This window comes from Clarias gariepinus, chromosome 25 (genome assembly GCF_024256425.1).
Source record: "Clarias gariepinus isolate MV-2021 ecotype Netherlands chromosome 25, CGAR_prim_01v2, whole genome shotgun sequence".
Lineage (NCBI taxonomy): Eukaryota > Metazoa > Chordata > Actinopteri > Siluriformes > Clariidae > Clarias > Clarias gariepinus.
In genome coordinates this window covers 5963396-6033525 of record NC_071124.1, presented here as the reverse complement: position 1 = coordinate 6033525, position 70130 = coordinate 5963396, and the positions used below count along the sequence as shown (strand labels likewise).

The following is a 70130-nucleotide window of genomic DNA, read 5'->3' as shown; positions in this document are numbered from 1 at the left end:
TCATATCAGAGAGAGATCCCTTCTGGTGACAATATTTTACCCCAGACATCTCTTTGTTTTTGCAAATGTGTGATTATTGACAGATTCTTGAAGATTTTGTTTTTGTCCGAGAAGCTCGCTCTGAGGCTCGCTGACGAGCTGATGATTCTGATCAGCTGTTCCACAGAACAAAGCACTTCTCTGTAACTGTTAGTGCTCTCAGCAGCGCAGTTGTTCTGAATCTGAGAACTAGAGTGAGGGTCTCCAGCCCTCCTTCTGCAGGCTTCAGCTCCAAACCACATCTAACACACTTGATTCTGCTAATCAAGCTCTTCTGGAGACACTAATCAGGATCTAAAAGTGGATCGGATGTTTTAGATTAGGGTTGGAACTCGTCTATGGGAAGCTTTCGAGGAGGATGAGGAGGATGAGGAGGAGGGGAGATCCATGCTCTAGATTTCAAGGCTAAACAGATTAATGGATGTTATTAATACCTCATGCAAATGTATTTACATTCATGTCATTCGTCTTGTGTATTTAACAAGGGTAAAATCGTATATTATTGTATTTTGCATCACTTTTATTATGTTGTCTAGGGAATGCAGATGTAAATCATTGGCTATCGCTGGTGCTGATCATGTTTTTCCACTTGGGCAACGCATATAGTATAACAGACTTACAGACCATATAGCTGACTATTTTTGGGTTAAACTTCTTGCTCAAGAGCCCTTTACTGGCTCTGTGTCAGATCTGAACTCACAACCTTAAAAGGACAGAAGGACAGAACCTTAACCACTAAGCTTATCCTGCTCTAATACACAATATATATGCATACACACACTTTTTTTCTGAAGTTGATGTGTTGGAAGCAGAAAATGTGGGCAAGCATAAGGATTTGAGTAACTTTAATAAGGGCCAAACTGTCTTGTGTCTTGTGGTCTTGTGGGATGTTTCTTATCTGCAGTGGTCAGGACCAAATAAAACGTAATATAAGAAAGGAAAACCGGTGACCTGGCGACCGGGTTAGGGCTGGCCAAGGCTTACTAATGCACATGGGGAGCGAAGGGTGGCCCATGTAGTCCGATCCAATAGAAGAGCTACTGTAGCCCAAATTGATGAAAAGGTTAATGCTGGTTGTGATAGGAAGGTGCCAGATCACACAGGTCATTACTGATACTGTAGCAAAAAGGGGTGACCTACTGAGCATTGGGCAAATGGTTGTAATGCTTTGGCTGATATACACCAATCAGCCAAAACATTATGACCATTTGCCTAATATTGAATATTGACCATAGAAATCCCAAAAGGGGGAGTACACCCTGGTCAATCCATTACAGCCCACACACACATTGGGCAATTTGGGAAATCCAGTTTGCCTAATCTGTATGTATTTGGATTGTAGGAGGAAACTGGTGCAACAGTTATGTTTTCACAGCATAACAGATTACTTTACTGATTACTTTTCTATATACAGCAGCACATGCCTTCTAGATGTCAATAACAGATTATTATTTTTTTTTTCCAATAAAAAGCAAAGTGGGCGGCTCAGTGGTAAGCACTGTTGTGTCTGTGGAGTTGATGTGGAGTTCTCCTGCTCAGTGGGCTTCCTCCAGGGACTTTGTGCTTTTTCCTACCGTCCAAAGACATGTACAATATTATAGGCTGATTGGTCTTTCCAAAATGCAGTCGCCTTAGGGACATAGCGTGTGTACTCACAATACCATGTGCCCTTTACATTTACACAGGGTAAATCTCTATGGACAATTCATGAATAAATAAATAGTGAAATAAAATTGTAGTTTTTACCCATTTACAGTTACATGTGAAAAAAAAAACGTTTTTCTCTATATGAGCTAAAACTAATATACAGTATATATACATATACTTTATTGATCCTGGGAAATTATTGTGTTACTGCAGCAGCAGGTTACATAAACAGCACTAAGTGAGGGTGGACTTTTTATTTTTTTTTTTAGATTTTTTTTTTTTTTAATTTCCACACAGATGTACAAACAGCACTAACTGCTCTGAGGTGTCTTCTGCGCATGCGCACACCTAAAGGACACGTGTGTCGGAAGCTTCTGTGCACTAGCAGCCTCGCCATGGAGGATAAAATAAACCTGGATTTGGAAGACTTTTCTTCGGAGCCATATTTAGAGACGTTTATTAAGGAAATAACCGAGCAAGACCCTTCATTTCTGATCGGAATTTTCGTTGCTATATCTGTTGTTATTATTACAATAGGTAAGCAAGCTTACTTTTACAGAATGTTTGGGCCGCGTATGAACCTCGACAGGAAATACAGATCCCATCCGTTTTCAGGCAAATCCTACCTTTAGGGCTGTGATTGGCTGACAGAGGAGCTGTTTGGCTTAAAAGAATCTAAGCTGGTTGTTGATTGGTGCTGAGAACCGCGCAATAACCAATCACAGTGCAGGAGGCGGGATTTGTCGGAATACGGATAGGGAAGAAAGCTGGCATGCAAGTTCGTATTCTTTTGACTGAAAAACAACATATTTGTAACTGTTACGTGAATAAACCATCCTGTGTGTACATTGCAGTATTTTTGAGATTTTTCTTGGTCGCCAAGAAGACAAGAAATGCTGTGTTGCTGGTTGGTTTGTGTGACTCTGGGAAAAGTCTGCTCTTCAGCAGGGTGAGGAAGAAGAAATAAAAATAAAAAGTTTTTTTTATTTATTGCATTAAATTGAATTTAACTGGTTATTTGTGTCTCCAGCTTCTGACAGGTAACTTTATTAAAACTGTGACATCTACAAGCGAAAGCAAAGCAACCTACAGAACAAAGAAGGAGAAGGTAAAAACCAAAACACAAATAGGTTAAAGACCTGACACAAGTAGGTCTGAGTTATTTCACTGTTCAGATCTGAGTGTCAGAGATTCAGGTGCTGTTTTTGTGTTGTAACCACAGACCACCCGCTGGACCCTTGTGGACACTCCTGGTCATGATAGTCGAAGAGCTCAGGTTATCGAGAAGTTTAAGGATTCTGCCAGGTAAACCGGTGTGAGATTACCTATTCCAGGTTGTAGACGTGCACCATAACATTATGACCACCCTGTCTAATATTGAGTAGGTCCCACCTTTGCCACTGAAACAGTAGTAATAATATCAATAAGTTATTTATAATGCACTTTATATTTGAAGCAAATCTACAAATTATTTCAACCCAAAAGTTCTGATAAAAGAGGGAGAATTTTTAAGACCAGATTTAAAATCAACAGCCTGTGGCATCCCCTATGACACTTTTCTACTGAAGCCAGCATTAACCTTTGCATCAGTGTGAGCTACACTATCTCTTCTATGGGATGGGACTATACGGGCCAGCCTTCATTCCCTATATACATCAGTGAGCCTTGGCCAGTTCACTGGTTTTCCTTTCTTGGATCACTTTTGGTATGTCCTGACCACTGCAGCCTGAGAACATCCCACAAGAGCTGCAGTTTTGGAGTTGCTATGACCCAGTCGTCTAGCCATTATAATTTGAACCTTCTCACAGTAGCTACATTTTTAATATCCAGTTACAGTGGTGGCTGGAAGTGGGTGGAATATATTAACCAGCAAATGAACTTTTTTTTTTTTTTTTTTTTTTGAAGTTGATTATGTACGTAAAAAAAAGGGCAAGCATATTGATTAGAGTGATTTTGACACAAAGGCCAAATTGTCATGGCGAGATGACTGCGCTAAAACCTAAAAGGTTGCAGTACTGTTCTCATGGCAAAAGGGGTTCCTACTCAATATTAGGTAGGTTGTCATAATGTTATGGATGATCAGTGTATATGGCTTGTCTAGTGTTCAGCAGACTCTTATCCATACCCAGTGTCTTTTTGTAGCCTCCATCAACCTCCTCCTCGTGTTAGTAGTGACCTTTTCTCAATGTTCTCACCTACTTCTGGAGGTTTGTGAACGCCAAAACCCTTATACGGAAGCACCTCCTTTTTTTATCCCCCCGATTTTCTCCCTAATTAAATGCATACAGTTCCTACCTGTCATCTGGGAACTCCCACATCAAGGCTACAACTACAAACCAGGGAGGGCGAAAAGTATCATGTACTTCCTCCAAGCCACATTGCGCCACCGACCGCATCGTTTCGAACTGCTTGCTCGTCCACATACTTTTGGTCATATAGTGTATGAGAAAAAACAAAGAAAATAAGATGCAGCCTGACTGGGAATCACATTTTAACCAGTATGTACTGTAGGTTCACCTCAATCAGGTTTTTGCCTCCTGGACGTGTGGTTTAATAAATCTTGAACCATCGTAAATTCATGAACCTTTCTATAAATTTGAAACATTTCTCCTAATGTTAAGGTGTTACTGGTAAAGTGGAAGTTACTTCTTTATAGACGTATAACTGAGGTTGATTGCTTGTCCCTGGTCCTGCAGAGCGATCGTGTTCGTGGTAGATAGCGCCATTTTCCAGAAGGAGGTAAAGGACGTGGCTGAGTTCCTCTACTCCATCCTGACGGACAACGTAGTGATTGAGAACACTCCGACGTTGCTCATAGCCTGCAACAAACAAGGTACGTTGAACACTGTAGTTTCTAACACGAACCCGTACGAACACGTACGCTTTAAGTAAGTTATGCAACAAAACGATTTAATACACTTTATATCTTTAGACAACATTTGGTATTCAAGAAAATCTAACTATATAAGAAATGGAACATTTTTGGGTGTGTATTTTAGAGAAAAAAAATTAATGACAGGGTGACATCAATTCTGAAGCGAAAACTGAATCCTAAACTAACTATAATGGATGGATTTAATGGTGGGTGGATTATTAGGATCAATACTTTCTGACTAACCAGACTTGATGAATCAACAGTGATGTGGTATAACTGATATAAAGTTAGACTTAGGAAATTGCTGTATTTATGCTTTGGCCCAGAACACATGGAGATCTCTGTAGACCGTCGTCTAGAGTGACATGAAACCTTTAATTTTACTGATGCTTGCTTAAACTCCTCATTCCTTTGTGTGTGTGTGTGTGTGTGTGTGTGTGTGTGTGTGTGTGTGTAACAGACAACACCATGGCAAAATCGGCTAAACTGATTCAACAGCAGCTGGAGAAAGAGCTGTAAGTGATCACCTTTTTCAAATACTTTAATTTTCTGTCAACTCGAGTCGCAGTCACTACCTGTGCAATCGGGATTTATGTAACATCTGGACTAAACCTGTTAATGACTGCTAGATCTTCTCTTTGAGAACTTTTACGAATCTCATGAAAAAGACTTAAGGACCTAGGAACTTGTTGGGAATAATACCTTAAGTTGTGTTGTTTAGATGGCATGTCATGTTACCAAAAAAAAAAAAAAAGGTTTCCATTCAGGAAAGTTGTTAAAAAAATATATCGAGGAATATCCCTTAAATATCCACTATGTAAAAGATAGATTGTTTGCACTATTTGCTATAGATTGTGTTGTTCATAATTTTATTTTGTAAAGTCTTTGAAATAAATAAAAACACTTAAATTGCATTATGTAAGGAGTTAAAAAAATAAAGTAACAGTTTTTACTGATCGTCCACACTCATGTTAGCGGTATGATAAGAGCTTTCCTCACCATCGGTGTCCTTATCAGTCACATTGAATGGCAATTTCTGACGTAATGATTCTTGGTATTTTGGTAAACCAGTGCCATTGTACTTACACTGATCAGCCATAACACTAACACAGATTATTATTAACTATACATTAATGCCCTTGGCATTTTTCATGTTTTGTTGCCTTAAAACCTGGAAATAAAATCTATTGAAGGTTTGCACCATTTTATTTACAGAACATGCTTACAATTTTAAAGATGTGAGTTTATTTTTATTGTGACACAAACATCAAATAGGACATGATAACAGAAAACTTCAGCCTGCATAACTATTCACCCCACTAAAGTCAGTACTTTGTAGAGCCACCTTTTGTGGCAATTACAGCTGCAAGTCGCTTTGGAGAAGTCTCTATGAGCTTGCCACTGGGATTTTTGCAGCATTCCTCAAGGCAGAACTTCTCCAGCTCCTTCATGTTGGATGGTTTCCACTTGTGAACAGCAATCTTCAGGTCTGACCACAGATTCTCAATTAGATTGAGGTCTGGGCTTTCCAACACATTTAAATGTTTCCGCTTAAACCACACGAGTGTTGCTTTAGCAGTATGCTTCGGATCATTGTCTTGCTGGAAGGTGAACCTTCGTCCCAGTCTCAAATCACAGGCAAACTGAAACAGGTTTTGCTCAAAAATATCCCTGTATTTAGCATCATTCATATTTCCCTCGACTCGGATCAGTTTCCCCAGACACTGCTGCTGAAAAACATCTCACAGCACGATGCTGCCACCACCATGTTTCACTGTGTTCTTGGGGTGATTGGATGTGTTGGGTTTGCCCAGACATAGCGTTTCCTTGGTGGCTGAAAAATTTAATCATAGTCTCATCTGATCAGAGCACCTTCCTCCATATATTTGGGGAGTCACCCACAATTCTTTTGGCAAAACGTGGCTTCTTATTTTTAACACCCAAGTAATAGCTTTTTTTCTGGCCACTCTTCCATAAATCCCAGCTCTATGAAGTATATGGCTTTTTGTGATTCCATGCACAGATGCACCAGTCTCTGCTGTGGACCTCTGCAGCTCCTTCAGGGTTACCTTTGGTCTCTGTGCTGCCTCTCTGATCAATACCTTCCTTGCCCGGTCTGTGAGTTTTGGTGGGTGGACCGCTCTTGGCAGGTTTGTTGTGGTACTACGTTTTTTCCATTTGAAGATGATGGATTTGATGGTGCTCCAGGGAATCATCAAACATTTGGATATTTTTTTATAACCCAACCCTGACTTGTACTTCTCTAACTTTGTCCTTGACTTGTTTGGAGAGCTTCTTGGTTGTTATGATGTGATGCCTTATGCTTAGTGAGTTATCTTTTCAGAAAAGGTGTATTTATACTGACAGATCATGTGACACTTAGATTGCACCTAGATTATGTCACTTCTGAAGGTAATTGGTTACACTAGAACTTTTGAGGGGCTTCATAGCAAAGGGTATGCATACATATGAACATGGCAATTTTTAGATTTTTTATATATTTTTCTCATTTCACTTCACCAAGTTGGACTATTTTGTGCAGATCCATCACATAAAAAAGGCTCATCTGTCTGGTCCAATCCTAAACAAAAGCCACAAATTGCAGGAAAAAAAAAGAGGTCTTGTGAATTCATGTCTCAAGAGATCAAAGCGTGCTTAATGTTGTGAGGTTTTAATGTTATGGCTGATCAGTTTTTATTTGGAATAATTGTATATATAGTATTATAGATCTTTTAATGGTAGGGAATGGCTATTTAATTCAATAAAGATTTATTTGTATGGCGCTTTTAACAATTTCCATTGTTGCAAAGCAGCCTTAAACACTCAAAAGAATTATAAAAGTTTGCATGGAATGTGATTGTGTATGAATTAAAATGATAAGACTGTCCATTATCCTAGTGGACACTCTTTAAACATTACACATAAATCCTTCAGCTACAAGCAGTAGAGTTCACTTAAAAATCTGTCTTTTTAATTTTTTTTATCAGTAGCACGTACATGGCCATCAAGTTAGTACACTCAGACCGATTAAATCCTTTGTGTCTGCTTCACAGAACCACTCTGAGGGTGACCCGCTCCGCAGCCCTCTCGTCTCAGGACGGCTCGGTTCAGTCCACGCTGTACCTCGGAAAGAAGGGCAAGGACTTCGAGTTCTCCCAGCTGTCCATGCAGGTGGAGTTTGTGGAGTGCAGCGCGCGCGGCAAGAGCGAGGACGAAGACGCCCAAATCGATGCTTTAGAGAAGAGTTTAGCCAAATTATAAACGGTCATAAGCATAACAGGTTGTGGTTAAAGACGTACAAAGCTGAAACCGTGTGTCTGAATTTAAAGTCTTTTATTACGCGGCTTTTGAGTCAGTATTATTTTTTTTTCTGTTTTATTTAGACTTGTATACATCAGCTGACCTAGGACCATTCGCATAAAAGTCTATTTATGTCTGATTTTAAGTGTAATAAGGGACTCGTATCCAAAACATTCACACACGTTTATTTATTTGGACTACACGAAGTTCTAATTTAACACAACAGAGTGCTATTTTTATTGTGAGGTACTGTACCACCAGTTTACTGTGTTGCAAACATTGCTGTATTTCCTCCACGCCTGCTTTCGTGCCTTACATCTGGAACGCTGACAGCGTGATTGTGGGAACTCATCAAGCTCAAGCTCTTGCTGAAAGCTGTAAATAAACAGTCTGATTTTTTTTTTTGGTTGCATGCTTAGCTTTTAATCTGTGTGTTGTGCACTCATTTCCACAAGCTTCATTAAATCTAGTTCTTTTCCCTCTAATTGTAGATTTAGGCAAAATCTAAAGTCATTTGGACACTATTTGTTTAACTGTGCTGGTGCATGAAGTACAAATCACGCTTCGACACTGTTAGGGTTGAAGGGTTTATTGCTACACTTTGGTTTAAACCTTTCTCTTGCAAATCTCCAAACACTGCCTCACTCGCTCACCTTCATAAAGTTAAATGTTAAAGTACCATAAAAGAAGCAAAACAGCTTCGCTCGAGATACTTCAGAACAAAATGACTATAATTCAGTTCACACTCAGACACGTAAAATCCAGCGTTCAACCTGAATCGGATTTACTGAGGACCAGGACATTCATTTGCCAGGGCAAATCTGTACAGTTTAAACACACTCGGAAACGGCCTTCGGGGGTTTATAATATTCACAGTGTGGAGTCTTGAACTCTAATACGTCAATGTATTTCAAAATTGAAAGACGAATCGCGGGTTTATATTAAAATATTTTTTCTATTATACTGTTCCTATGGCAACAGCAAATTCATGCACTTTTACTGTAGATGTGCCTCAAAGACTTATAGAGCGGTAAAATTATTTACCCCCCCAATTTGGTTTATTGCAAAAATGTATAAACTCAGCAGTTTAGATTAAATAAAATCAAGTAAAATTAATAGTGCTAAATGGTTTTTCAAAAGTCAACACATAATGCTACTTTTAATGACTATTACAGAATTAAAATAACATAAACCCTTGATAAGGTACATCTTCAGTATCCAGTAGAGCGCTCTTTAGCTATTATGACCTGCTGCAAACGTTACATACAGCCAGACGCTTCTGGCAGTGTTTCTGAGGAATCTTCTTCATTCCTCTTGGGCAATGGCCTCTAGTTCAACAAGCTTCTTAAGTTTGCGTGCTGTATCTGTTTTTTTTTTTCTTTAAATACCACCAAAGATCTCCTATTGGATTTAAGTCATTCAACTGTAATGATCGCTCTAGAACCCTCCAGGGGTTCATCTGAAACCAAGCCTTGCAGGAGTTTGAAGTATGTTTGGGATTATTGTCCTGTTAGAAGTTTCAGCTTCCTCACAGATGGCATGACGTTTTCTTCAAAGATTTCCTGACACTTGATTGAATCCATCTTGTCCTCTACATGCTGCAGGTTTCCAGTGCCAGAGGAAACAAAGCAGCCCCAGAGCATCACCGAGCCATCACCATTCTTCAGGCTTCATTCTTACTCCTCCAAACATACCGCTGGTTCATAGGGCTAAAAAGTTTAAGCTTTATTTCATGAGTCCGTAAAACAGAATTTCCCAAATTCTGTCTTTTTATTGTTGTTTTTAGAATATTGAAGCGAATTTTCTTGTGTTTTTGGGTCCGTAGTGGGGTACATCTTGGGTTGACCTTCAGTGTTGTGTATGAGCCTTTTGTGCAGAGTGAAAGCTCTTATTTTAACTTCATGGGCAACTCTCTTGGCTTAGCCATTTCTGACATGTAGTCAAACATCCCTATCAATAAATCTCCAGAAAGTCCAGGTTTTTGATGAGTCCTAATCAAGTACATCTCAGGCATCTAATTAGTTGCATCAGATGTGCTCGAGTCAACACCCGATTTACAAATTCGTGCTCTAATGAGGGATTTTATTCAGAGGGTGAATTATTCTGAAACTGCGGTAATCGTTAAAAGGTGCTGTTTGTGTTGAATTTGGAGAAACCACTTGTTATATTAGTTGTATTGAGCTATTTAAATTGCTCTTGGTTTATTGATTTATTACAAACAGCTGCAAATTAGTAATTTTGGCCCCAAAAATTGAAAGTTTTCAATGGGGGTTGAATAGTTTCGAGTGTAACTCTAACTAGAAATGGATAGCATGTATAATGTATCATTCTTTAATTATTAAATATAAAGTCTAATCATTGGCATTGGCAAATGTTAAAAGAAAAAAATAACAAAAATGAACACACACTCCATCTTGGTAATATTAATTTTACTTTTTTTTTTTCTCCGGCCTGATAGGAATGAAATCTCATTAGAAATTCGAGGGGTGTAAACCTTTAATAATGTATACAATAGGAAATTATTAGCCGTGTAATCACTGGATCTGATTGTTTCTCTCTTATTGGAATAAATATATTCTTTCTGCCAATGCCTCATGTGGGGGTCTCATTAGGTGACTTGAGGAGTTTCCTGGAAATAAATTTGGCTTCTGTTCCAGAACGGTAAACTCCATAACAACAACTCCTCTCTGCCACCCACCTGGGTCTCTGGCTAAGCAAGGGGAATTGATTGCCTCGCCATTTCATACATAGTAAGGCATTTAACCAATCATAGATGATACTGAGTTCTTGTAAGCAATCATAACACAGATGGGGGGATTTACTGGAAAAGATGGGAAGCTTGACCTAACCTCAATGTTGGAGAAAAAAAAATCTTGTTCTTCCGTTATATTTTATTTACAACATTTGGCAGACACCCTTATCCAGAGCGACTTAAATTTTGCTATACATGTGAGCAGTTAAGCCCCTTGTTGAAGGTCCCCAACTTGCGAGAACTTGGTGGTACTGGGTTTTGAACCAATGACCTTCTGATCACCAGTCCAATGCCTTACCCCTGACCCTCAATCAGAATGAATTCAAATCAGGTTCAGGGAATATCTTGTTTAATAGACAAAGTGCATCAATAAAATCATGTTAGCACTACTGAGCATGATCATACAGAACAATAATACACACTGGCCATGAAAATTTGTAATGGAAAAGACTCCTTTATTTCTGAACCATAAATAATGTTCATTCTGTCTGCCTGAAACTTAAAACAAAAACACAGCAAGCAGACTAAACTATAGGTTAATTTTGTCCCATATGTGAGTAAATACATTTGTAATCTCTCATAAAAGTTTGGATTGCACCAGGTACCTGACCTGGGAACTGAAAGACTTAGGTTTGTAGGCGAAAAAAAAACTCCAAGCGGGCTAAAATGCTGATTTTAAACATTTGGTGATGCTTGTAGCGTGCACATTTTGCAGGAAAACAAAAAACAAAAACCCAATTCAAGCTACATTTTATGGATCAGTTTTCAATTTAGAATTAATTCACACTGCTGATTTTACAGGAAAAAAAACTAACTAATTGCATCTTCTGCCAATATTCATACTTTCTTATTCTTTTAAGTTCATGAATGGTTGGTGCAATACCACCACCTACAGGACTGGAGTGTAGAGGAGAAGACATGACATTTACTGTAAACAATCCACAAGTTACACTGCATTTGAGTGTTTATTAGACTTTAAAACTTTTAAGAAATATAGCTGCTCAAACAAATCACACAGTAAACATTAGCACTACTGAACTGAATCGACAGAAATTGACTATGTTCAAAAATGAAATCGATTCGACAGTCTATCTATCTATGATTCATAGCACTTTAAGCTTTATATATTTTAACACTGTGCCATGTGCAGATCAGAAGCATTGGTGTATAAACAGTACTGATTACTAGAGATACAGATACTAGATATTCAGTTACCAATTGTGATGCTATTGTGTGACAATTCGTGTATTGCCAAAGCGACAATTTTTTTAATTGTATTTGAATTTTTACAGGTACAGTATTCCCAGATTTATGAATATATAGCACTTGTACTGTAACTGTGCCTAAGGAAATACATGTCAAATGTAATAGTGTGTCGTTTCTACGCCTTTAAATCGCGAGGGAAATCCTGAGCACATTTTTTCCTCACAGAGCTGTTTTCCACTGTGTTGGACTGTAAACTCTGTTTTGTTGAGGATTTTCTGAAATTAGGATTATTCACCATCAGGACAGCCATCATCGTACTTCCGATGAGGCCGACTTATTTCTCCCGCACCTCCACATGCTCTCACACATACAATATACTGGGATTTAGACATTTTATACAATTATCCACTTAGACACTGAAAATATTGTACATATTTGTAAATATTGGTATCTGCTACACAGCAGTGTCTATTTTACTTCCAGAAGTAAATCCGTTCCTATCTGTGGAAATTCCTAACTTGAATGTTTGTAAGCGGGGAACTACCTGTACATCTATTGCATTTGTGTCGCAGTTCGTCTAGAAATCTACAGGTGGTGGACTCTAAACTATTCACACACTGGCAGCAAGTGTGTGTGTGGAAGGAGCAAATCATTTGACAAGTTTGTTTAGAATTGCGAAAAAAAAAAATCCACTCAATCTGGAATTTTTATAAACTTGTGATTATGAGAAAATTGCAATTGAATCGGCACCTAGGTATTGTGGTGATAATGTTTTGGGTAGTCCCTGATGATTCCAATTCTTACTGATTACACAACAGGACTTGCACACTTCTATCATCTATTTCACAGTTTTGCATTGCGATGCATCATGTCATGATGTCACATTACAGCCATAGCTGTGTATGCATTATTATTATTATTATTATTATTATACTTATATCCTATTTCCACATTACACATTAAACAGGGAGTGTTTTTTCAGGCTCCTGTACACTTGGCTTTATTTCATCATTGTCTCACTGATCATTGTTTCGCAAGATTGCGCAGTTGTCTCGATACAACTACACTAATCCTGTGTCTGAAAAATAAATTAGCACAGTCTTATAATGATTAGCGATCTGGCATGTCATGTCATGTTAAGTACAAAGTTGTATGAAGAAAGCATCACTTCAGGCTGATTCAGTTTAGTCGGACATGTGTGTTTTATAAGCACCCTTTGTTTGTAACCTACGAGGCAAATAAATAATACAGTCGTCGCACTGTCTGAGAAACGCTATTAAAGCCCAGAAAGAGCGTACACCGATAAACTGGCGCTCTGATCCGCCACCAGTATACTAGGTTGACCTTTAAGGAGCGCCGGACACAGCCAGTTCACCTTGTCCTCGTGACTGAGCTTCAGTTTTAATGCCGTCTTTGTCTGACTTGCATCGGCACTCCTGGCCTCATCAGAAAGTTCTTCTTTTCCCTCCTCGGCAGGCTTCGACTTCCTGCTTTTGGGCTTCCTGCGCTTGACCTTGATCTTGACCTCTCCTGCGACTACAGGCTCCTCGCTTATATCCCATAATGCCACTACTCCATCATTGCCTCCGCTGGCCAGCCAGTAAGGATGAGGCATGAAGCTGAGGAAGTGGGCTTGAGATGCGCCCTGACTGTGAGCCTTTATCGCCCCCTGCTGCTCGAGTCTGGAGCCAGAACCCACGCGTGCCAGGTGCACGCGCCCGTCCTCTGCGGCGCACGCCAAGATGTTTCCGCACGACGCGACACTGACGCAGTGAGCCAGAGGCGGGTTGAACAGCTGACCTGATCGTTGCTGGGATGCCGCCCCCTCCCCCTCCTCATCCTCCTCCAGCGCCTCCTGGAGGCTGTAGGTCCATACGGGACGAGCTTTCTGCAGGTTCCACATCATCAACTGAAAGGCAAGAGCGAATACAAAGTGAACAAACGGCTCAGAAACACTCTAAAGAAGAGAACAGATAAGAGCATTATCTAGAGAGAGAGTTTAAAATGTTTTCCAGTAGCCACATACATTAAGGACAAATCATGATCATCTTAAAGAGGTTTGTATCAGGAATCAGATAAAGTCAAATCGCAAAATAATTGAAAAATGATGCTGAATGAATCGAGGAAGAGACGAGTAAGGATGTTTTAACTTTTGAGCTGCGTTCTATTCCGAAGAAGTGTACTTCACAGTGTGCTCCCTACTCCATGTTCTGTTTTCCGAACACCCTGCCAAGTCACCAGCGCAGACGTCACTAAATATTGGATTTTTATTGAAACTGATATCAATAAAAAATATGTAAAATATTTTTCTACATACTACGGATTTCTTGATTAAATTAAAATTATTGTTTCCTATTTATATGATGTCGTCTTCGATAAAAATAAAATATATAAATCCTTTTTCGAGCATTATTTCTTGCAATGACTAATGGGAAATTTTTCATTCCCTTTCCCGGTGAAGTGAAGACCCGATGTTCACTCGTTCCCTACATCGTTGCGGTTTGAAATCACACTTTATCTGAAGTGTACTCCGCAGGGTACTTCAGGCCGGTCGGAACACACTTTTGGTCTCACTCTGCTACACGCCGTATTCACCACTAGATGGCGGAACATCCACCTTTATCCTCAGTCAGCTGGTTCTTTTCCTCTAAAGATTTAGCGTGGTTTATATTTGGATTTGGACTCGACACTTAAACACTTCTAAAACTTCTAAACATTTTTAAAAAAACATTTAAAGCTGTTAGGTGGTGCACGAGTGTTCACTCCAAAAATGTGCCTGTTTACTAAACATGATGACAGCAGGGAAAAACTATTAAGAGTTATATCCGTGTCGGGGGAACGTGGGACGAATCTCTGACCGTTGATGAACGAGGCCCTGTCTGCTTGTTTAACATTTTTTTGCTGGTTTAATTAATTATGGGTCCTCTTTGTTTATTTATTTATTTATTTAACTCTGCCTCATCTCTCTCTTCTTCCTTTTATCCATTGATCTTTTAAACCTCAGTTGTATTCCAGACATTCTGTACATCTTGCCTTGATAAATATGTGGCAGGAAATTTTAAACCATTTCTCATTATTGTGTGTTTTATACCAATTTAAGGAAAGAACTTACAAAAGAAATTCCAGAAAGAAATGATTCAGATAAACAAGAGAGAACTGCAGTGAGAGAGGAGGGGGTTTTCATTTCTTAATATGGGTGCATAAGGTAGATTACCAGTAAGTCTGACTTATTTTGGCCGGACGTTATCTCTGATAGTGAAGCACTATGGTTTCAATTGTAAACAAACATTGCAAAAAAAAAATCTTACTACTGACAAATGCTCTGGCTCTTGACAATTTTTTTATAAACTTGGAGCACACCACTTAAAGAACTGTAGAGGAACATTTTAACCCCTTAAATGCAAACATATACAAGTTAAAAATAAATTTTGGAGGAATCAGGATACATCAATTAATCGATCCCCTCCCCAAACTCTAGTGTTTTTATCACAGTTACACAAGGATTTATTTATTTGTTATTTGTTTTAACTACTCTGCACTCCATCGTCTTTGTCCATGCCCCTTCATTTCCTTGATTACGGAATCATTATCTAGCATCTGTTCAAGTAATTAACATGCCTCAGAAAAACAGGCCCTCCTAATCATGTCTTCCATCACATATTCTGCCAGTCCCGGCCTTGTGATTATTTTTCTTGGGTTCTGCCTGATGTAAAATCCATGTCTCTCACCTGCATGTCCAGCCCTGCAGACACGAGGCTCTGTGGACGCTGGGGTCGGAACGCCACGGACGAACAGATGTTTGTGTGCTTGCGCAGCGTCCGGCTCACTTTTCCCGTCTGCAAATCCACCACCCTTACAGCCCCTGAATCGTCAGCCAGTGCCAGCGATGCGCCCGTTTCGCTCACCGACAGCGAGTTAATCTCATCCTCACCGACGTCCTTGAGTTCCTCCGCAGGCTTCTTGAGACTGCGTGGGTCCAGGACGCTTACCGTCTCACCGTGAGACACGTACAACAGCCCCGGCGCCGTGCCGGAGAAAACCACAGACGTGACGTCGTCCTGGGAGGTCAGACGCAGCTGTGAGAGAGGGGTGCCTTCCTGAGTCCACACAGTCACCTCGCCTCCTTCAGCGCCCGAGGCAAGAAGTCCGTCTGTGGCAGCTCCGATACACAGCACCGGCGTGGTGTGGCCTCCAGCCCAGTGCTGTGCCATGCTGCTTACTCACCTGCACCGAGAAAAAGCATTCGTTCAAAAGGTGAATGTGAAAGTGTTGACACTGGATGAAAATTATTTTTTTTTTAACAGCGATCATTTTCCATGTGCGTCCTGCCTATTTCACGCATGAATTTGTAAAAGAAAAAAAAAAAAAAAAAAAAAAACATTTCTTTTTTAAGTGCGTCTTCCGCAGACACAAGAACTAAGGAACAGCTGGTAGTAACATAACGGAAGCAGCTCCCTTATCTCACAAGATCATTGTGTTGACAATATTGTGGTTTTAGGCAGACGACATGCAATGCTATTTGTGTTTTATTAATCCAGTCAATGAAATCATCCCGTACACATGATCTGGTTTTGGTTTACTTCTTTAGTTACCATCATGCCACCATAAAAGAAAATTGAAACCTGATATAAATCAAATCACCACAGTTTTCAATTCAATTTTATTTATATAGCGCTTTTAACAATGATCATTGTCTCAAAGCAGCTTCACAACATTTAAAAGAAAATTATGGAAATGTGTACGAAACATTATGTAAAATGCTAAGTGGGTATAAATCATAATGCTGAGATTGTACCTGATGAGCAAGCCGAGAGCAGCAAGGAAAAACTCCCTTAGTTGCAAGAAACCTTCAGAGGAACCGGACTCAACAGGGAACCCATATCCTCATTTGGGCGAGATCAATTAGCAGGAATTATTTTTGGGAAAAAAATAATAAAAATAATTTTTTAGATACAGCTTTATCTACTTTATTAAATTATACCGTCCTTGCTACCTTTCTTGGAACCCATGGTGCTATGTCTTTACTAAATTTTGACAACAACAAAAAAAAAAACAGTCAAAACCCCTTGTAAAAGTCACCTGCTTTGCTTCGCTTTCCACTAACGCAAACAAGTTTTAAACGGCTCCTGGATGTACACACTCGCACAAGCTGCTGTTCACTTAGTTTGTATCCCAAAAATGCTTCGTATGGCGATGCAAATTTCAATTCGTGAGGTGAAAATTCATAAGGGAGGGAGTTTGTATGCCGAGGTTCTGCTGTGAGTGTACAAACACTGTATATATATATATATATATATATATATATATATATATATAAACAAACACATACACAGGATGTGCCAGAAATTTTAACATTTTGTAGTGTCACAAGATAGCCAATTCATTTGTTTCTTTCTGTTAAATGACAATGTGCTGTTGAAATGGCCCCACATTCACCTGACTAGACACTTTTTTTTTTTGTGAAAGGACTGCTCTTTATCCCCACCTCTTCCCACAAGCCCAGAGGAACTCCAGCAGAGGATAATTGATGCGCTGAAGAATGATACGCTACAGCGTGTTTGGCCGGTGCTGGACCACCGACTTGACACGTGTTGTGTCACAGGCGGTGCGCATATTGAACATTTGGTAAGGTTTTGTAAAATCTGTTATAAAATTTATATCCATTTAAATATGTTGTTGGAATTTTGATAGATAAATCTTTTATTTCTTAACATGAAGCCTATTTAATTTTGTTTGCCTAGGACACATTGTTACTCACATTCATATTTCATATAAGGTCAAATGGGACACCCTGTATACTCCTTAAATTACAGAACGTGTGTAGAACTGTTTTAGCGGTCTCTACATCTCACTGCCAGTTTTCATTACAGTCATGAACATTAATACGCAGACATTCACTGGTAATCAATACTGATTAAAATCCAGCTTGGATGAATTCTCAAATCAGGAAGTGTTCATTAATCTCCTGTAACATAAGCTTATGTACTTATTGTGGGACACATTATTAAAAAACAAAGCAAAATAAGAATATGTTGTTTGAAAGTATGTGCATCCCTCAGACCCAGTATCACTGTGTCTGAATGGAATATACAGTCTGAAGGTTTACACTGACAACAGACTTGGTCACGTGGTACAATATTACATTGACGATTTCATAATGACAGTTTATCTAGTGAGAGTTTGTTATGGCAATACACCACTGAATAAACACATGATATATTCCTTAGAGATTAAACACAGGACACTGGGCTAAGACCCCGGATGTAGGTCATCTAGTGTTTTGAAAGCTCTGATCTGATCACAACAAAGTAATAAAGGTCATCTTGCTAGTAAAATAGTAAAATAACATACAGTTAAACTGGAAACATAAACATTGTAGTTTACAACAACAGCTTTAGCTTTTTAAAAACATAAAAAAACATTAAGTTAAACCTGTCTGCTTATTTATTAGCCAAACCAAATAACACAAAAGCTAACAAACGGACAAGCCAAAAGACATTATGTTTAAACACTTATCACAAAACAAATGTACCTGAAATTAATGGTCAAATCAATCCGACAAGGCGTTTAAGCTTTCCAAAGGAAAACAAACAAACAAAAAAAACACAAAAATATTACTTGAGCATGTTAAGACGTTCCTCCGCACGTGCCAGGAACATGAAAACGTCGCGCTTTGATGACGCAAACGGCATCAGTGGGAGCGCCTGACGCAGTGACTTGGCTTTAAGAACCCAAACAGTTTACAACCAAGGCGTTATTTAACTGTGAAATAAACCACACCAACTCTCTTTTTGACGTTTGTTCACTATAATCCAATTACGCAAGTGTTGTTTTAATTATTTATTTCAATATGTAAAATAAAGGTTGGACCATTTTGGTCAAAACTGGCAGTTTTGAATTAGAATTTATTGAATATTTCTTTGACAATACTTTTTTTTTTTTTTTATTAAATAATATTGCTGGTTTATTCTCTCCTTCTTGCTGGTGCACCTTATGCACTGTTTTATTCCCACCTGTACTGTTTTTACAATCTTCATGCATGTGTACTGTACATAGAAGCGGTATTTTCTACCTCTTTAATGCATCTTATCTATCTATCTATCTATCTATCTATCTAAAACATACTGTAGGTCAACTTTTAGTGGCTGACAGTTTGGATACTACATAAATATTATAAAAACATATAAATAATAAATAATAAACACAATAACTGATAGGTACAGTTAGAATAATTGTGTTTGTGGCTTAAAGGTCTTGGGCCCCTACTTATTTCATCGTCATCATCATGTATATGCTTTATTTTGTATACAGGGGGCCTGGAGCCCATCCTAGGAGACTTAGAGCATGAGGCGAAGTACACCTTGGACTGGGTGTCAGTTCATTGCAGGGCACACGCAAACATACGCTACAGGCAATTTGCAAACGGCAATTATCCTAATCTGTATATCTTGTATGACTGTGGGATGAAACCCATCAAGCAGAACAAGGAGAACATGCAACTTCCATGCACACACACCCTGAAGTAGGAATTGAACCCTGGAGGTGCAAGGCATCAGACAGTGCTAACCACTATCCCACCATGCTGCCACCACTCATTTATTCAGGTTAAATCTAATTTTGTATATCAAATTAAAGAAAGGGGTGTGTATATTGTACTGTGACAGGCTACAAAGTGGCTAAATATACAATTTAAAAATTGCTTAACAACCTCAGCAGCAACCTTTTCCCTCTGATCTGTTCCAACCACTTAGCATTCAGCATCACCAGTATACTAATCACCAGCCTAATCATCAATCATCATTTGCACCTGTTTTTCACTGGTTCATGCCTTAATTTAGAATTTATTTATAAGTTACTGTAAATAAACAAAAACATTTCTCTTAAGCAGGTCAGGTACAGGGGGCTGCACTAAAAATAAGAGCTAAAATGTCCTTTAGGAAGCCTGGAGAACTATTTCTTATGACTACATTAAAAAGTCTGGCTCTTTGCAAGCAAAATATAAAGAAATGAGAGTTTCTGCACACTTGCACACTGTACATTGTAATAATAATAATAATAATAATAATTATTATTATTATTATTATTATTATTATTATTGTTACATTTACATTTAGGCATTTGGCAGACGCTCTTATCCAGAGCGACTTACAAAAAGTGCTTTAATGTTTACATAATTGGATACATACTTACACTGGGTTAACTAGGTTAATAACTAAGTGCCATTAGTCCAACACAACTGGGAAGAGGTTTTTTTTTTTTTTTTTTTTTCAGGGGGGGGGGGCGTTAGTCCAAGTACTGGAGAAACAGATGAGTCTTGAGTCGTCGTTTAAAGATAGTCAAAGTCTCTGATGTACGGACATCTAAAGGAAATTCATTCCACCACCTAGGTGCCAGAACAGAAAAGAGCCTGGATGAATGCCGCCCTCGATCCCTGAGAGATGGTGGGATGAGGCGAGCAGTGCTGGAGGATCGGAGGGAACGTGGTGCAGTGCGTGGTGTAATTAGCGCAGAGAGGTAACTGGGTGCTGGGCCATTTTTAGCTTTGTAGGCAAGCATCAGCGTATTGAATTTAATGCGGGCAGCTACAGGAAGCCAGTGCAGGGAGCGGAGGAGTGGTGTGGTGTGGGAGAACTTGGGAAGGTTAAAAACGAGTCGTGCTGCTGCATTCTGGATCAGTTGCAGAGGACGAATCGTGGACAAAGGCAGGCCTGCCAGGAGTGAGTTGCAGTAGTCCAGTCTTGAAATAACAAGGGACTGAACAAGCACCTGAGTAGCCTGTGAAGAAAGAAATGGGCGAATTCTTCTGATATTGTAAAGAAGAAATCGACAAGAGCGAGTAAGGTTAGCGATGTGTGGGAAAAATGACAGGTGATTGTCCATGGTTACCCCAAGATTGCGGGCGGTGGCTGAAGGAGTGATTTGGTTGTTGTCCATGGATATCACAAGGTCTTGACCTGGAGATGAGTCACAAGGGAGTTGTTGTTGTTGTTGTTGTTGAGGCTCTCTTTTTGAACTGCCAGGCAGGAGGACTAGAGAAAGACCAAAGAGGAGATTTGTGAATGCAGTGAGAGAGGACATGAAGTTGGTTGGTGTGAGAGAAGAGGACGCAGAGCATAGGGTTAGATGAAGGCAGATGATTTGCTGTGGCGACCCCTAAAAGGGAACAGCCAAAAGACAAATATTAATAATAATAATAATAACTGTTGTTGGTCTAACTCTTGGCTAAAGGTCAACGACCTGACAGTTGGGACCACTTAGGTGGGTGCCACTGCCCTGCACATTTTAGTAATTTCTCAGTTCCCAGTACACCTGATTTAACTAATCAGCTAAATAACTTTTAAGTTAAAGTGGGTGTGATAAAGCAGAAAACACAAAAATGCGCAAGACTATGAATAGGGTCCCTATATTGTCCCATGAATCCTGCTCAATGGAAAGAGACACCATGGGAATACAGATGACCAGCGTTTATTTGGGTGATGCTCCATTCTCATCACAGCAGCACCTAACGTAGTTATTTGTGTGGTGATGATTGGAGAGAGTCACACACGGCAGTCTTGCTGCTGTTTTTAAACATTGTACACATATTTTATCAGGCACAGCTTCCTTGCTGTTATAGGTGTATGCCATGTGGAATGTATTGTGCTCTTCGTGTGTGCCATCTGATGATAGCGGTGACATTAAATCAATGAAATGAGTTGATACAATGGGTGTGGTGTTGCTCAGTGAACAGAAACATCACCAAACAAGGTCCCGGATCTCATCACATGCTGTGTGGTCTGGGATCCCAGCATGACCTTGTACACAAAAGCAGTTATCAGCCATGTAATTGTATAAGAATGCTGTACAGTCGAAAGACGATGAATTATGATAAACAGCTCAGAAACAGATTTTTGTTATTCCCAAAATTCATTATTTATTCTGAAAAGTATTTAAAGGCAAAAAAAAACAAGTTAAGTCAACGTTAGGTCCTGACCACTGCAGCCCGGGAACATCCTACAAAAGCTGCAGTGCTGAAGTTGTGCTGACCCAGTCCTTTACCCATCACAATTTGGACCTTGTCAAAGTCACTTAAATACTTATGCTTGACCATTTTTTTTGCTTCCAACACATTAACTGTAGGGAAAAAGGTTCAATTGCTGCCTAAATATATCCCACCCACTTCCAGCCACCAGTGTAACGAGATAATGTAAGAAAATGTAGCTACTGTAAGAAGGGCCAGATTGTAGTGGCTAGACAATTGGGTCAGAGCAACTCCCAAACTGCAGCTCTTGTGGGATGTTCCCAGGCTGCAGTGGTCAGGACATACCAGAAGTAATCCAAGGAAGGAAAACCGGTGAACAGACATCATGGTCATTGGGGGGGTGGGGGGGGGGGGGGTGGGGGGCTTTGTAGTCCGATCCTATAAGTCGAGTCAATTTATGAAGGCGGTTATCATCATCAACAGGATTCCTCCGGGACCAAGGTACTACTGTACTGTACATACATACAACATAAATAAACAGAAACTAACTAGCTAACTAGGGAGACCTAATTAGCTGACTATCTAAGACAAACCAAATTGACACTAGTATAATACAATAGACTTTACTATACAAAAGACAACACAAGGCAATATAAAGTGCACGTGCAAATGTGCAAACAGGAGCGGCAACATGACAACATGACACAATGCAACATACTGTGATATACTGTGATAATGGATTGAGGTAGTGCAAGTTAATGACATGAAAGATAAAAATATAATAAACATTTCTTGTAAGTAGCAGCAGAAACGAGAAAACGTCCTTGTGCAAATAGCAGCTAATAATATAAATATTGCGCAACAAAAAAATTCCATGTTGCTGTTAATATTTGCTGGAAATTTGCTGGAATAGAAGTTCTGTAGCAGCAGTTGAGGGAAAAATTAATGCTGGCTCCAAGAGGAAGGTGTCAGAACACAGTGCATAAAGGAGAAGAGTGCATCACTGTGCTTCCAGTCCTCCTTATGTTTGGGGTTTCTGTAAAGTTCTCTGACAGCTTAGGAGGAAACATTGATGCCTATCACAGCTGTTTGTGTGCAATGGGAGAAAATTTGACTTATTCCAGTTAAGTGAGTAATCGGAAATGAGAAAATTAATCAACAAGTGTAATCGTTTCCTGTAATAATGATTATGGGGGGGGGGGGTAGATATTGATTGATCTAAATATAATGTTTGTATTCCTTTAATGTGTGTGTTTTGACAAATGGTGAATAGTGAGCTGGAAAGTGGGGATGTGTGAAGCTATGTGATGTTAGTCTATTGGGATCATTATTGGGTTTGAGAAAGATTCAAGATCCAAAGAACTTTATTAATCCCAAAGGGAAATAGCTTATTCTTGGTTACAGTTGCTCACGGTTGTTATCCAGTAGAAAGGAAACAGTTATTAATAAGGGAAAAAATTTAATAAGATAGAATAAAATAAAATACTAGAGTCCTAAAACAGTAAGTACCGTATGGCACACTAAACTTTTTGAATACTGGAAGAGTGAAATTGTGGATGTGTTGATACCGTCTGTGAGTTTTGATTTTGTTGGTTTTAAATGACTCATCGTCCGGACGAAGAGTGGTGATAAGATGGACACATGTATTTACAGAACGGGCAAGACATCAGGACTTTCAGTGGAAGGCTCATGCTGTGTTATGGGTGTAGTTGCGGTTGATTGATACTATTGAAAAGTCTTTTTTAATTGGGTCTTTGCCTGATGAATACAATTTACTGTAAAAAAAAAAAAAAACTTTGAAAGACTTGATTTATTTCTTCTAATTCACACTTTTAATGTCAACTAGCTTGCAAGTTGATGGGGTCCAGAGGTGTGAACTTGCAAGAAACTGCTGAAGTAGACTTATGAAAAAAATTTAAATATATTAAATATACATCTAAAAATATCAATGTTAAAAGGTGCTAAGTTTAGAAAAGTATTAAAACAAGTGGTGTTCATGTCAAAGCAGGACTTTTAATTGTGCCAATTAAGTAAAAATTCCCATGTAATCCCCTGCTACACTAATGCACTTACCCCAGAGTGTCACTAGTGCTTGGACACCATCAAGGTAGAAAGTTTTCTCAGTACTAGGAGTGCTTCACGTCTTAAACGCTGGCCTCCCAGGAACTCCTTTATGGCCCTAACTTGTAGTAATGGCTTGAACTGTGTGAGGGATGTGGCAATAACTCCCAGCTGTGTTCCATAATGTGCAAACAGTGCTGGTGAATGATTGTTTCCATAGTCAGATGTGTCTTTTCCACAAGTTATTTGTTAATTTTTAGGGATCAGGCATTCCACTTGCAAAAAAAAAAAAAAAATGAACAATGGATTATTTTGCCAAAACGTTTGTCAATAAATTTCTTTATAACGTCAAATTTGAACTGGACAAATCTATGGATAGAAAGTGATATGTTCGAAACGATGTGTAATCATTGTACCAGGCATCAGGACCCACTAGGAGTTTTCCCTGCAGTTTATAGTCATGTTTACAAGCTAGACCTGCTGATTGGTGCAATATCTCTACTGGACGACTCTCTACTGAAAAGACCCTGTTGTTAAACATTATTGGCTCGGTAATAATGGATAGCTTATCCCAAATATTTTTACTTGTAGTTACAGTAGCACAGTTTGAGAAACTGTTTGAAGAGTTGTTTTCCTCCCAACTCTCCAAACGTGCCAGTTGATGAAAATAGTTGTGGTTGGCAGGCTTTTGGCAGAACAGACACTGACATGTCAAAAACTACATCAGTTGTGTTGCTCCACCTAGACTTATTGCAACTCCACACACACACACACACACACAAGCACTTATCTGCCACAGATGTCAGTCGGTACACCACAAAACATTTGGTAAGTACATTTTTCAGTGGTCCATTTCCTTTGAAGCGCAGGATGGAGGGTGACTCCAGAATGTGAAGTGTGTATGCGTGCTTAGCGCCATACAGTATATTAGCACAAATCAAGAGTAAATAAATGCAGGTGACATTTACACTAAAGAGATTGTTTCAAAAATGGAACCAGACAGTAAATTAGTGCACAAACAATTTTGTCTGTATTGCCAGTCCGGTCATGATAAAAGAAAACTATGTCTGCTGTGTTGCTTTATTTTGGCAGCATCCTGCAGTAGGGTTACAGCATACTGTATACTGTAGCAGTTCTGCAGTAAGTACCATTTGCATCACTTGGGGTATCTTTAGAGCAACTGTTCTTGTAAGACGACAGAGTGATCTATCAATCATTCAAACATAAATTAAATCGAACTTAAGGCATGACCCAGTGAGAAACAGATGATCAGGCCAGTGATTAGTTTACTGCTGATGCTGGATGCTGAGTGGTTGGAACAGACGAGAGGGGAAATGAGGCTGCTGCTGCTGAGTTTTTAAATAGTATCTTTAGGCACTTTTCAGCCTGTCACTGTAAAAACATTGTTTCCATTTTTTTATTTCATCTACAAAGTCTTTTGCACTGTATTTTATGCCGTGGCTTTTAAGCAATTATTGATTGGTGTTAAAGTGTGAGAAGAAATACCCCACACCATTACATCACCCCCACCAGCCTGGACTGTTTACCCAAAACTCCTTGCGTCTGTGGATTCATGCTGTTGGTGCCAGGAATTTACTTTACTTTAAGGTTTGACATTGTTGACATTGTGTAGAGTGAATATCTGTGTTGCTATAGCCTTCATATCAGCACAAAGCAGTGTTTTGCCATCCTCTCGAATAGATGGGTAACACAGCAGGAACAACTTGGGACTGAGTAAAACCCTGGTAATGATAACACATCTCCCCCCGCCCCTCCCTATCTCTCCCCCTCACACACACACACACACATTGAAACCTCTACACACAATAGGTGTAAATCACAGATTTTCTGGATGCAGTAGTTTTGATGAGTTGAGCTCATTTCTGGGTCAACGCACAAGCTAAGAGCAGGACGCTGAATAGGCCTCTAGCTCATAGACAGGGTTGTGCAAAAAAACAAAATAACAACCCTGTTGTGTGGTTGCATCTCTCTCTCTCTCTCTCTCTCTCTCTCACACACGTAACCCCTCCACACACATGTCCTCTTTCACAGGCTTTCAACACCTCACCCTCAAACACAAGTCAAGCTGTCAAAGACTGTTGAAGTCTGAAGATCTATCCTCTAGTAAGTCTGTTTTTATTTATTTATTTTATTAAATTTATTATCTCATGTTAACGAAATGCAATGTAAAAGTATGATGCATTTTTAAACTAATAATTCATTAATTTTAGTAAGATATAAATGTTCAATATCCTATTATTTATTGTATCTCATATTTAACTTTAGACAAAAAGAAAGTTTGGAAGAAATACTTTATACCTTGGAATAAATTTTACAAAAAGTAATTTTCAATCTAAATAGGCTACCCAATTACAAATATCGAAATAGTTCTGACATTGCGTGATATATAAGAAGAATATATTAAGTTAATTGAATTATTCGCATGAATTGAATTTTTCACATATTCCCCAGCTTTGTTATTAGGCTGGGGTCAGAGCACAGGGTCAGCCCTTACACGGCACCCCGGGAGCAGACAGGGTTAAGGGCCTTGCTCAAGGGCCAAACTAGAGGGTTAAAACACTCAGTCGTTTAAGATGCCATTTGCACTACAATATAATTCTTGCTTATGTTTTCAGTTAAGCATATAAGAAAAAAATTATAGTAATACTGCACAAGAAAATTACATACACTACAAACATGTCATAAATATTGCTGAGTTCATGACAACTTTTTAAAACGACTGTTTTAGACAACTGACCATCTACCAATGTTTTACTCATACTGCAAACACAGGAAATTCTTAAGGAAGTGCTAACATTTTCAGTACAAGCCAAATATCCGAGGTTTAAAGAGCACATGATTTATACAGCACAGTGTCGTTGAGTTTTGTAATGTAAGCTGTATATAGCTGGTATGTGTAAAAAGGTTACAAAGAGAGATATCTCAGTTTATTGTTGTAAAAAAATGTTTTTAATGTGGAAGAAATACTGGGAAATACAGTGGGGGGGGGGGGGGTGGAGCATTATTCTGAAAGATGCTTTCGGGTTCATTAGAAGAAATACAGACCTTTTGATGTCAGGATGTCTGTGGCCATGACCCCGTGCTCTTCGTGTTGATTTTCATGTCTAATGTTGTTGTGTTTCATGTCTAATGATCATCTAACACAACGCTGAATCCCAAATCCCTCTCTGACCCGTAATCTACCACATTTTAAACGTCACTGAAAAACATGGAGCTCTTAGTCACATTTATCAATCCAGTTTGAGACAACTTTTGCTTTGTGCCATGGTGCATTATAATGTTGGAGGTAGCCATTAGGAGATGGGTAAATGGTGGTCATAAGGGGATGCACATGGTCAGCAACAATGCTCAATTACAGTACTGTTCAAACGGTTTTACTGTGCAAACCTGTTCATTATTGAATTCAGTCCCCTTATCCCCAGTGAAGGGTAATTTTAATGTTTCAGCATACCATTTTGGACAATGCTATGCTTCCAACGTTGTGGTAACAGTTTGGGGAAGGCCCTTTATTTTATTCCAACATGACTGTAGTCCCAGTGCATAAAGCAAGGATTATAAATGATGAATGATTAGATGAATGGGCACGAATTCCCATAGAAACACTCCAAAATCTTTGCACAGTCTTCCAAGAAGAGTGGAAGCTGTTATAGCTACAAAAGGAGGACCGACACCATATCGAAGTGTATGTACTTTTTTTGGAGCATTTATGTTGGTCCAGACTTTTGAATCTATTTACAAGCCCCTTGTGATGATGATGATGATGATAATGATGATGATTTTACATTTTTATATTGTAATTCGTTTATTTATTTGTTTCATTTTTCAGTACCTTATGGATTCTCTCCATGGCTCCACAGGAACCCAATCCTATTTCCCCGCCCGCTCTGTGCTGTTCCGGAAGGAATCGAGTGGAGTGTCCTATCGCATACCCGCTCTGATCTTCTTGCAGCGCTCCTCCTGCTTCCTTGCCTTCTGTGAGGAGAGACTCGGCCCTAATGATTCCCAGGCTCACCTGCTTGTCATGCGCAAGGGCGTCTTCTACAGGAACTATGTAGAGGTCTGCGAGGAAGAAGTCTGAAAACATCTTTAGTCTTTAATGTTTACATTATGCTGTGACTTCACATCTCCTTCACTCTTTTTCTCGGTCTAGTGGCAAGACATGCGAGTCCTTACCACGGCCCGTCTAAAAGGCTACCGCTCAATGAACCCTTGTCCTGTGTATGACACCTTCACCGGAACGCTGTTCCTCTTTTTCATCGCGGTGCTTGGTCACACCACAGAGACGTACCAGCTGGTGACGGGCAACAATGTCACTAGACTCTGCTACGTGCGCAGTGAGGACTATGGAGAGACATGGAGTCCTGCTACTGACCTCACTACAACGGTCATAGCTGATACAATTAAAGGTAGACCTTAAGGTTTGTGGTAACTTAATTACACCACACCTAAAGAAACAGCACACGGGTCATCCTAGGTTAAACAAATGTTTACCCCAAAATGTTTGGTTATTCATTCCAAAACTGGTAACCAGTGGCATTTTTTAAAAACTTTTTTTGTGTCTTATCAGCCCTCAGTGTTCTACGAGCTAGTAATGTGTTTCCCATTTCTGTTTTGTTACGTATAGAGTGGGCTACCTTTGCTCTCGGCCCAGGTCATGGGATCCAGTTAAAGTCGGGCCGTCTGCTGATCCCAGCATATGCCTACCACATTGACTGCAGGCACTGTTTCGGAAGGATTTGCAAAACCACTCCCCACTCCTTCTGCTTCCACAGTGATACACATGGCATGACGTGGCATTTCGGCAGCACAGTGCCAGAGCCTGCGTGTGTGGAGTGTCAGGTGGTCTCGGTGGATGAAGAGGATGGGACCAATCTGCTCTACTGTAACGCCCGTAGTAGCCTCGGCTCTCGCGTTCAGGCCCTCAGTTTTGATAATGGCGCCATTTTCCAAAAAGGACAACTGGTGCACAGGCTTGTTGAGCCTAGAAATGGCTGTCACGGAAGTGTGATTGGCTTTCCTGCACCTTTCAAAATCCCCCAGAAGACCAAATTGGATGAAGTCCAGGTCCAAGAGGCGGGGTCCATGACTAACTCACCTTCCACTGAAGCAAACACTTTCCAGAATTTTCTAACACCAACATGGGTGGTGTATGGCCATCCAACCTGGACTAACGCTCGCCGGGATCTTGGCTTGTACCTTAGTTTGCGACCCCGTGACCCGGATAGCTGGACAGGGCCATGGGTCATCTATGAGGGTCCGAGTGCATACTCAGACCTGGCCTATATGGACATGGCATCTACTGGGGCACCACCAGTTCCTGCTTTTGCCTGTTTGTTTGAAAATGGCAGTAGTACAGCATATGATGAGATTTCATTTTGCATCTTTACACTGTTTGAGCTTATTAATAACCTCCCCCCGGTCCCGCCGGTCCTACCACAACTGAGAAGTGTAAAAGTAGCAGAGAAAAAGTGGAGAAGGAAGAAGAAGAGAGGGTGTCAGTTTTGTAAAGTGTGTTAGCAGCAGTACTGTATATGTAAACTGGTCAGATATGCTATTTATAACTAGTACGCAATAAATCTAGCAACACTTACTTTGTTTTTAAGTCTTAAATTAGAGGATTAGAGGTTTCTAATATGGATACGTAAAAACATATTTGGGAGGTATAAACAAAATCGCTTCTGAGTTTAATCAGAGACACCATAACTCAGAGATAAGAAAGATTTAGCAATAACAAAAAGCAAAGCTGACAAACTCATGGCCTTTGGGCTGAGCATGGAACGCTGCCCTTTTTGCTTCAGCTTGCACACACATGCAAAATAAAAAATATTGGAACGTACTGTATTACTGTTATTCCAGCTTTTTGCACAGTTTCGAATTTTTCTATAAATCTGTCACATTGACTACCCACCCACGAAGAGCAGGTGTTAGATCACGTCTCACAGTGTTGAAACACTGGATAAAATCAAGCTGGACCAGGCTTGACTGAACCATGTCTAGAAAAATCAGGAGGTTCAAAAATCTGTCAGGAATTGGCCTAAGCCTAATTAAGTGATTGATTTCAAAACTCCAAACTCAAAAAAAAAAAAAAAACAGGTGAACATGAGGATAAGAGGACATGCAGAAAGGACATGCATAATCCATACAGAGGAACATCTGGGACGTGAACGTCTTAAACCACTTAATCATTTACATTTCAATTTTGTTTACATACCAGTTTATCAGTGGTCATGATCAAGGCTTATCACACGTTAATAGTTTCAGTTATTATTTTCATGTTACTCATTTTTTAGTAACAAATAAAATATACTTTATTTAGTAATGAATATTAGTTATTGGTTGATTTTTAGATCGTAGCCCTTCAAACGAAATGCAGCTGTGACACCATTACAAATTTAGTTTATTTATTTATTTATTTATTTATTTAATTTAGCATAATGTCCTTATGTCTGCATTACTGTATATGAAACCATATAGAAAAACTCCATGGCAACTCCATAAATGAAGGTTAATTAATAAAACTCTTCAACTGCCTGTACGTTTCCATTATAGGTAAGTTTCAGTTTGTCTTCATTTTAGAAGATAAATTTTCTGTCTTTAACAAAACATTTCATTTGAAAACTGCAATGTACTGTAACCGTCGCATGATGGTTGAATGCAGCGATACTTCCTGTTCAGAACAGCAGGCTGGTGTAGGTGGTTAAAATGTGTTCAGCGGCTTTTCTGAGAATACTGAAGACACGAAATGGATGTTAAGACTCTAGTATTGATCTCTGTAAACTCTGTCACTCCGGCAGTAATCAATGACAGGTATGTGTTGCTCGAATTTACGATACATTCTGTGTATTACATTACATTATATGATTTGGATGTTGTGCAAACACCAGGTTATATAGTTGTGGTGAGATTTTCTTATAGCTACAACACTGCGAAGATGCATGAGCTAATGGTCACAGAGACATGAGATGCATGTGTGTGTGTATATATGTTTGTGTGTGTGTGTGTGCAATGTGTGAAGCTGTTGCATTTGCTTTGTCTGATTCGATCTGCTATAGTTGCTGCAATGTTATAACCTTAGGGGACGACTGATGGACATGCGGTTGGTTGACGACTGATGATGCTGTAAACTGAAGTTTTTGTATTGTTTATAATGTTTCTGAATTAAAAAGATTTGCATGTCACAAAATTAACACTTTTCTCCTTGATCTAATTTCCTGCCATTGTTTCTTTTGACTCACAACAAAATCACAATCAAAGCATGACTGTGATGTATATTTTGTAAACTAAACCAACACTACTGTATTATTGATATTAAATTGGATACTTAAATAACTACAAGTGCACACTGAAAATGCACGAGTATTCTTTCATTTAAAATTGACTTCTTTCTTAACGCCTAAATAAAAAATAGTTTTATATTGTTTTATTCATGTAATTCATGTACAGTAAACCAGTTCTAATAAATGTCCTAAGTGTAATTAGGAAAAAATTTTAACCCTCTGCCACGGTTATAGGAATAATACTGCATTAGACATGTAACCTGCAGGTAACCTGAGATTCTGAAAATGAGCTCTATAGACTAGATTTTATAATTGATAAGAAGTTTTACATCCTGTTTCCCACACAGAGATCCTACTTACACATTCATGTTCATAAACTCAATTCCCATTTTCTGGTGATCTAAGATTTTTATCTATCCATCCATCTGCATTTGCCCCCCCCCCCTTTTTTTTTGTTACCTAAAAGTCTCATTAACACAATATTGGTTAAATGTTTATATGGATCATTTTGAAATAAGTCCATACTGGATCAAGGTCACAACAAAGTCAAATGTCTGTTTTTCTTCAGTAGATTTCTTGGTTTCTTTTCTGGTTAGCACTGTCGCCTTGCACCTCCAGGGTCCGGGTTCGATTCCTGGCCAGGCTCGATTCCCGTCTCTGTGTGCATGAAGTTTGCATGTTCTCCCCGTGCTTGGTGGGTTTCCTCCGGGTACTCCGGTTTCCTCCCACAGTCCAAAGACATATAGATTAGGCTAATTGGCGTTCCCGAATTATCCCATAGTATGTAAATGAGGGTGTGAATGTATGCATGTGTGTGTGTGCCCTGCGATGGATTGGTACCCTGTCCAGGGTGTATCCCGCCTCGTGCCCTAAGTTTCCTGGGGTAGGCTCCAGGTCTCCCACGACCCTGAATACAGGATAAAGTGGTGTAGAAGATGAGTGCGTGAGTAAGTGAGCGAGTGAGATTTCTTCCTGTTTTTACTTTAAGGTCTTTGAAGTGCCTTTGATTTAAAACTGTATTTATGGAATGAGTCTCCAATATCATGTCTTTGTAACAGAGCACTGACTAGATCCTTAAGTTATTTTTATTACAAGAAATTCAATGTAAACACTGAAACATCAATAATTAAAAAGCATATATACTGTACATTTTTGTAAAAAAACAAGACAAATAACAAATATACAGGTATAAATATATAACAGTTATGGCCACATCAGTGGGAACACCTGTATTCCATTACATTCATGCAATTATCTTATCTGCTAATCAAGTGGTAGCAACATAATGCATGAAAGAAGAAACAGGTTAGGACCTTCAGTTAACCATTTACCTCTTACGCTTTTAAATGCTTGCTTTAGCTGGTCTCACTCACAGTCTCACTAAAACTAGACAACTTAAGAAGTTTAAAAAAAGACCGTCTGGTCTTTTTCCAGTCTTCAACTGTCCATGTTTAGTTAAGCCTCGTAGAAAGAGATATTTATAAGCTGCCAAAACGTATATATAGAAAATCTTCATGTTCAGACAACATTGATTTCCCTTATGAAGACGAGCTCTCCTTGAAGATCATCACTACCGGTGATTTCCTCGTAGTTGCTGGAGAGTACATGGACATATTGTCACTTGGTGTCCTGAATCCCAGTGTTTCAGACAACTTGCTCCTAAAAGACTTACACATGAAGAAATAAATTATCGGGTCCAGGCACACATTGAAAATAGACATCAGGAGGGTGGCCTTTTTCCCGTTCATCAGGGAAGAATGCAGCAAAACACCATCAGTCTGGCTTTTGGTAAAAGGTATCCTACACAGATGATAAGGCACGAAGCAGATGAAAAACACAACCAGTAAGATAAGAATGTTCTGTCCTTTTTTTGCCTTACGCGGAGTTGTCTCTCCGACTATGATGAACTGTTTAGATGATTGATGGATGTGTCTGTAGATGGACATGTAGCAGATAAGCAAAGTGATCAGAACAAGGAAGAAGATTATTATGTTGATGTAGATCACCATCCCATGCCATTTTTTACCCAGATCACTCTTTAACTCTGCGCAGTTATTCATCGTCTCCGGTATCGTCTGATTGGACAGTATCGTATTGGGAAGCGAAAGACCCGTCACGGCAAGCCACACCATAATCGCCATGGCGCGTGTGAACGAATAACTGTAAAGACAAGCGCCACACGTTCCGCCGAACGGCCTCACGATCTTCAAGTAGCGATCCACAGCCACCAATCCGAGGAAGAGGATGCTGGCGTACATGCAGCAGTAGAAGAGCACAGCGGTGTAATTGCACGACACGACATGAAGCCACAAAGGTGCCACTTTGGCCTCGATGAGTATGTTGATCGGTAGCGTGAGGGTCATTAGGAGGTCAGCCACCGCCATGTTGCGCAGGTATAGCATGAAAGTTCGCTTCTGCGTGCGGATTTGGAAGAACACCCACACTGCCAGGGTGTTCAGGAACAGGCCAGCCACGAAGACCAGTAAGTACAGAGTGACGAAGACGATGGAAGAGGCTCCTATTGGATCCATGGCTGGAAATGAAAAAAGGTCACATAATTATTACAGTTGTTTTAAAAAAGTGGGATAAAGAGAATGCCTTTTAGAGCCAGATCTTTTAAATCGCTTTCATTTTCAAGCAGCTTGTCACTGCATGTTTTTGTTTTTTTTCACCACAGGAAATGTTAACTGTTTACACGGACTGCCTTTCATCACTTTTAAGCCCTTTTAAGGGTATGTTTTTAAATTCCAGATTTTCTATCATGAGAAATCATGCAAAAATTAAACGCCTTATCGGCCACATATTACCAGACGCTATTAATCAATTTACGAACACTGTATATACTGTATGTACTGTGCTGATGATTATAGATCTGTACAGGAATTCCGAACATAGGTTTTTACGAAGCGTTACAAACCGCGGGAAACGTGCAACTAAATAGGTACTGTCGATAATATGGCTTTTAAAAACCTCACTACAATATAAAAAATGATTTGGATAACCAAATTTATGATGCTTTAAAAAATACATGATAGAGCATACAGTCTTAGAAACTTCACTTACAATCGAGACTCTTCTTATTGATAAAAATAATAAATAGTGCACTTTTACAAATCACAAGTCTCGGTGAACTACTGTAGCTGTTACTATAGAAACAACAATATATTGCAAGAATTGCATGAATTAAATAAATCTGTGATTTGAATTGCAGTCAATACTATGATAACATATCTAAATTATTATTATTATTATTATTAATAATAAAAATCAGTGCATTGGTATAAAGCATAACTATTGAGATATTTACTGTATACATTAATTTGTTCAAAAGCTGTTGATGTTGTCCTTTCTTTAAAGTAATGACTTGCCTGTCTTGCATTCAACCATTTTCTGCTCCATTTTCAATTCTTGCTTCCTTCGAGTCTTAGAGCTCTTAAATATCCGTCTTATATAAATTCCCTTGAACAATAAAACAGCGCTCAGTGCTTCCTTGGAAATTTTCAAAGGCAAACATGTTTATAATAACTCTGTGATTTGTTTATCGTTCCTGCAAACATCTAAGATTACTCATTAATGCACGAATGCTCTTCATGTTAAAAATGCCCAGACCTCGTGCTCTGACATGCAAAAAACAAAACCTTCTTAAAATAATTAGCAATCTCACCTGGGTCAGTTCGAGTACCTCTGTCCTGCTATGTGCCTTGCGTTGAAATGAAAGCAGGAAGCACGAAGGAACTCTGCCCCGTATTTTATTACTGAATAGAGTGACGAAATGCATCTGCTCTACCGATGTGTTTGGGCTTGCAGTGGAAGTTCAATTACTTTTCTTGGAAATTCAGTTTTAACCCGATTGCATTATCAAGTGAATGGATTTTATTTTTGACTGCAGCTCACTGCCTCCAGGGAAATTTAATTAAGAATCCCTTTATCATATTATCAGTGGAACAGCATGGCATGTAATAAAATTTTTTTTGTGGAAAACAAATCATCATTCAAAATAATATAATAAAAACAATTTAATAATTAGGCTAAATTCAGCCTTCGCTCATTGGTGTTTCTTTGATTTTTGCGAACGTTCAAGCAGTGAAAACACTTCCAAAGCACTGGTGATACAGGGATAGATGTAGAAATGTTAACACATTTTCCTTAGGTATAAAACATCTGTCCTTAAACCTGTCTTAGAACCTCTGACCTTGACAGGTTTATTTGTTCATCATTGTAGGAGCATTTTCCGCATTTGTACATTTGTACAAAAGGCGTTCAAGTCAAACTAGTTCTGTTGTTTTTTTTATATAATCCCCTGCTCCACTAATGCACTTATCCCAGCATTTCATTAGTGCTTGGATACCATCAAAATATATATATTTTTTCAGCACACCTGAGCCATGGTTGGACTTTTTGCTTCATGTCTCAAACACCAGCCTCCCAGGAATTCCTTCAATGGTCCAAACATAGGAAATCACTTGGAGCAATTGGAGTACAGTCGGCAAGTTATCAGTCAATTTTCATTCACCAGGATTTTTATCACAATATTAAAAGCCTTTAATGCTCCTTAAGTGTGTAAACTAATGCATAAGAAGACTAATTAATGTTAAATCTGCTGATTGATTTAAATCCTATAAAACATGAGTTAGTCCGACATATACAGGTTATGCTGTCAACTTGTATGAAGTCTGTGTGTCTAAATAGACATTGAAATGTAATCAGCTTTGGGAAACTAAGTCGATTCATATCAATGACAGGGATAAAAAAATAAATTAAAGAATGCATTGTAAACACATAAATTGGGGCAAATAAGAGCAGACATTCAAATAAGAATGCCATTGTAGAAAAGAGGATAGACTCAGGTGTGGGGTTAGTTGTTTTTGTTTTGATACCAAATAATCCTTTTAAATTTTTTTAAACACTTGATAAGAGACAGTGATAATTAGTTTAGACAAAAGTCAAGGTTATCTTTTATCAGTAGCTCTAAGAAAGTCTATGTCGGCATATTACTGGTCATTTAAGTGGGTTTTGCCTATTAGGGAGTTTTGTGGGCTACCAAATGCAAATTGGCTGTGAACATTCTGAAATTTTGTCATATTATAATATTACAGAATATACAAGATGATCTTTAAAAAATCAGTTGCAAGCATTACTAGTCTTCAGATGTTAGTGTTTTCTTTTTTATTACCAGTCAAGAGAATGATTTTTTTAATGCTACAATTTAAATGCTCCTATCCATCCATCATTTTTACTATTTCATAATTTTTATTTATTTATTTTTTTTTTTGGGGGGGGGGGGGGGGGGGGGTAAATTGCTGATTTTTTTGTTTTTCAACTTTGCAGTAAAAATTGTTAATCAGCCTTCCTTTATAACACACTGTAGCTGATTTTTATTTACTTAAAAGTCTTGAATCTGGTAAAATCATCTCAAACAATCCATGAGCTACTGTAGACAATGCGGTTGCTTGGGGAGCATCGGCACGCTTATCAGCTTTCTTATCAAACTGTGACCTCTGTAAGCATACAAGAGCTCTTCGTGCCAACAGGATGTGTTTAATATACAGCGAGTTTGGTGTTCACATACAGTCACGCCCATACAGCGATACAAATGCTATGCCAAAAGACTCATGGTCTACATCACATGCAGTTGGTAAAGTCAAAATTTAGTCTGTCTATTTTTCCTCACTTGGACATTCACTCTCCAGCCAGCCGTCCCCTATCACATGACCACTAACACCCAGGAAAGATAAAGGCCATGCTCAGACAAAGACTGGTGAAGCCAACAAAAACATATTCATCACCATTATGGTGTTACAATGAAACATTAATGAATGCTTTTCATCCTTTGGGGCCCTATACTAGCCTGGGGCTCCAAGCAGTTGGAGCACTACCTAGTTCACTACTTTTATTGTATTTTTTAAACCATGGCTTCCATTAGCTACTGAACAATGTTCCTATTTTTAAATAGCACTGGCTTTACTCCATGACCACGAGGTGGGGATCGAACCCTCGACCCTGGACGTGCAATGTAAATGTAGGTAAAAAAGAATTTAAATAAGTAAATCCTTTAAATCCTTTAAATATTTAAGTTAATTATTAATCCCTGAATTGTTCTTTTCTTTTAAGAACAACTTTTTACATGAAATTAAATATCGAAGGTCAAAGAGGCAGCAGAGTTGGCAACATCAGTGTTTATAAGAGTTGCTAAATACATTGTTACAAGTTTCTTTTTGGAGGGAATCGTGTCCCAGCACATTGCAGGCTGTTGGAAAATGATTATCTGATCCAGATTATCTGATCTCAGTTAAACTGTAAAACCATGACAAGGCAACCCTACCTTCAACTGACCAGTATTGTAGCTTTTGTGTGAAACATTGAATAAAACTATCTACCATAAGTTCAAGTTTTATGTATGTACAGTAGATGAAACGACAAACAAAATAGTTTTTATTTAATACACATTTAATACAAGTCTCTGGGTTTTGCTTATCGGTCCAAACCGTAAAACCCTTTGTGCTGTTTCAGCCGTTACACATTCGTCTTGATATTTATCTGACGAGGTGAGGGATGGAACTCTTATGATTAGCCACACCCTACATAATGTCTATAAACAATAAATATGATGTAATAAATTAATGTCAAAGCAAAATAACATCAAGCTATTCAGTCTAATTTCCAACGAAGTTACACGCCATAAACATTTGATGTTATCTGTCATGTGTAAGGAGAGTCAAATGGATAAAGAAAAAACAGTTTGAACGTACAGAGTAGCAAAACCTGAACATACAAAGTAGCAAAACAGAAAACTAGACAGGACCAATTACCAGCACAGATATGAAACCAGTAGCAGGACGATTCTATTTACACAGAACTAATTGGCCAAATTGGCTCAGAGGAGGGCCCCCATCACATGATCGAGATGCACTCTGGGAAATGAAGTCCCAAAACCAGAACAATGTCTCTGGGCGACCCCTATGGGTCATTCCTGACAATTACACTGTAATTCCTGTACATATAGCAAGCTTAATGAAAACAAGTTGGGAGTGGATGAACTGGAATTAAAGCATCACCAGTGGAACAACAATGACTGACCTCTTGTGGCTGAATGAAGTCCCCATAGCCACAGTCCAAAATCTAGTGTAAATCCTTCCCAGAAGAATGGATGAAGAGCAGGGAGGTAACTGAGTATATTTACTGTGTTACTGTACTTAAGTACATATTTTACGTATACGAATTTTTTTAAAACTTCTCCCCAGTTTGAAGACAGAAGTCACCTAACACACACCATTAAGTCCATATATCCATATAATTACATATATTTTTTAATATATCATTATCGATCCATGCTGTGTTCCCAGCATCTGTTCAACTTGAGTTTTAAGGGTTATTATTAATTCAACAGGTGTTTGTAACTGTTTGTTACTGTGAGATAATACTAGACCTGTATTTTTAATACTTAAGTACATTGGAAGTTAACTATTTCTGGACTTTTTCTCAGGGACATAAGTACGTAAATACAGGACTTGAATTTTAACTTCAATTATGTTTGTCCTATGTTTGTCCTGCTTTTATTCAAGTACAGGACTTACAGTGTATTTTTCCCACCTAAGGAACTGCATCTGGAATGGGATATTCAACAAGGACATATGGCTTTTTATTGGTGAGGTATCCACAAGAATAATAAAAAAAAAAATTACAAAATTGCAAGAGCAGTCAAAATACATTTGACTAGAAAGCAACACGCAATGATATTTTTTGGGAGAATAAATAATTACACATTTACTACTTATCACTTTTCATTGTTCTCTGGCTCTTATACACGTTGTTTACCCCGATTCTTATAAAAGTACGGAAATTATTACTTGTACATGTAGATCATTGGATTCCATTAAATCTTAGTCCTGATGAACACCCTTAACTTTTTTTAAAAAGATTATTACACAAGAAACACATATTTGTAAGTGCAATTTATTTATGTTTCTATAACAAATTATTCTGAACGGCTTTGTTCATAAAACCAGAAAACAATATCTTGTAAAATTATTATTATTATTATTATTATTATTATTATTATTATTATTCAGGTCCTCCTTATGTTCTACAAATGTGTGTTTGTTTTTCTTTTTGTATTAAAGGATGGTTTTATTGAACATGTGATTGGATATGTCTGAGAATTTACTAGGGGTATTCAAATGTTGAGGCTTAGTTATAACAGTTATGACTCCATCTGCTGGATACTTAGCACCACACACACACACACACACACACACACACACACACACACACGTATTGTATTTACAACATTCTGGGGACAATAGTCCCTTATATGCCTTGTGGGGACACTCCTTCTGCATGATCATACAGCTGTGAAAAAAAAATCAAGAATATATAATTGAAGCTTCTAAACCCAAATATCACCTCATGTATAGATTCTAAGAACAAATCTACTGTGACACCTTAATGGGACATTAAAAGAACTTGTCATTATTGAGGACCTTAATTTGCACGTACAGAAAAGTGAGCCAGTTTTCATGTTAGAACAATTCTTGGAGCTGTTGTTATAAATAATTAAGCAACTTTTATTCCTTTTGGGGTATTTAACAATGCTGTTGTATCAACAGTCTAATGGTAGTAGAGATGTGCTTCTAGGGTAGGTGCTTCTAATAAATTTTTTGTCTTCTTGTTGTTTTAAGGAAAGTTTTTCGGAGCATGGTATGACTGAGAACTGGCTTGAGACATTCAAAAGCTGAGAGTTAGTTATAACAATTATGACTCCACCTTCTGGATACTTAGTACTTAAACACACAAACACAGATATTTATTTTACCATCCTTATGAGGACCTTGTACTTATACAAACATTACTGCTATGCTACACATACATCTATCCCTACCCTTAATCCCTACCTTTAATCCCTACACTTGATCTTTGGGGACAGGGGTAGCGCAGTGGTTCTGACACTGACCTACAGATTTATGTTTTGTTTTGTTAGTAAAATAGGGAGGAAAATAATGTAAATGATAAAACTTGACTTATTGCCAAGTGATACTGCATATATGCAGCAGCTCACACAAGCAAACATGCACATGCCCACGCACATGCACATATATGCACACACACATATATGCTCACATACACACACACACACACATATACCGTAAACCAGCAACTAAAATAAGAGATGTGGCTTAAGTAAGATTAGGAGAAAGGAAATGAAAACAGCATGACAGTGCACAAAATACAAGAACGTGTTTTTGTGCATGCATTACTTTTCAGAGCTCAGATATTGCACCTGTACTATCTGATATGTGCAATAAAAAAAAGCTTAATCACACAAAACAAATATATGACAATTTGTTGTTATATAAATAAGTGGTAACTAAACAAAAGGTCATGAGAACAATCCATATCCACCAACACATACTCAAAAACACACATATATCACTCACTAACTCGTTATCTACACCACATTATCTTGTATTCAGGGTCGCGGGGGGCATAAGGCCTATCCCAGAAAACTTGGGGCACACCCTGAACAGGGTGTTAATCCATCACAGGGCACACACACATACTACAGGCAATTTGGAAACTTCAATTAGCCTAATCTGCAGGTCTTTGGATTTTGGGATTAAACCCACCAAGCATGGGGAGAAGATGCAAACTCCATGCACACAGAGATGAGGTCAAGCCTGGTGGGGAATTGAACCTGGACCCTGGAGGTGCAAGGCGACAGTGCTAACCACTATACAGTGGGGTAAAAAAGTGTTTAGTCAGCTACCAATTGTGCAAGTTCTCTCACTTAAAAAGATAAGAGAGACCTGTTATTTTCATCATAGGTATAACTCATTTGCAAAAATTTTTTGCAAATTATGATGGAACATAAATATTTAGTCAATAACAAAATTTCATCTCAATACTTTGTTATGTACCTTTTGTTGGCAATGACAGAGGTCAAATGTTTTTTTGTAAGTCTTCACAAGGTTTTCACACACTGTTGCTGGTATTTTGGCCCATTTCTTCATGCAGATCTCCTCTAAAGCAGTGATGTTTTGGGGCTGTCGCTGGGCAACACAGACTTTCAACTCCCTCCAAAGATTTTCTATGGGGTTGAGATCTGGAGACTGGCTAGGCCACTCCAGGACCTTAATCCTTAATAATTCATTGATCGTTGTCCTGCTGAAAGACCCAGCCACATTTCATCTTCAATGCCCTCGCTGATGGTAGGAGGTTTTCACTCAAAATCTCACGATACATGGCCCCATTCATTCTTTCCTTTACACGGATCAGTTGTCCTGGTCCCTTTGCAGAAAAACAGCCCCAGAGCATGATGTTTCCACCCCCATGCTTCATAGTTATCTATGGTGTTCTTTGGATGCAAGTCAGCATTCTTTCTCCTCCAAACACGAAGTTTTATTTTGGTTTCATCTGACCATATGACATTCTCCCAATCCTCTTCTGGATCATCCAAATGCTCTCTAGCAAACTTCAGACGAGCCTGGACATGTTCTAGCTTAAGCAGCGGGACACGTCTGGCACTGCAGGATTCCGCGGTGTGTTACTGATGGTAGCCTTTGTTACTTTGGTCCCAGCTTTCTGCAGGTCATTCACTAGGTCCCCCGTGTGGTTCTGGGATTTTTTTTTTTTACAGTTCTCGTGATCATTTTGACCCCACGGGTGAGATCTTGCGTGGAGCCCCAGATCGAGGGAGATTATCAGTGGTCTTGTATGTCTTTCATTTTCTAATAATTGCTCCCACAGTTGATTTCTTCACACCAGGCTGCTTACCTATTGCAGATTCAGTCTTCTCAGCCTGGTGCAGGTCTACAATTTTGTTTCTGGTGTCCTTTGACAGATCTTTGGTCTTGGCCATAGTGGAGTTTGGAGAGTGACAGTTTGAGGTTGTGGACAGGTGTCTTTTATACTGATAACGAGTTTTAACAGAGTCGGTTAATACAGGTAACGAGTGGAGGACAGAGGAGCCTCTTAAAGAAGTTACAGGTCTGTGAGAGCCTTGTGTTTGTAGGTGACCAAATACTTATTTTCCACCATAATTTGCAAATAAATTCTTAAAAAATCCTACAGTGTGATTTTCTAGATTTTTTTTTGTCTCTCTTAGCTAACTATAATAAAAATTACAGACTTCGCTCATCTTTTTAAGTGGGAGAACTTGCACAAGTGGTGGCTGACTAAATAAGTTTTTGCCCCACTGTATATAAAACTGTATAATACATACATACATGCATAAATATTTTTATTTAGTCAATCACAGTCATAGTCGCTTAATTACAATTAGAAAATACTCAGATTTACTTGTTTTTATAAACGTGCAATGTTGCAATAAAGACAAACTGGTTAGAGGAAACAGATTATGCAATTTTAGAATATCGCAAACATTAACTTTTAACAAATGTTAAATTTAATTCTTTCTAATGGGATCGGAACTGCATGCAATAGCTGGGTAGTATGGGGTGTGGCAACCCACTGCCAGTGGGGCTCGAACCTGGATCATCAGATACAAAAGTTAATAACATAACTTTTAGTTACCACTGCCACCTCTTGTGTTTAATGTATTCTTGTAAACATAGTTTCCCTTTAAGGCAGCACAAGCATACAACTTTGGTTTTATCCAAACCTATCCCTCTAGAAGCTTTTTATAATGAAACTTACTGCTCAGCACACCTGGTGATATATCATCTTATTATCAGTCATCTTATTATTCTTTAATAAGGGTTACTAAACTGCACAGAAAAGCGTGGAAAATCTAGCTTAATACCTGGCTTAAGTAAAAAGGTTTATATATTTTTCTAATTATTATATAATAAATAAAAAAGTTTAATATTATTATGGTCAAATAATAGGCTACAGAGTTCTACGAAAATTGTACTTGAAAGTATCTTAAAAGTTTAAAGTACTAGGTAACATCGTTGCTACCTTTAAACATACTGTAGAATTTAATAAAAAAACATAAAGGTTTTCAAGTGATGAAATTGCAAAGATCTCAGCATGTGATGAATTAATTTTTTCTTCATTGATGATTTTGATTGAATGCTTTGAAAAAGTGAAATAAAAATTATGTTAGATTGATCATGAGACAACATCTAGTCATTAATTGGATTTTAAGATTTATGAAAAAAAATTTCAGTTAAATTTTAACTTAAGAAGTAAAAAGATTTCTAACATTATAAGCTTTCAAAGATTCTTTTGCAATGAAACTTAAGAAAAATATAAATACACAAATAAAATGTTCAAATGTAGTAAGAAGGCACAGTATTTTTTTAAATTTTTATTTACTTTTATTTAGTATTATAAGGTATGTAGACAACACTTATAATTAATACATATTTACTTATTATGTACTTCACTTATGTTACTATACAATAAACTTACTTAAAGTATAACAATACTGTACAGTGGAACCTTGGATTGTAAGTAACTTGGTGTGCGAGCTTTTAGCAAGATAAGCAATTTTTTAAATACATTTTCACTTAATAAACAAGCGGGGGCTTAATATATAAATAGATGCATGTGCTTTGTCTGACAAGTGTCACGTGATTACAACTGAGCCAATGCATCTTCTCTCTCTCGCGCTGCAGGATTGTGGGTAATCGTCTCCCATACTTAGTCCCAGTGCGTGTGTGTCACTCATATAGTCAACATCCATGCACTTGTGTACTGTTATTATAACATCGTGACCATGTGTATGTGCGTAAAGCAAAAGCAAGTGTCATAAAAGAGCTTTCTTGTTAAAACTTCCTTGTGCAGTTTCCTGACAGAGCAGTGTTTCCGTTAGTATGTGTGTGTGTGTGCCTATGTTTGTGCACGCATGCACACGCACAAACACAGTAGCCCCTTTCATCCCTCTCTCCTCTTCAGCTTTACACACACATGCACACAGTAATGGAAACACTGCTCTGTCTAGATTCTTTTCAAAGGTAAAGTGCAGGTTAATTTGTCTTATTTTTATTTTATATTTTGTATTGATAATATTGTTGTATTCATAATTATAATTATGGAGCTTCCATTATTTCTGATTCCGAAATTCACTTTGATATACGAATTATGCTCGCAATCCAAGGTTTATTACCTAAGGCAATTTCAAAACTGAAATTCAAAATGGAGACACATTTTTAAATGAAAATAACATAAAAAAATATATCCCAATATATTACATAGAAACACTCATTACATATATTAAAAAATAACAAAATCTTATAAAATCTCTCTTTATTATTATTATTATTATTATTATACAGTAAGTAAACTTGGGCCAAAATGGCAACTGTACTCCTAGAGAATTTAAAACATTGTTAACACTGTTACAATGTATCTCCTTAAATTAACTATGATTCTATTACATTTAGTCATTTGGCAGACGCTCTTATCCAGAGCGACTTACATTTTTATCTCATTACACATCTGAGCAGTTGAGGGTTAAGGGCCGCGCTCAAGAGCTCAACAGTGGCAACTTGGTGGTTGTGGGGTTTGAACCTGGGATCTTCCAAACCGTAGTCCAATGCCTTAACCACTGAGCTACCCCTGGTCCTATAACAATATCTGACTCTTTAAAGCAGAAACAGAAAGTATAATGACATGAGGATTCAAACTAACAACAAAAACTGCTGAGTTTAGATAAGAAAACAAAGGGAAACCCCAACAGAGGTTAATCTGCAGGAAAACAGCTGATGTTTAAAAGTTCTTCCAAAGAGTTGCTACTTCGGCTAGTTTTCATACTTATCAAAGCAGATTTATCTTAGATAAATTTTTGTATTAGCAAACACATAATTCATTATTCACCAGCCATGTTTAGAATAGTTTGTATACCGTATGTTATTTGCATTAAAAAGAGGTTTAAATTATATTACTAAAAACATATACCTTAGAGACAAGGTTAATAGGGCTCACTAGCGCATTACTGTATGGCACTGATCATTTAGTAATGTTCTGTTTAGACCAACAAAAATGTGGAGTAGAATACTGTTATTATACAGTAGCTTATTAGATCGTCTCATAGTAATGTTACTTTAAGTTTACCTAAAACAGCGCACCCTGAGCTGATTTTTATGAAAAGTTCTCATATTCAATGGAAACTTTATAAATAGATTAGGTCTTAACATATCTTTTCTTTTAATGAAGTGGGCAAAAGGGACATCCAAACAGTTTTGCAGCTTAGCCTCCAATAATGAATGTGGACTTCATATTAACTTTTAATCTTGTGTTATATTTGAACTGTCAGCTTCCTAACACCCACGACGACTACAAAACAATTCCTGCTATTCGTTATCACCCAAATGAGGATGCGTTCCCTGTAGAGTCTGGTTCCTCTAAAGGTTTCTTCCTATTGTTATGTCAGGGAGTTTTTCCCTTGCCACTCTGCCTGCTCATCAGGGACATTCGGATAATTTCGATTCTTACATATTTTCCTACACATTTCATACTCACTTCCCTAATTTTCTTTTCATTCTGTGCAGCTGCTTTGCGACGATTGGTAAAAGCGATTTTCTTTCACATGGTGCCGGGGTGAGGTTAACTATGACATCAGAAACATCATTCGATGTTGTTGAGAAAAGGAACTGGTATGGGATAAATAATGGGCCGTACCATATTAGATAACTGCTGAACTTTGGTAGCCATTGTGGTAGAACCATGTACCATACTATATGTGTTCATGTACTGTTGTACCAAAGTATGTACCATGGTATAAGCCATGTACCCTACAGTAGTGCCATAGGAGCAAGTGAGTTTACCATGGAAAAAGTTCTTGATGGTACACATGCTTTCATTTTAAATCGAAGGCAAACTTGAGTCTAAATCACATGCAGGATCTATTCACAGGCATAAAAAAAAAAAAAAACTTCAGTTATATACAATAAAAAACCATTTCATAAAATGACTCTGTGATGTTTTGATTTTCAGACATAATGATATCAAATCCAGGCACCCTTGTAATCCAAACCAGTGTATCATTTTTATGATGATGTCAATGATTTGTTATAATGCATCAGTTGGGGCATCTCCTGCTTGGTCGAGGTCTCTGTAGGGGACTCGAGGGCTCCTTTGGCTAAAGGCCTGCGGCAGAGCGTAGCGGTTAATTTCCTACGGAAGGCTCGGCACAGGAAGACGTAGATGAGAGGGTCCAGACAAATGTTGGTGGCTGACAGCCAGAGTGTGATCTCCTTCGCCAAGTAGAGCTGGTTCTGAGCCCAGCAAAGTGCCGATGTGGCTCGTGTTTGAGTGAGGGTGTAGGGCACCCGGGCCAAGTGGAAGGGAGCGAAACATATGAAGAAGACAGCGACCACGACAAACACCTAAGAATAAAACATAAAGTCACTGATAAACATGGCTCTCATAAAGTAGAAAGAAGTCTCAGCCTCAGAATTTCACTGTCTGGGTGTTTATATGAGCTACTGTAGAAGTAGTAACTGGGACAAACACAGCTCATAGTAAGAAATCTGTAAAATCTTGGCAAGTAAATGTAGTTGGCCATTTGTAATGTAAGTCAGTTGGCTTGAGAAACAGGGGTTGTGTGATCAAATTACCAACTGTGGAGCAATTTAAATTTAAAATTCGATTCAATTTAAACTTTTTACAAAAAATACATTATTCGTTACTCTAACTTAGATTTTTTAAATCATTTATCATAGATCAGTTTATAGATATTTCCAAAGGATGTGTAAAACATTCTGGTAAAAGGGGTTCTTTACTCATATGAATAATAAAAACTCATTACTCATAAGCGTTTCTGTTGTAAAGCTAAGCTTATTACGGTGTTGCCAGATAGTTAAAAAACGAATAATCATACAGAGACCCCAGAATAGTCAAATTTGGGGTCAAATTATCGTACATTGAACATTTAATTGCAGTGTCCTCAGAAGCTACATGCCACCAATGCACTACTGTCTTCACTTCTTCATCAGAAGTGAATCTCTGTCTGTAAGCATTAATTTTCCAGCTGACAGGAGACTTTTTAACTGTTTAACCAGTAATGGTTCTTTTGAAGAAACTTTCACTTCCTTAGAGTATCATTAAAAAAATTGTCTGCAGAAATCTAAACATTTCTGTTTATGCTCTTCCGTGAGTTGTTTCGACACCAGCTACAACCTCAGATCACAAAAACTATCAAGTGACATGCCTATTTTTCATGCCTCGCACCGCAGTTACAGTACAAATGAACCGATGTAAATGAACACGTTCACACCTGCACAGCAGCGACTGGGGAGAAAGTAGCCTGCTCTGATAAGACAGAGGTTTTAATATAACCAGAATGCGGAAAATTTTTGACCCACTTGTATATAGAATGAATAACCAGACTGGTTCCAAATCAGACCAACACTGTTAAACTATGACATTGAAGAAAAAAAAAAGAAAGAAAAAAAAGACAACAACAAAGGATATGACTTGAATATGAAATTATTATATATTTAGGAATTTTTTACAATTATTGATCGTACAGATCTAGATTATCATACAAATACAGTACAACAATTAACGTACATCTGGCATCAATGTCTTATAACGTCACAGAGATACCAAAAAGCTGTCAGTGATGAAGAGATCCATGTTATGGTAAGCTTATGCATGTTCTCTGATTGTTACAAAGCCATGACACTATGAACTTATTTTATAAATGCTCAGTAATCACCTCCTTATAAATAAAATCACGATGTCTATGCTTATAATGTTTTATGGTAAATGAAAAAGTTTTATATATCCATTCTTTCATTGAAAATAAATATAAGGCTATGATTTGGCTTGCAGCTGGCACCACTATCAGTGGCTGTTAAATATAATTAATCAACACCTTCTCATAAAGCAGATTCAAGAATATTGAATACAGTGTTGCTGTATGAAGTTTAACAATGAAACACACTTGTGTCTGTACGATATTTTGTTTTGACACATTTCAGTGTTATGCAGTTTCAGATCAGCTATGAACAATACGCACACAAAAACCTCATTTATGTACCATTTCCTCACCTTGACTTTACACATGACATCATTAAACCAAACCAAAACCTTTTTTTTTTTTTTGGTTTGGGATCCTAGTAACCTTTTAGGGCTTCAGTGTATAGTATAACTAAAAGTCAGAATGATTAGGAATCATGTGTTTTGTGACGTACCTTGGACTTTGTGCGTTTGCTGGCGGTGCCGGAGCTGCTCCTTGAGGCTCGGTATGACTCGTATACCTTCCTGCTGATGAAGGTGTAGCAGATGGCCATTAAAAACAGAGTCCCCCAAAACACCACCTGGCAAAAGTAGTTAAAGCCCTCGTGCCAGCGCAGGCCTAGCTCACTCTTCAAGCTGCTGCATTTCAGCTTCCCACTGCGACCCACAGAAAACTCACGGTTACTCAGGATCACGTTAGGCAGCGCGAAAGCCACCATGACGGTCCAGACCCCTGCGCACAAGGCTTTACCCACCCCGACCCGCTGCAGGGCGCACTTTCCGAACGGTCGCACGATTTTCAGGTAGCGGTCCAGGCTGATGAGACCCAGCAGCAGGATGCTGATGTACATGATGGTGTAGAAGAGCACGGCCGTGTAGCGGCAGTAGATGGCCCTCAGCGTTACTGAGCCTATCCCTGCATCCGTTAATACTTTTATAGGAATAGTGAGCGTCATGAGCAGGTCGGCCACCACTACGTTTTTCAGATACACAACAAACGTGGTGGTGCTGTGGATCTGAAAGAAGATCCAGGCAGCCAGACAGTTGAGGATGATGGCAGTGAGGAACAGGACAGAGTACAGGCAGGGGAAGAGGACCGAGGAGATACTTGTGTCCCGCTTGCATGACATGGAGAAGTTCTGCTGACTGACATTCATCCTCACGTCTCAGCTTTGACTGAAAAATACAAGTGCATAATCCAAAAATAAGTTTTTTTTTAATCACCGCATATTAATTGAATATTCATTCAATACAACTTGTTTCTAAAATACATTTCAAAACAAAATCTAAGCCAAGGGCGGCACGGTGGTGTAGTGCTGAGCACTGTTGCCTTGTACTCATCTCAGGCTCCTGAGATAGGACCTGGCCCCCTATGACCCTGAATACAGGATAAAGCGGTATAGGTGATGATTTGCATGTCTTTGGATTAAAGTACCAGAAGGAACACTACCAAGAGAGCATCTCGTTGGATTGGGAATCAAACCTGGAACCTTATCTTATCTTATCTTATCTTATCTTATCTTATCTTATCTTATCTTAAATTTTCTTAGCTTACCTAATCTTATATTAGTGACAGTGGGAAGGTTAAAAGTAATTTTTTGTAATTTATTATATTATATATAATGATATTGACGCCATAAACATCTCTAAAAAATTAAACATGTTACTCTTCACAGCAAAGTTATTTCTAAGTCAAATCTGACGGTTGAATAAACATAGCCTGGAGATTCTGCTTAATAACCATGATGAGGGCTTTAGACTGCAGTTACCCCGATAGTTAGAGAACTGAAACTACCACAAACTATTCTGTATCCATGTCTATATAACTGCACTGTTGTTACCCTCAACAAAGTTGACTTCATTTGGATTTATTTATGGTTGTGCTTTCTGGCATAACTCAAATGAGCATGGGTTGCTTTTAAGTCTCATTCTTCTTTACGTTTCTTCCTGATGTCATCTCTGGGAGTTTTTCCTTGCCATCATCATTTCTGGCTTACTAGAAACAAACTGATAAGGCTATTGATTTATGTCTATTTATATTTATTTAATTTCTGTAAAGCTTCTTTTTGAAAATGTTTCTTGTTATTAATTGGAATGAATATAAAATGATGCACAGTATTATTAAAAGATTTTACCTGATGAGAGCAAGCATAAAGAAAACAAAACAAAACACAGCCTTGGGGTAATTCTTGGGCAATAGGAGATAAAGATAATGTGTATTTAAAATTAAGCTTTAGTTCTTTGTCACATGTACCATACAACACAGTAAAATTATTATTATTTTTGCATATTCAGCAGATAGGGTTAAGGTTCTCACTCAAGCACTCAACTGAGGCTGCTTGGTGATGCTGAGGCTTGAACTAATAACCTTCCGATCAGTAACCCAGAGTTTTAACCATCTGAGCCACCATTGCCATCTGGATGTAAAATTATGTCATTTTTAGGTAGGATGAAAACCAATGTAATGCTTTATCCTGAACCCTGGACTTGAAGAATAGGATTGGATATTGTTTCTTGTGAAATAGAAACTGTGCAGTGTATATTCTTTTATGCATACCTTTTCTTCCTCCTATTTCATCCCATGCCATTAGTAAATAATAACTCACATGCAAGGTAAACAGTAAAATAAATTATTAAATAAAATAATAAATCACACATGGTAGATAAACCGAAAGAATTCGAAACCTCTATCTTATAACAATACAAACTGTTAAGGTACATGTATACAAAAACATTTATACGCTTATATATACTGTAGCATTTCCACTGTGGGAGAAGAGAAAGGCTGTAAAATGGGTCAACATCTGCATCATAACCACACCGCAAAACCTCATCGAGCAAACAACTTCAAATGGCAAAGAAAGAGGTACTGCTTTAACATCACATTATAGCTTATAGCTACTGATTCCACAATTAAAATTTAAACGCAACATAATTCTGATGCATTTAAATGGTATGAAATAGGAAATAAAAACTATATTTTTTAAAATTAGTAATTTTATATAAAAGAATACATGCGCATTCGTTGCCTGTTGTGTAGCATGTTACTAAGCTAGTTCTACTGATGTAATGTACTATACGTGAACATGCAAAGTAAATAGACGGCCCTAAATTTTTTTAATTTGTTTTAAAATTTAACAAAATTTGTTAAGTTTGTTAATTTTATTTATTACTTATATATTTTTTTAGATCAGAATATATATATATATATATATATATATATATATATATATATATATATATATATATATATATCTTTGAGCATGCTCAGAAGGGAAACGTCCAAAGAGGACATACTGTTGGTCAATATGAGGGTGGCCTGGCCCGGAATCAAATAGCTAGAAATTTTTAAAATCCTTTTTTAATAGTATAGGTTATTTATTTATTTATTTATTTTTAAAAAGGTCAAACGTTAATAGAGTCACAACCTGATCAACCTGTTCCGTCTGAAAGACATTTCACCTGGGTGGGTCGTTGTACTTAAAGAAAAGTCAGCAAAGTATTAATACTGTGTTACCCGCTAAACCTTACGAGCTGAAAGATGTAAGACATTTTCTCACACAATATTTTCACAAAACTGTTGGTGGTTAGGTAAAATGTGTGAGACCTTGGTCTGGTTCACAACACCCAGCCTCTGAGTAATGCGTTTTGCGTAACACATTGCACTTGTAGAGCTAATCCCATGCCAAGATAACAAGAAGGTTGCATCAGGATCGGCTTATGGTGAAAGTCCTGAGCCAAATCAGGTACTGTATGTTGAAGTTTTAAATAGTTCTTTGATTGTGTAAAACTGCTTCGGGACAATGCCAATTGTTAAAAGCGCTATACAAATAAAATTGATAAAATTTTATCATAAAACTATTAGTGTTTATTTACTCTGCATGTCTACAGTATGTGCACACCAGCTTGGATTTTACTCACAAAATAGTGAAAAGTTTATTTACCAATACATTTTTTAAGGGAATATATCATTTGTGAGTGCAGCATTTTCAAAAGACACTCCAGCTACAAATCAAAGCGATAAGGCGGATGGGTCACCGTGGTCCTTTCATGTGTCATATGGAAATTAATAAATGGGACACAAATGTTATTTATTCATAATATTTTCCCTTCACATTATTTATTTATTTATTTATTTATTTAGGTAACGTGTTTATGTGGTAATAAATGTTTAATTATAGATTTAAGGGAATAGGGCTTCTATTTTATTTAATTTATAAGTACACCATGTTTAAATGCCACTCCAGCTACAAAACAAGGCACTAACCAGATAAGTCACATGAATATAGAGTAAAGGTGCATCATAAACTCTCAGCAGCACCGAGAACATTGCAGTTTGTCTTGCATGGCATGGTTCTTCCTGAGGAAGTGTATCAAGCCCAGGTATAATATGGAAATGCATAAATGTGACACAAATGTTATTTAATTCATAATATTGTTCTTTTACATGCTGTGAATATATTTACTTATTTATATGACTAGAGCACATGCTAGATTTGATCAAAATTGTTCCCTGTAATTTTTACGACCTTCAACAATGAAAAACAAAAGACGTCCTCAACCTGGCATTTCTGCTCAGAAACTTGGGATGTTTGCTCAGTTTTGTCACAGAAGTGTCATTCGATCCACTCACACTATCCCCAGTAACACTATGACAAGGTGCCTGATTATTGTACATGCATGACTGCGGAAAAATAACAAAAAAACTGCTGAATAGAGTCATTATTTCAGCTACTGTTCTGCATCCACCTGATTTACACAGTGTGTTTTAAATGTCATAATGATTTAAAAATATATATTTTTTATATAATTATTTATATTTTTGAATATTTTTTTTATTTCTAAAAAAAAAAAGCAGGACAAAAATATGCAGGACACCCACACCCATAAAGTGACACAAACATATATATAGGCTATATATATATCCTGCTTTTTTTTTTTTAAATATGGTAAAAAAATAAATAATAATAATAATAAAATAAATAAATAAATAAATTTTATATATATATATATATATATATATATATATATATATATATATATATATATATAGTGGCACTGTAATTTCTTTATAAAACTCAGATTAGTAGAAACCTTATATAAAATAAATACAAAATTAAAATAATGTAAAGAAACAACATAAATACAATAAAAACAATATATTTTGAATAAACATAAAGTAGATAGGACAAAAAATTTTTTAAACTAATACTGTTCATAATAGACCTAACAGCAAGGAGCAACCTGAAAATCTATTTTGAAAATTGCATCCAAACAATTATTTATATAAATACAGAAAGAAATATAGTTTTAAATGATATCATATGCATTAAACTATATTCCACATAGATTTACACAATTGATTTAAATTGAATTTAAATATAAATACAAAAAAAAATTAACAAAGTGAAAATAATTTATAAAAACTTTCAGTATAACAAGTCCTAATTATTCTGAAATAGGGACTTACCAGCTGCTTTAGAAGAAGTACTGTAAGAAATACTTCTGTTTTTTTGTTCCCCAGCTGAAACTGCTACATGAAAATCAGTAAAGGTCTGAGACCTCCCATTCATGCTTTGGCTGTAGATCTGTGTTTGTAGCCTGTATATGCATGCACATACATACATATGCGAACATCTCACACACACACACACACACACACACACACACTTGTTTTCTCTACTGGTGCCCTCTCAAAGCCTTTCTTTCACGTCACAATACATCTGCCATTTCTGTGCCAGGGTGAATATCCCCATCCTGTTCCATTTCCTGTCTTTTGTCTCCTTGTGGCTCATGTCCTGCCTCGTGCCTAACTTTATTTACTCATTTGCATACGTTTCAATAGTCTAAGAGGGGATAAATAATGCTGCACAACATTGCACCATGACGTCTTTTCAACAACTGCCACTATGTCTTGGAAACAAGGGCGTGTACAGTACATGTATCTATATTGTAGATGCGCTTCTAACTGTCTGGAAAAAGAAAGAGTTGTTCAGTTGCATGCATAGAGAGCGGTTGTGCAAGCTGATATCTGTAACTCACACAGCTGTTTGTGGTCAGCTGCAACCATCACAGCCAGCACAACCAACACAACGCATGCGCCCGTCTCTGATCTAATCTGTGTATGTATTTATGTGTTTATGTGTGTGTGTGCATGAATATGTGTGAGGGAGATACTGTTCATTCTGACTAAAAAAAAAGATGCGACAAGTACAATTTCTATTTGTAGAATTCAACAAACTACAGAAACACAAAATACGGAAACACACTATCAAACTTTCACTTCTATCATCACCTGGATTTGCTGCGATTTTTTTAATTCTCGATTAGATTCTTAAATGGTCGTTAGGTGTTAAGGCATTTCCTATAATGGTTGTTCTGATAATTGTTTCTGCTTTAAACTCAAATTTGTTTCAATGCGTGGATTCTACAACCCCATTGTATCCATTATAATGGGTGTCTTAAACAACCAAAGCCCATTAACAAATGAAACATTTGCTGTTATTTAATTCATTAAAGCAGATAATCGTTGACACGATGAAACTTTCTGTAAGTTTTTATGGTAGCACTTTTGTAAATCTGCTGCTTTGATTTTTTTTTGTCACATACTGTATAAGTCTTTAGGCCTAATAATAGGGAAAAAGCATTTTAAAGCTGATATACTCCATCCATCCATCTAGTTACCTTTGTAGTCCGAGAAGGGACCGTGAAGGCCATTGGTGAGTGTTGTATTTATTCCCATTTTTGCATCCGTGGTAGAACCTCCAGTCAACATTCACACAATACAGGGCAATTTGGGAACGCCAGTTAGCCTAATCTGCATGTCTTTGTACTGTGGGAGGAAACCAGAGCACCCAGAGAAAACCCACCAAGCACGGGGACCCATGGCAGGAGTTGAACCCGGACCCTGGAGGTGCAAGGGGACAGTGCTAGTGGTTAGCCACCATACCGCCATAGCTGATATACAGTAATGTAATTAATAACATACTAACTTGCTTGACTGGTATTTTTTAACATTACAATAACTATAAACTGATACAAGGCATTATGGATTGATCTTTAATAAATACAACTACTACTACTAAAAATAATAATAATCTATACATGTAATAAAACTGTAAAATCAGTGTGTCTGTACACATTTTTGTATTTGGGGGGTATGTAAGATGAGTAATAGAACAAATCAAGATTGTTTTTGGATTTTTTTTTTTGTCTGTCCGTCTGTTTGTGCAAGCATTAAGTAAAACCTACTGAACTAACTTTTGAAGAGGGTTTCCCAGGTGTATTGGGCTTGAGGTGGCTTTGTTTCATTACACTCCGCCCATGGAAAGAGAAGATATGCCACTTAGTTTGAAATTTAAATGGAAGTCGACCTTGAAAAAATCATTAGTTCATCTCAAAATTCAACAGGTGGTGCTCTGCGTTTTCTTAATATGTGATTGTGCAATTGAAATCTACGAGAATGAAGTCACAGGCACATCTAGTAATAATAATAATTATTATTTCTTACAAGAGAAATGAAACCGGACATGAGAACATGATGTCATGATAAAACGCCTTAGCTCAATGTTGTTTTTCCCCTCCTATAACAGCACACTCACGGACTATATAAAATGAACTGGACAAACTGTTCTTGATGTTTTAAAGTTTAACCATAAAAGCTCTGATTCTCCCTTAAACGGGGGTAATTAATTATTGGGCAAATGAGCAGAATGAACAGCGAATGGCTGTAATTTGAATTAATGAGTTGCATAAATATTCACCCCTTCCATACAGTTGCCATAAATGAAAAATCCAGCTATGGAGACTGAAGTTGTTGGAGAGTTGAACATTTTAACTTTGGGCTCTATTGAGATTGACTCACTTTTGGAGCCAGCTCCTGGTGGTCATTTGAGGAACTGCACGTTTGGGACCTGAAGCGTTGAATCAGAAGTCGTCCCTTGATCACACTGCATTGTGGTTAATTATTACATAATCTCTATTATAATATATCCATATCAATATTACTAGCACTGTGGCAGCAGCTCTTTCTGGATACAGTCTTTTTTATCTACTCAGGATTTTTAACCTTAAAGGAACCAATGTAGAAGACATGATATATATTTTATGCTCTAAGCATAAAGGAAACAGTTAAAAATTTTACTTGGATTGTAGAAACAGTAAGATATCTGAGAGTAGAGATACGACATAAATAAAATTCTACATAAATCCAGAGAAAATGAATAAACACAATAACAATGTCCCTTAGAATTATGTAAACAGGTGTGTTTGCCTCTGCCTGGAGGGACTGTACTGGGACTGACACATCTATATTAATAAAAGAAAGGTTTTGTCTGTAAATTGGTCAGAACTCACTCTTTTAATGATAACTTTGGGTTTTACCCGAAAAAAGGATCAGAAAAATCTGTCTTTATGTCTGTATATCTGTATGCCTGTCCAGCCAGCTTTTATTACAACATCACACAAAACTGGATGCTCAGACTTTAATGAAACTTTGCCAGTAGTTAGGCATGAGATAGAATCAAAATGGTAAGCACAAGTGGTGTTATGAGCAGTTATGTGCCAGATAACATCACAGCATCTAGCACTTTTTGGACGAACATATAAATTTTTCTCTTGATGTGGGCGTGGCTTTACACGTCACTCAACACAGCCAATAAGTAAGATAATTTACCCTGTACTGTACAGACGGTATGTGGAAGACATAGAAACGGAAGGTGCAACAATCCCCACGAAACACAAATGAAAGCGTGACAGCATGGCTCACTCCAAAATGGCAAGTAGACTATAAAAACTGAACCTTCAAAGATGATTGGGAAGATCAATGTATGTTTTTCTATAGTTATATTTGCAGTATAGTTAATGTAATAGTGGGTACATCTGGTTGAGTTACTCACAGTCAGATCCATGGACTTCCACAAGGCAGGGTTAAAGTTATGCACAAACTGCTGCCCATTTGCTCCCCCTTGTGCTGAAGAGTACACTCAAATGAAATAAAATACAATATGCAAAGATACCAATCTCGTACCTTTAGGGTCAAGGATTTGATTTTCATCTTGGGTATGTGTGCGTGGTGTTTGCACGTTCTCCTCATGCTTTGTGGGTTTCCTCCAGGTGGTCCGGTTTCTTCCTACAATTTAAAGACATGTGTGCTGCGATGGAGTTGCATCCCACCCAAAGTGTACGCTGCCCAGTCCCCCAAGTCCCCTGGCATAGGCTACAGGAAAAGCAGTGTAGAGAATGAGATCTAGCCCATGTTCAGAAGAACAGGCAGGTGAAAAACAAACCAGAAGGAGCATGGCAGCAGTTATCACATTATACTGTAGGTATGGTTAGGTGAAATGAACAACAAACAAACAAAAAAACTTAAAAAAAGGTGATTCTAAAATGCAAGCATCCAAAGAAAGGACATGGCAGCAGAACAGAGAGATTATCTTCTGATTAATGGATGACACTTTATACCTAGCAAGACCTATGGCCTTCTGGGGTAGTGATGAAAGCAGGTTAAGTTCAAACAGAGGACATTTCCTGCATCTGGTGCATTTACTAGGCCAATGACGGTGTCCTCAGGCTTCATCTTGTTTGAATGAAGGACAAGCAAGCATAATAAGAAAGACCAGGTGCCTCTCATTTCCAAAAAGGACACAAAATGACCTTGTTAGAGCACTTAGTGTGTACTTGAAACGACTCACCCAGAAGGAAGTGATGAAAGCATCACGATTCCCATCTTTGTTTGGAGACCACTGATGTGTCGCATGTTGAGCAGGTGGGTCTCTCGACCATAAAGCAGTGCTGTATTCAGCTCTGTGATGTCCAGACTACAACAGGATTAGCACTTAAAAACTTGGAACTTGGTGAAGAAAATCAACCAAAACTAGAAGATATCCATGGACAGGGATCTTATACTGTACTGTATGTGCATTGCCATGCTCATTGTTTACACCTGGCTTTGGTGGAGAGTCTGAAGCCAAGCTCTAAGCAAACAGCAAACAGTTTAAAATTTACTGAGATTGCGGAAACTGCAAAAACACTTGCAGATTTTTTTCACAGTCTTTTTTTACACCTTTACTGCGAACTCTCCAAAACACCATTCATCATTTGTAGAAACACAGAAAGCCACAAATCCAGGTCAACACATCCTCGAGCTAAAGAAGCTTTCACTCTCAGAAGGCTGGCTTACCTGAAGGATCTGAAAATGTGCGAGAAACTTGACCCAGCTGGAGAAATGGCAGAAATGTTTTTACACATACTGTACATGCTCAAAAGTTCTCTAGCAGGATGACCTGGATTTGACAGCTGAGTTCTCTGTTGCTAGTGGTGTCTGGGGCGAGTGAGGAAACATAACCAATTCATAAAGATCCCAGGTTCAAACCCCACGACCACCAAGTTGCCACTGTTAGGCCCTTGAGCAAGGCCCTTAACCCTCAACTGCTCAGATGTGTAATGAGATAAAAATGTAAGTCGCTCTGGATAAGAGCGTCTGCCAGATGCCTAAATGTAAAGATTTTCCAAAAAGTCACAATAAAGGTGGAAGCAGGGCACATTGACATACGTGAAAAGATTCCAGACCAAGAAATTAATAAACTACAAATTGGCAAACCGAGGACCACCATGTCCAGACACTGGAGTAACTGGTATTTCCTGTCGTTCTACAAATTGAGACAGCAGCTTGTGAGGTGGCTCTAAGGTGAAGGGTATATCAGGGGCATCAACATGGTAGTGCACAGACTAAATAACCAATCACAGTGGATTGTGCAAGTGCAACAGTTTGCATGGGGTGCAGTCCAAACCAAACGGAGCTGAGAGTTTTCCATGCATCATACAAATGTCTAACAAGGACCGTTCAAGGTCATTATACTGTACAGTATGTGGTACTCTGATTGTGAAATGGGGAAATGGTGAAATTTGTAAAAGCAAGGCTAAGAAATCTTTGTGGTCAGGGGAAGTTGTCTAATTGCCACCAGTTGATCTTTTTAAAAGAGAGATTGATATTGTTAAGCTAAAGGTGCAAACTCATATTGCTGCTTAAACTAGTTGGCAACCCCAGTGAAAAAAAATACACTTAGTGTACTACAAATATATTGAAGTCCTTAATAGTACATTGCAAATATACTAACAAAAAATTGTACCATCAGTTAATATATAAAAAGTATACTAACCATGCTTTTACCAAATTTTGGAATTATACTTTAAATATACTTCAAAATAATTGTATTATAGTACACTTTCCAAAAATATATTAACGGAAAATATACTTTAAGTGAAAGGTTTGTTTAATTTCCAAAGTATACTTATTTAAACTTGTTTTCCAATGTATTTTTAGTATATTTTAAAATACTGAAACTCTCGCCCTCAAACTCGTTTTTGCGCGCTGAAAATCACTTTTGCATGTTCAAGATAATTTCTGTGTTTAACATTTCTTCTATGCGCTCACTGTCATAAAGCGACACTTGCACGAACTGCAGCAGTGTTGTAGCTCTTCAACTATTCCAGCCAGCCAGAAAGTAGAATCGGCGCGACACCAGCCAATCAAAAGCGGGAGGCGGGCAGATTCGGACTGTCCGTTCTCTAATTAGCTCCCCAGGCTAGCTGCATCGTTGGAAGCTGCATCGTTGCGTGTGTTAGTTCGTATCGTTATTATTTTATTTTCATCGACATAGATTAAATTTTATGGTTTTTGTTAGGTAATTTGTAATTAAGTCCATACTTTACGCTATAGAATGTATTGTCCAATGTGTTGTTGCTAAATCTTATGCACTTTGCTTGTGGTATAATGGCTCTGTAACTCTCGGCCTGTTTTCAGTCTCTGTGTAACAGAATCAACACACCAGGTTTAAACTAATACTGTACCTGTATACCCTAATACTAATGTCTGTCTGTGTTCACACAACAGTTTACATTTTCATTTGTGTGTTTGTAAGATAACCTAACTTTTGTTGAACACAAATGAACTATAATAGTGTTTTTTTGTAACCTTGTGCAAATTAAATCTGTTGAACTCATGAATAAAATCTGCCTTATAATTACTGATGTAATGTAACATTTTATAGTGTAGAAAATGCATTTAGCATTTGTAAATACTTCTAAACACCTTTAGTGTACTGGTAATACGTTTGCAATACTGTAGTATAGAAGGTTGTGTGTACTGTTTGATACAGTAAAGTATATTTGTATTGACCACAAAGTGTACTTTTTTAGTATTTGTAATTGACCAGAAGTATAACAGCATGCTACTGCTGCAATAGGAATATACTCATAGTATATTAATCGTGTATTTGTAACACAGTAAAAAAAGCTGTAATGTACTTATAATATATTAAATATATACTTAAATTGTATTAATTACTGTCAGGTATGTACATTAGTAAACACACAGCCATATACTTCAAGTGTATTAAGTATACTTAAAGTTGTTCCACTTTAGCAAACAAAAGTATACTTAGTACACTTAAAATTGTGCTTTTGTACAATTTAATTACAACTTAAATACACTTAATATAAAATTAGTTGTTCCAAAATAGCAAACTTCAAGTATACTAACAATTAGTCTGGCTGAAAGTATATTTAAGTATGCTTCGGCATGCTAGGATTTAATATACTTACTGTAGCATACTTTTTTTTTTTTTTTTACTAGGGAGGAAACTGAATATGCAATAATCTGTCACTTTATACTAAAGGTTTGCAGTTTTTCTTTCTTTTTACATTGCATCCTTTCAAATAAAAACGTTTTAACATTGCATCCTATCAAATTAAAAAAATTAATAAAATAAATTGCTTTGTATACTTGGTTCCAATTTTTATAAGTAATAAAACAGGCACTATTTGTGCATGCGGCACTTCCTGACGACCACACCTCATTTCCTGATCTTGTGGTCCTCACCATTTCGTGACAATTTATTTCTGGCTATGCAAAAAATGTGTTAAAATTTCATGATAATACGTGAGAAACTGTTGTGGAAAATCAATACCATGCGAGAGGTGATGCTGGTGTAGTATCAGCTAATAGCAGCTGTGTTCTTGTGTCCAAAGCTGCGCTGATATAGGTATATCTAACTTAAGTATATCTAAACACATTTTTTCTTAATATCTAAGAAACCATATACAGTACATCTATACTGTACATAATTTTAATCTACAACTTTAAAAATGATCATTAAAGGCATGTGGCCTTATGAAACCCTATGATTGGTGCCTTGCAGTGGGGAAAAAGCAGATTCTTAGAAAGCCTAGGAATAACTATAATTTCTCTTATTTTGCCAATTTTTACACTTTTATGGCCAGGTAGAAGGCGGAGAATTGGCATATTTTTGCTATAAGTTTGCTGGACATTGCATGGGGAACTTTAAGATCATGAGGAAGTCAGATGCCTTTCAGTGCTTTAGAGCAAAAGGCAGAGACTGGGAAGCCCAAAATAAGTTGGCATCAATCCTAAATATATTTAATTTGAGATATAACTAAAGTTCTGTTGTAATGAATATCAGCACTGCTGTGGACACAAAAACACAGCTGATATTAGCTGATACTACAGCAGTTTCACCAACGCCACATATGTACAGTATTATCATCAAATTTTAACACATTTTTTTTTATCATCAGTCATTTAACACATCCTACCGCAACTAGTAGAAGTAGATTTAAGCTGGTGACCGACAGTTAGCGACTGACAGTTGGACTGTGTAATCAGAGCTGCTAACGTTGCCGAAAAGCTTGGAGTGGGATTTTGAAACTAGGACGCCCCCATTGCATGTACTTACCTATTTTGTCTAACACTAACCATGCACATTGCTCAGGTTCCGTATAGTTGAACGTTGCAGTGTTAAAGTGAAACAACAGATGCATGTGACTGTATTTATAGCAGTCGGTACAAATAAAATATGGCTTACCTTACCCACTAGCCAAACCACCTACATGCTCTCCATGTAGGGCAGCAGTGGGCGTGGCACAGAATTCTGGGTCCTTTACATCCTGTCTCATATTTCGTCCGCCTTCCCCACTATGATGTACAATTATTTACACACAAAACAGAGAAAATTTACAGTATTTGCATCCGGTTTAATCATACACTAAATAAACATATTACTATTTATATTTATTAAGAGACAATACAAAACACACACAATGTTATGCGAAATGCAGCAGTTACGCAGGAGCCATGGAACATAGAGAATATATAAAAGCAGTGAGAAAACTTGGAGCACAAAGTGGTACATACTCCTCCTTTGGGGTGGCCATAAATTGAGGAGAATAAACCTGGGTTGAATTCCAAATACCTCAAACTGATGCAGAGTTAGGGTATAAGGGATTACCATTACTAGTTCCACACACCAAGTAGTGCCATTGATCAGGGGTTAGAGAGGGATTTGGGATTTAGCCTTGTGTCAGAATCTAGTTAGCTTTGCAGAAATGAAAGAAAGTGTTACGTAAGATGACATAACGTTATCAGATGTGTTTTCTTGCTGAAAGTGCTTCCGTGACTAGTTTTGAATGTGAGGTTTGGCAGACATCTACTCTCGCTCCTTTACAGTACTGAGGACAGAACCAACAATATTTCAACCAACAGTTAGTATAAACACCTGTGATGAAGAGTGATACATTTAGTGAAATGTCCCAGTGCTGTTATTCTCTATATCGCCACTCATGGAGTGTCTCTCATCCAATTAAGTTACTCGGCTGGGACTAACTACTGTATAATTATAGCTAGATACAGTTATAGTTATAATTAACATACCAACAAAAAATAGTCCTAATCTAAAATCAATATGGTAAAAGATTCTATTAATATAAACTAATTACACACTTAATAACTAGAATTATTTATTGCAATTTTTTTACAATAACCAGATAAGACAGAGATAATCTCTATTCTATCATTAAGTTAAGTTTAAAAAAAAAGATTAAGGAATGAACTAAAATTTTAATTGATATTTTTACATTTACACTTGGAATCCAGGATTGCAGTTGTAATTTTCCCAATATGCATATGTAATTTTGTTTAAAGCACAAAATTAGCCAATGCACATATATTTTATTATAAATTAAACAAATGTAACTTTTTAATGCAGTAGTGATAGTTGAGTAGTGCATAAAGGAAACCTTAATGTAACAAATTATCATATTGCAATACTGTATATACACCAAAAACTTCCTCTTTCTGCTGAATTAATTTTTCTATTCTCTTTCCCCATTTTATAAAAACTGCATCTCTTTAACATGTTGCTAATTGTTTTTTCTACAAATACATCATGCACTTATTTTAAAACTTATTGGCTTCTATTTGGAGGAATCATGGCTAAGTACCTTATCATAGCCTATAGAGTGCATATTGGAATGATAAATTGGTAATGAAATACGAATTAAGATCTTATCACCTGTCTTGTTTTTACTGGTTTAATACCTTAAAAGCATTACAAATGATCATAAATCGTCATAAATTGACTTTTGCAAGTTGGTACATCCATGATTATAGTCACTTTTTATTATGACATATTCTACCAACAATATAATGCTTGTTTATAAAAACAATGGCTATGTGCTTGTTTTTTGCATTTGTAAGCAAAGGGTGTGAATGTTCAATCATTGGGAAGGGGGTCCATATACTTGATTATTTGGTATAGTGTAGCGCTCAATACCACTGTGATATATGCCAAAAACACGTCCTTAAGTACTGCAGATGATTGTACACAAACAGTCGGCCTTTGTCATTTGCCAAAAAGTAATGGAAAGTGAAACACTTAAGTGTTGAACAATACTTCTAGAAAAGGTTTTAACTTTAGCTGTGCCACCAATGTCTTATAAATGAAATTTCACCTCTGCTTTACAAACACTAGGCATGCAAATCACATGGCAATAAGGAACTGTAAAGCATAAATGTTAAAAAAAACCAGAAAAAAACATATAGAATAAATACACATAAAAGGACATACAGAATAAAAAAATAGCTTTATTTTGGTAAGAAAACAGTAAACAACATGAGTGAGAAAATACGTAAACATTGGAAGCAAATATAAAAAACACAAAACAAATACTTGATATTAATAATAATAATAATAATAATAATAATAATAATAATATGCATTTATTTTAAAGTAAAAGAAGCAGTCCAGCAAATTAAATGAAGTAGATTAAGTGATATTTAAAGAAAGAAATGGGAACAAATGCTTTACTGCGACAGGCTGCAAAGCGCTGAAGATACAATTAAAAAATGAGTTGTTTTTGTAACAGCCTCAGCAGCAACCTCATTTTCCTTCTCGTCTGTTTCAACCACTCAGCATTCACCATCACCCGTATAGTAATCCCCGGCCTACTCACTTATCATTATTTTTTTTATATATTGGTTCATCCATGTGCCATCCAGCACATCAGGCAACCCCTACTTCCTACACCTGGAGATATCCATCACTTTTGTGGCAGTTAATTAATAGGTCTGGTTGCCAGCTCGATAATTGATTCTCATTCTCACACTACAGACAATTGGGGAAAGCCGATTAGCCTAATCTGCATGTTTTTGAACTGTGGGAGGAAACCGCAGCACCCGGACGCCAAGCACGGAGAGAACATGCAACTACATGCACACAGACCCGAGGTGGGAATCAAACTTGCACCCTGGAGGTGCAAGGCGACAGTGCTAATCACTGTCATTATACAGTATTCACCCGTTTCTTACTGGTGCTTCTCACTTTCTTTGATGCCTGAGGTTTGATTTTTTTTAATGCTTGAAGGTTAAAAACAAACGAATAAACAAACATTCCTCTAAAACTGCTTGGGTAAAGGAATTGGACAGAAAATGAGAGCCAAAAAATACCTTTAGAAGGTGTGGAGAACTATTTCTCAAAATAGCACAAGAAAATCTGGCTAATTAGAAGCAAAATATAAAGAAATGATGTGACTTTTGCACAATTTGGTAAAAATTTAGGTAGTATTCAATTTCTAAATGACTTTTTCATAAATTGTTAATCAACAGCTAAATGGCGATTTTGTTTTTATATTACAGTAACTAACCAATTAGTCTACGCTGGAGTGAACACTGACTGAATCCTCAAAACTATATAAAGAAAGCTATATAAGAAAAGGTACAGGTCAGTGGTTTGGGGTTTTCTTTACAGTACATTATCTAGAACAGCACTTTCATATCTAGCACAAAATCGGGTTACTTGTTAACTCTTTGTTTGATTTGTTGCTGTAAACAAACCTGCCAAGTAAAAACAAAACAAAAACAATGCTTTCATATTATAAAACATCAAAAGATCCTGCTAACTAGTCTAACTCACTCAGCTAGTCAGTAGCTTACCTGAATGTATATGATATGACTTATGAACAGTCACTCAAATTTGAATTCAATACTACTACTAATGTTAATAATAATATACATAAAATATCATACAATATTTTATATGACACTTATTAGATACATTTTATGTATTACAAACAAATGTGCAGTCTCTCTTAATTTGCATAAATTTAGCACAATTACATGCTTATTAATGAAAATAAGTTCAAATATTACCTAAACAAATTCTATAATTTTTATTTCTCAACTGGCTTTGCACAAGAACTGCAGATTAGATCAGACCTTTAAAACTTTTCCTCTTTCTTGAAGGCTTGAATTCATTGCACAAAAAAATGCAAAAATGTATGACTTTATATCTTAACAAACATAGATGTGTAGAAAGATATATTTTGGTTCGTAGTGTGAAACCGTGCACAGTGTTAGCTTCCTGATGCGGTTTCAACACAATTTTATGGTCAGCAGTCTGCAATGATGTGTTACACAAATGCACATGCAAAGCTAAGGGGAAAAAAACAGTCCACTTACAGTGAAGTATCTGAGGACTGACAGGCCTCATTGTTTTTTCCAATGGATGGAAAAAGTTTTTTTAAGTTAAATGTCTCCCAAAACATTTGCCTGAAAGCCTTGCAGAGAAAAAAGTAGATCAGGGGGTCCAGGCACACATTTAGAGCTGAGAGCCAGAGCGAAAAGTCCTTGGCAATTCTAAGTGAAAGCTTGGAACATGTGTTATTGTTTTGAACCTGTAGGTTAGTATAAGGTATTCGGACGCAGTGGTACGGTACGTAGCAGATAAAAAATACCATAAGAATAAGAAAAACCCGAAGCTTTGCTTTACGCTTCCGTCTGTCTTTGTTGCCGCGGGCCCTTTGATACGACTCCAAAACTGTCTTAGCAATGCAAATATAACAAAACACAATTAAAATGCAGCTTGTCCAAAAAATTGTTTTGCCCATAATGACGACTCCTTCATGCCAAGTAATTCCTAGTTCGCTCTTCATGTTCATGCAGAAGTCTTTAGTCTTATTCCCGCGGTCTTCATTTGATGTCATGATAATCGGGATCGTATTAGTGCCGATTATCGCAATCCAAAAAGTGAATGATAAGAAATTACTAAATAACAGGTTCTGACATAGAAGAGTTCCTCCAGATCTCACAATCTTTAAGTAGCGGTCCAGGCTGATGAGTCCCATCAATATCACACTCATGTTCATGGCCAGGTAGAAGACGGGGCTTGAGAATCGGCAGGTGAAAGCGTTTAGCCCGTCAGAGGCATTTGTGAGCTCGCTGGCACCTCGGATAGGGAAAGTCAAGGTCATGAGGAGGTCGGCTGCCACCAAGTGCTTCAGGTACACCATGAAAGTAGAATCAGACTTGAGGTGTAAACATATCCAAGCGACTACAAGGTTTAGCAGAAGAGCAGGAGGAAAAATTATGAAATAGAGACTGGGAAGTGCTATTTTCCACGCATTTTTATCAATTCCACAATCCAAATCTGGAGTTCCATTGACATTTGAAGCCATGATTAAGCCTGAAATATAAATATATGATGAGCATACTTGTCATTTTAAACAAAAGTGCAATTAAATTTTTTATGATTTTTTTTATTTTGTTAAATATTATATGCATAACCTTTAATTAAATTAGTAATAAGTATGCACAAAGTAAGAAATAGAACATTTGCAGACATGCTGTTACAACTTCTCTGTTTAAAACTCATGTGGCACAGATCTGTGCCGCAACACAGAATAGGTCAATGATGATTAAAAAAAAAAAATGTGCTTATATGGTATCCTTGCCAGTGTGGGTAACGCAGAAGCTTCAGATAACAAACTGTGCATTTGGATCTGGTAGAACAAAAGTTATTATTACTTTTATAACATTTACATTTTGCCACTAGCGGAATATGGGTACGAGGTATAAAACTGAGGACATAATTTTTATTGCAATAGAAACAATGAAAACATCCAGAAAAACATGTGTTCATGTGTATCTGTGCTATTTCTTTGCTTAAGTAACCCATTAAATTTTTTTTTCACATTTGTATAGCTGTTTAAAATGAAATAAAATTTGGTTTATTATATTGAGTAGGTTGTGCCTTGCTGATTTTTATATATAACTATATATATGGTTCATATATATGATATATGAAGGCTCTGAGCCTTAAAGGCTATGCAGTGCTGGAGGGATTATGAAACTTCTGCAATAACATGAGTTTTATACACATGAAAGATGGTTAATTAATCTTAAAACCTAAAAGTGTTATTTCATCCTTATACCGGTATACAGTACATGTACTTCACAGAAAATGCCTCAAGACTTCATTACTGTATAAGGAAAGATGTGCTGTATGTAAAGTATCGTGCAAGATAAAGATCAGAATTTGCAGATACAACACGCTTAAACATTAACCTTATCTTACCTCTTCATAATTAAATAGTCAGGCATTCACAATTTTTATAAGTGGTTATTAGCTTTGCACACATCTTCCAAGGCTTATGTATTCTGAGAGAATTGTCTAATTTAATGCATGCAACCGTGACTTTGTCATATCCATTTACAAGAGGGCCATGACTCATTAAAAAAAAAGAAAAGAATATGTATGAAACACAATAAAATTTTTGTTTACTACTTAATTATTTTTCAAACCATCCCAGTAAAAAAAGAAAAAAAGAAAAAAACCTCTGCTGCATTTAGAGCCGTTATAAAGGCTTTACAGAGCATAAATAGCGGACACATCTCAATACCAACTGTCCAAAGAAAGTTATTGCATATTTTGGATGCTTTCAACATTGTTTTACATTGTTGTAGGAGAAAATTTACATTTTGAATAACTCTATTAAATTAGAAAGTGGAATTTTCAAACTTTTGACTGGTAACTGTGTAAATCCGTAAATTTTCATAAAGTTAACTATAAATATGTCTGGCATAGTTTTCAGACGTTGTGCAATATCGTGACAAAGTATGGGTGTAACCCATAGTCGTGTTACAAAGGGTAGTCTTATGAGACTTTTGAGAAAAGTGGAAGTTAGAAAAAATGCTGAGACTGATGGTAATGTCTGTGCTCATAAAGCTAGAACACACGTGTTACAGATCTTGATTTAAGAACCTTGTCATACCTTTTTGATATTAAATAATGATGGTATAAACATCATAACCATGTACTACTGTACCATAAAAAAATTATAATAAAAAAGAAGATTTAGGATCATATTCATGTTCAAAAGGTGATCCACCTCACAGATTTTGTAATTAATATTTCACCTTTTAATGCATATCACCTTATATATATAAGTTTGGAGGTCTGTAGCCATTGATATATATATATATATATATATATATATATATATATATATATATATATATATTTTTTTTTTTTTTTTAGTTCACATTTCTAGTACCTCATTAACAGAAAACTGACAGATCTATAAATTACCAAATAAATCAAGGCTTAAAGCTTACAATAAAATTACAATTACAATGGCATGATGTTCTATGGGGTACACCGGCATGCCCAGGGGAAACATACCAAGCATGAGGAGAACACTGAAAATTCATGATCAAGCAAAATGCGTGAGATGTGAATCTCCAAATTTTAGAGGTGTGAAACGACAGTGCTAACCACTAAGCCACTGAGAGGACTGCTATTTACTATATCATAAACTTTGTTTGTTTGCAAGGAAGTTGCAGACAGTTCTGCTGATTTCAGCTTTAAATATGGAAATAATTGTACTGTATATCGATAAAGGATTTAAAAAATATTCAGTGTAAATATGCTTCTAATAAATTATCATGCGGAATATACTAGCTTAGAAACAATATATATTGCATTGCCTTTAAATCAACTCAATTAGATTGTTAATATAATGACATAGAAAAGCGTTTAATTTCTCAATAAGCAAGGCTCTCTGGCTCTCTGTAGCTTATTAACTATTTCATAAAATAATCATTATAATAATAATAAATAATCAAATATGTAGAGTAAATTGCTCTTTTTAATGGTAATTTTTCTCTGATTCAATTTGAAAAAGTTGGAAGAAAACAGTTGCATACCTTTAAGGGTGTGTTTAGCATGTAAAGCTGCCTCGGTGTCGCGTGTGTCACTTATTCAGCTATAGCCACTACTGTGAAGTAAGACTACTTAACAGTCTGTTTGAGTTGTAGAACACACCCACTGATACAACTCTATGTCTCTCACAACTTCCCTCGTGATGACATTGATACTTGGAATTGACAGTGTCTGAACGTCTCTGCTGCTTGGGAAACCACATAACACATTTAATAATGAAGGAAGTTAAACTCTGCTGCAAAATATCTCATGTGCTTCCTGGTGTGTGCCAGGAAATGGTATTATATTAGTTACCCGCTTTTAAATATACCCGAGAGTATATTTTGCCTCCACCCTTTTCCACTTTTACACTTTGCAAATTATATGTACAACGACTGTTGATAAATTCTCTTTGTTGTCGCCAGCAGTGGTCACTAAAAGAACATGTTAAGCTTCCTCAGGCTGCTGTTTTAATGAACCATCCCTGCTTTATGTGTCACTTCTTCTTTTCTAAGAGTGGTATCTAAAACTACTAAATAAACTAATAAACTGTGTTATTTTTTTATAATAAGAATTCATGATCACAGGAAGAGTAATGTCAATTTCTTTATTTTTTGCAAACTCTTCCTTCTATCACACAAAGTGTATTCCTAAGCACATCTCTTGTATTTGGTTTTGAGTTGTGTCTCATTTCAGGGACCATGTCTTTCTAAGGATGCGGTCTATACAGTCCTTGTAGGGTTGTGGCCTTCGTGTAGACCTCTGCGTAGACGACTGCGTAAACCACAAAGGCCAGACTGAAATAAAATGGTCTGGTCTACGGAGGACTTCCTGCTTCCATACCCAGCTATTTCAGCCCTTACCACTCAGTCAATATAATATGAAACATAAAGTATCTATAAAATCACAATGAGTGACTGAGTGGCTTACATCATGTACTGTAACAGCGCCTAAGGCGGCATGGCAGCTTAGTTGTTAGCACTGTCACATCACACCTCCAGGGTCGGAGTTT

At 37.4% G+C, this 70130-nt stretch overlaps 6 protein-coding genes across 8 annotated transcripts; 2 read left to right on the top strand and 4 right to left on the bottom strand.

Annotated features, from left to right (window-relative positions):
• Positions 1 to 2035: 2035 nt before the first annotated feature.
• srprb (SRP receptor subunit beta) lies at positions 2036 to 8263 on the top strand. Its single transcript, XM_053486756.1, has 7 exons — positions 2036 to 2223; positions 2541 to 2635; positions 2717 to 2794; positions 2909 to 2991; positions 4383 to 4519; positions 5022 to 5076; positions 7615 to 8263. Exons 1-7 carry the CDS (start codon positions 2082 to 2084, stop codon positions 7820 to 7822), a joined length of 798 nt encoding a protein of 265 aa, XP_053342731.1. The 5' UTR covers positions 2036 to 2081; the 3' UTR covers positions 7823 to 8263.
• A 2784-nt stretch (positions 8264 to 11047) lies between these two features.
• Positions 11048 to 18500, bottom strand: wdr53 (WD repeat domain 53). Of its 2 annotated transcripts, none has more exons than XM_053487252.1 (3): positions 18352 to 18500; positions 15548 to 16043; positions 11048 to 13728 (listed from the first exon to the last, which is right to left on the bottom strand). In XM_053487252.1, the coding sequence occupies exons 2-3, from the start codon at positions 16028 to 16030 to the stop codon at positions 13096 to 13098; spliced, it is 1116 nt and encodes a 371-aa protein (XP_053343227.1). In that variant the 5' UTR covers positions 16031 to 16043; positions 18352 to 18500; the 3' UTR covers positions 11048 to 13095. The 2 variants fall into 2 exon arrangements, with proteins under 2 accessions (XP_053343227.1, XP_053343228.1); XM_053487253.1 differs by lacking the exon at positions 18352 to 18500 and adding an exon at positions 16615 to 16733.
• Positions 18501 to 25855: 7355 nt separating this feature from the next.
• On the top strand, positions 25856 to 31027 carry neu4 (sialidase 4). 2 transcript variants are annotated; one of them, XM_053486201.1, is made up of 4 exons: positions 25856 to 25965; positions 27689 to 27919; positions 28013 to 28268; positions 28487 to 31027. In XM_053486201.1, the coding sequence occupies exons 2-4, from the start codon at positions 27695 to 27697 to the stop codon at positions 29377 to 29379; spliced, it is 1374 nt and encodes a 457-aa protein (XP_053342176.1). In that variant the 5' UTR covers positions 25856 to 25965; positions 27689 to 27694; the 3' UTR covers positions 29380 to 31027. The 2 variants fall into 2 exon arrangements, with proteins under 2 accessions (XP_053342176.1, XP_053342175.1); XM_053486200.1 differs by having other exon boundaries at positions 25862 to 25965; positions 27720 to 27919.
• A 1190-nt stretch (positions 31028 to 32217) lies between these two features.
• Positions 32218 to 34851, bottom strand: LOC128513274 (G-protein coupled receptor 87-like). Its single transcript, XM_053486993.1, has 2 exons — positions 34804 to 34851; positions 32218 to 33672 (listed from the first exon to the last, which is right to left on the bottom strand). The coding sequence occupies exon 2, from the start codon at positions 33668 to 33670 to the stop codon at positions 32678 to 32680; it is 993 nt and encodes a 330-aa protein (XP_053342968.1). The 5' UTR covers positions 33671 to 33672; positions 34804 to 34851; the 3' UTR covers positions 32218 to 32677.
• Positions 34852 to 44460: 9609 nt separating this feature from the next.
• LOC128513370 (P2Y purinoceptor 13-like) lies at positions 44461 to 53569 on the bottom strand. Its single transcript, XM_053487117.1, has 3 exons — positions 53257 to 53569; positions 48242 to 48962; positions 44461 to 46429 (listed from the first exon to the last, which is right to left on the bottom strand). The coding sequence occupies exons 2-3, from the start codon at positions 48941 to 48943 to the stop codon at positions 46091 to 46093; spliced, it is 1041 nt and encodes a 346-aa protein (XP_053343092.1). The 5' UTR covers positions 48944 to 48962; positions 53257 to 53569; the 3' UTR covers positions 44461 to 46090.
• Positions 53570 to 64688: 11119 nt separating this feature from the next.
• LOC128513178 (P2Y purinoceptor 14-like) lies at positions 64689 to 69198 on the bottom strand. The gene is made up of 2 exons (XM_053486849.1): positions 69124 to 69198; positions 64689 to 66601 (listed from the first exon to the last, which is right to left on the bottom strand). Exon 2 carries the CDS (start codon positions 66591 to 66593, stop codon positions 65595 to 65597), a length of 999 nt encoding a protein of 332 aa, XP_053342824.1. The 5' UTR covers positions 66594 to 66601; positions 69124 to 69198; the 3' UTR covers positions 64689 to 65594.
• Between the last annotated feature and the right edge of the window lie 932 nt (positions 69199 to 70130).

Coding starts and splice junctions, on each gene's coding strand:
- srprb (XM_053486756.1), top strand. CDS start 2,082: ATGGAGGATAAAATAAACCTGGATTTGGAAGACTTTTCTTCGGAGCCA. Junction 2,795..2,908: donor ACAGAACAAAGAAGGAGAAG/GTAAAAACCAAA, acceptor TTGTAACCACAG/ACCACCCGCTGGACCCTTGT. Junction 2,992..4,382: donor AAGTTTAAGGATTCTGCCAG/GTAAACCGGTGT, acceptor CTGGTCCTGCAG/AGCGATCGTGTTCGTGGTAG.
- wdr53 (XM_053487252.1), bottom strand. CDS start 16,030: ATGGCACAGCACTGGGCTGGAGGCCACACCACGCCGGTGCTGTGTATC. Junction 13,729..15,547: donor CTGCAGGGCTGGACATGCAG/GTGAGAGACATG, acceptor CTTGCCTTTCAG/TTGATGATGTGGAACCTGCA.
- neu4 (XM_053486200.1), top strand. CDS start 25,878: ATGTCCTCTTTCACAGGCTTTCAACACCTCACCCTCAAACACAAGTCA. Junction 27,920..28,012: donor TCTACAGGAACTATGTAGAG/GTCTGCGAGGAA, acceptor TTCTCGGTCTAG/TGGCAAGACATGCGAGTCCT. Junction 28,269..28,486: donor CATAGCTGATACAATTAAAG/GTAGACCTTAAG, acceptor TGTTACGTATAG/AGTGGGCTACCTTTGCTCTC.
- LOC128513274 (XM_053486993.1), bottom strand. CDS start 33,670: ATGGATCCAATAGGAGCCTCTTCCATCGTCTTCGTCACTCTGTACTTA.
- LOC128513370 (XM_053487117.1), bottom strand. CDS start 48,943: ATGAATGTCAGTCAGCAGAACTTCTCCATGTCATGCAAGCGGGACACA. Junction 46,430..48,241: donor GCAAACGCACAAAGTCCAAG/GTACGTCACAAA, acceptor TTTTATTCTTAG/GTGTTTGTCGTGGTCGCTGT.
- LOC128513178 (XM_053486849.1), bottom strand. CDS start 66,593: ATGGCTTCAAATGTCAATGGAACTCCAGATTTGGATTGTGGAATTGAT.